Source organism: Apteryx rowi, unplaced genomic scaffold (assembly GCF_003343035.1).
Source record: "Apteryx rowi isolate R43461 unplaced genomic scaffold, aptRow1 scaffold_596, whole genome shotgun sequence".
NCBI classification, from domain to species: domain Eukaryota; kingdom Metazoa; phylum Chordata; class Aves; order Apterygiformes; family Apterygidae; genus Apteryx; species Apteryx rowi.
Window position 1 is genome coordinate 241,940 of NW_020450867.1, and position 72,089 is coordinate 314,028.

The 72,089-nt window shown below is 43.5% G+C and overlaps 1 protein-coding gene across 2 annotated transcripts; it reads left to right on the top strand.

The window, feature by feature from the left end:
- Positions 1-15,792: 15,792 nt before the first annotated feature.
- Positions 15,793-41,667, top strand: LY86 (lymphocyte antigen 86). Of its 2 annotated transcripts, none has more exons than XM_026082864.1 (5): positions 15,793-16,076; positions 30,505-30,591; positions 32,146-32,274; positions 37,524-37,607; positions 38,849-38,863. In XM_026082864.1, exons 1-4 carry the CDS (start codon positions 15,956-15,958, stop codon positions 37,583-37,585), a joined length of 399 nt encoding a protein of 132 aa, XP_025938649.1. In that variant the 5' UTR covers positions 15,793-15,955; the 3' UTR covers positions 37,586-37,607; positions 38,849-38,863. The 2 variants fall into 2 exon arrangements, with proteins under 2 accessions (XP_025938649.1, XP_025938648.1); XM_026082863.1 differs by lacking the exon at positions 37,524-37,607 and adding an exon at positions 40,889-41,667 and having other exon boundaries at positions 15,795-16,076; positions 38,849-38,901.
- The last annotated feature ends 30,422 nt before the right edge of the window (positions 41,668-72,089 follow it).

Genomic DNA, 72,089 nt, shown 5'->3' on the forward strand with positions numbered 1-72,089 from the left:
GATAGGGCATAATATAAGCTTGTTCACTTGCTCTCCACTTAGGAACCTAACCAAGTGTTACTAAAAATGACCATTTTTTTCCCTCTTCAGGTACAATTCTGTCACTTGTATTTGTAGTAAGTCATGTTTTGCACTGTGACTAGTCCTGCTTATTTCTGGGATGACAGAAGTGGCAAATTTTGGCCTATTATATCTGTGTGTATCAGAAAGTGAGAGTGGAAGAGAGACAGAGAAGGAATTAGAGTACCACATATTCTCAGTAACCACCCACATATGCCTGCACCCCCACAGAAAAGAAGTCTCACTCTACAAGAAGTTATTAATTATATTTTAAAGCTCTGCTTGTTTATCGAGCTGTTTTGGAAGAGTCAGCTACAAAATCAGTTTGATTCTATCATTATAACTGGTCAAATAAAAAATCCAATTAAGAAAAAAGATCTACTAAGAAGCCCAATAAAGACTATGATGGAGCCAAAGGAGCCTTACATTTTTTTCCACATTACCTGCTTTTATTGCATTTCATAAATATTGGCATAAAGTTCCCAGACACCTAACTTTCAGGCTTTTGATATCCTCTTACAAGCTGGCCTGTCCCCTAAGCTTTTCCAGTGAAGACTTTGCATCACAGGGTAGAAGCCAGTAAAATCCTGAAAACATTAGTCAAGCTTAAAAAGCAAACAAACAAACAAAACCCTCCAAAACCTACTCACAAAAGTAGAGAGGAAGCACAGAGAGGTCAAAGCACAGAGTCAAAAAAGGTTGACTTCCCCAGAGATATCCATGAAGCCATGGCAGAACAGAGATTAGAGTTTCAAGTCACGAAGTCCATCCTGGCCTAACCCTATGTTTATGGCAAATGTTCCCACTGTCCCCACTGGGTTTGGACCTTCTGTGGGGGGAGCCAGCCCAGGAATTGAAGGACTGCTGTGACATTGTGCTAAGGATAACCAGACACTCTTGGGGGGTGCTTCCAGAAGCTGCAATACTGAGAGCTGTATGAAATGTGCAGCATCGACTAAGCTGAGATGAAAAAATGAAAAGAGGAGCCTATCTCACTTTCCATCCTCAGCTCCACAGCTCTTCTATCTTCCAAACTACCACCCTTTCTCCTCTCCATCTAATAAGATGACACCCTATTTCCCACATAGCTACCAAATTTGATATATTCACAGCTTCCCTCCTTTAGCCTACATCTGAGGCACCAGCTGACCACCCAGCAGCAAATGAAAAGCAGGTACATTTTCCAGCCCATCCCTGCAGTATGGCCAGGAGAGGGAGGCTTCCAGGCATCCAGGGAAGCCAGTGAGCTCCAGTTACACATGGCCTCCTTTCCCTCTCCCATGTTTGACACACTGCATTCACATTTACAACAACCTTTCTTATTGGCAGACCCCCCCACCATAGCTTGACTTTGACACCACCRAGGGAGAAGGCTGGAGAAGCTGGGATATCTACAGGATCTCTTTGGTGTGACTATTTTCTCACTAGTGAACCAAAATGTGTCCTAATGCTCACCACAGCACTAGCTACAAGAGCAAGACATCTTTCACCATAAAACCTTGTTCAGAAAAATCCAGAATGGTATTACACGAATTATTTTACAGTGGGGTGCAAAACCATGACATGAAAACACCTTCCCACCAGCTTTTCCCAAGTCAGCTGATAAGGCATTAAGCTGGCATGCTTCCACAAGCACATCTACACAACCCAGTGTACAACTGGGACTTTCTGCTGCCACTCCCACTGCTGCAATACAGCAATATACTCCCTCTCAGCTGATGCCTGCTGGGCATTGTACATTGATAGACCCCTGCTCTCAACCTTGGTACTCTATCCCACCTTCTGTGTTCTTCAGTTGTCTCAGCAATAAAATACCTAACTAATGATGCTGGTGTGCAAATCATCACTGGACTCTTTGAGATATCTGGCTTGGGTTTCTCTCTCTACAGAACTATCGTTCCAGGCTTCTGCAATCTCAAGCAAGCAATAACACCAGTATGTCCCCCCTACACATTGTGCCCTGCTTCCACTAGGATGTTTTGCAGCAAGATAAATTGGTCTCACCACCTTCTCTGCTGCAAGCACTCACTCTTCTTGGCACTTAAGAAGGAGTCTCTAAGTCCAAGAGAGCCTCCCTCCTGGAGGTGTGGCACTGCGGGAATGAAAGTCAGCCTGGGTATTGCTCTTATAGCGAATGGGAAGCGATGTCTGCTCTCAACATTTCATTAAAAGAGCCTCTTCCCCAAGCAGTGCTAATCCCAGGGATCTTTAAGTAGAATCAAAATGAGATAAAGAGTATTCTTACATTAATACATATATATATTTCTTCCCCTCCCACCAACTTCCCCCCCCTTGACATCAGCAATTAGCATGTCTGACAAGAGATGCAGCAAGGAAACAATTTCAGGTTGAGTGCATCACCTACTGACTCACTGCCATGAAGCTCTACACTTCAACAGAATTCCTCGTGAACGACTGTGAAATATTCATCAGCTCATATTTGTAAATGGCCCAGCAACATACTGAGTAAATGACCTCCGATGAAGCACCTCGCATTAAAATGGAACAGCAGCCGGCTGAAGCGAGGGAGCTACAAACTACGCATGTTTTGTCAGCACAGACAAGCAGCAAATGCAAACAGAAAGGAATCTAGTTGGAATCATCATCCTGACAGCGAGAAACAAATGAGGAGCCAGCCTGTTTACTTCAGAGAGACCCACTGATAGGGCTGCCTGAGGCAGGAGCAAGTGGGGTAATCTGGGCTAAATTTTGCTCTCCACCCTCTCTCATCATTGGAAAATTAACTCAGCAAGGAAGGAGCGTGAGCTGTTCTGTCCTCCCCTCTGCACGTGTTGGCCACAGTTATTAACACCAGTTCCCTCCCCTCTTCCTGCACCTACACTGCAAAGCACAGCTACTCCTTAACCAAGGGACCAGGTTCCTAAGATGGCGACGCAAGCCTGTGCCTCTGGAGCCAAAGGGGAGCCTGGTCTCCTGCAGTAGGTGCCCAGACCTGGGCAGAAGCAGCCCCACACTGCGTTTCTTGCCTTCCCTGTGCATTTTGATGTGAGCCCCTGTCTAGGTAGATCTGGGACTGTTCAGGGTGCAGGCTGTGAGAAGAGGGGATGTGTCCAAGCACTGCTTTGTTGGCTGCATTATTACACAGTGATGATTTAGGGAGCAGAAGGGTGGATTCTCTGTCCTGCTTTCAGTTCTCATCATTATTCAGGATGCATGATTTCCAGGGAGGTTGCCAGCGCTGCACTGCACCGCTTGTGACGGTTAATCCTCGTACGGGAAAGCTCCACAATGGAAATTGTGAGGAGAATGCAAAATAAACTAGGCAAACCTAGCAAGTGATCGATCGTAAGACTCCACAAAATGCAGAGGCAGCCAGGCTTAGCCTCCCCCAGACCTTATTCAAGGTGCTTCCTTGAAATCAGACTTAAAAAAAGACATTGATTGTTGCCGCAGGGCCTTGCAGAAAGGTGAGATCCTACATTCAGAGCCAGGTTGGGATGTAGACTTTTTTTATTATTTATTTATTAATTAAATGTACTGTGGTAAGGAAGATTTGCATTCAAGTCCATAGCTCAGCAGGAGAGTAGCGTACACTGCAGCTGAGAACTTAAACAAACAGCACCATCAGGTGGTTGATGTAGAAATAGACGCTCAGAGCCACCCCGTATCCAGGCCTTGCAAGTCACCAGCTCACCCCAGACAAGATCAGCCGTACTCGTTTCCCCAGTACTCCAAGGACGGGGTGCCCACAGCCTCTCCTGGGAAAAACTGTCCACATCCAAAATTGTAAGAAAAGGTTTTGATGGCAGCAAGATATATCCAGGCAAGACATCAGGGGAAACATCCAACACCCTTCTTTCATACTGTTATGTACATCTTTTACAGCTCGTCCTACTTATTGCTGATGGTTATATGTATCTCAGCTTTAACTAAATATTTTAACTAACAGTTAACAAACGACCTGCACTGGCAGTCAGAACGCTGGTCTGAACAGAGTTCAAGTCTTGATCCATCTCRACCCCTTCAGACATTTGGGGCACTGGCAAATTAATGTTTTCAGAAACCTACCCTCACTGTGCAAACATCCTGAAGCCGTTACTGGCATCCACCTCTCCCAGTTTCTACAGGGAAGAAGAAGGATATCCCATTCTGCCTCAAGCAGGTACTCTTGCACCAAAGACTGCCTTTGAAATAACTTGGCTCCTTGTAGCATCCTTGCTACCTTCTCTTGCTGTCCACACATTTGGTTAGTGCAACCTGGGAGTGGAACCATTATCCACTAACAAGCCAGATTCCCATCCATTTTATGTGAATCAGGAGGCAAATACAGTCCCAAAATACTTAGTGTTGAGTAATTGGATGAGCATAAAGATGACAGGAATTCAAGTCCTAAACTTCCAACCTTGGGCATGTCACCTTTGCACTTAGTCTCACACATATAGTCCTTACATATCTTTCAAAAGATAGGAAACCTTTGGATGAAAGGATCTGAAGAAAAGCAAAATACTGTTTTGCCTACAGTCCTGCAGTGACTGCAACCATATCCACACTATTTGCATTGCTACCAAGGGAGCAACCTACCCAATCAGTCTCAGTTCCTTTCCTCATACCTGAATATTAAAAGATTTTTGTTCAGAGTATTTTCCACTCTAGAGTATAATGAGATATTTTTAATGGTCTCCTAGCAAAACTTAGATAATCTAATTAGAAATATATATAAATATATATATATATATAAAAAAATGTATTAACACACATACAGTCATGTTCATAAATTTAAAGGAAAACTACTCAAACATATGGTTACTCAAATACTTTAGGAAACACAACAGCTCAAAGTTTCAACCTTGAGTGCCCAGTTAGATCTTATAGCAGCCACCCTGAAAATTAGGACCCTCCATAGTTATGTTTGTGTTTATGTATATGTATATAGAAGGGTTGATTTACATATAAAATTTCAGGCCTATAATTTTCAAAAATTTGTGGGCTGCACAGGAAGTCCTATGTTTCTAGTTATAGTACCCCAGGGGACATTTCTGTATGAAGTGCATCATCCAGTCACCTTGAAGGGAGATTAAAGCATTGAAAGTTGTTGACAGCCCATCTCAAAATCTCTGCCTTCTGTAATAAAGAGACCTCCCAATTCCCAGATATGCTCAATGCAATAAAATTTCAGAACATCCCACATAAAGATGATAACAGAGCACCTAACACAAAAGAAGAAAAAAGAAGAGGAGATGAGATTATATTTCCCACAATGGCATCTGCATTAAGCTAGATAGCTGCTTATTTCTGCCATAATTGGGCTAGAGCCATTTTAAATTTTCTTTGCTTTATGCATCTTGCTCTGAAGCTTTGGGAAAAAAGCAATGCACAAAACAGCACTTATGCACGAGGCAGTTCCTCACCAGTTGTCGCTAATGATGTCAGCAGAGGTCAGATGGATATAGAAGTATGAAATATCCCTACATTTGTACATTTTTGAGTCAGTAAACAATACCCAGGATAACTGAAGTCTTCCTAGGACAGGTGGAACACAGAGAGCTAAGAAGGAATGTCTTTTTTCCTGACACCTTAATTCTCTTTGCTTTCAAGTCCTGTAGCCCTTGCCTTTTATTTAACTGTAAAAAGAGAATGTGGTGCTAAGGCAAGTCAGCTTGCAGCAGGGTTGGTTCATGGGAAATCCTGCAGAAGCCACCTCCAGGTGGTTCTGCAAGTACATCTGTATGTTTCTATGCTGGGCTGTCACTTGTGCTGCTCTGTTCTAAGCATAGAGCCATGGAGCAGGATGCTTGGGGTGGATTTGTTGGCAGATCAATAGGGACTCATAATATTCGTGCTAAATTCATTTTTTCATGTGACCTGAGCTTGGAACATGGGTGTCCTACAGAGGGAAGTTTGAGCAGCGTCAGTAATTTGAAGGCCGAGTGATCTGCAAAGCTTCTCCCCAGGCTCTACGATCCTATTTCCTCATGTTATTCTTTGCAGCCAGCGTAGAGCTGGGGTGCTCACAGCAAACCTGAGTCCTCAAAACCAAGGTAATCGCTCCTTCTCACCACCACCTATTCTCTGGAAGAGCTTGTCACAGAAGTGGGAGGAAAGACAAGCTTGTTTCTGCTAGGAAGCAGACTTAGACAGGCTTCAACCAAGACTGCTAGTGAAACTTTCCTCTGCTGGAGGAAGCTCTAAAGAAATCCCACTTCTTCATCTCACAGCAACTTCCAAATCATACTTAACTAGTCCAAACTGTCATGGCCTTGCTAAATCTGAAAGTCTGTATTTCCTGGGAAGGAAAGCTATCGAGCAAAGATAGACAGGCTTTTCTAAAGCAAGCCATCCCTAGCCACACTGGACTCTCGGGACAAGAACATCCATACATTAATTTTAGATCTTTGGCAATCCATATACTAGAAATAACTTGTGGCTCTGATCCATACTGACTTCTATTAAGGAAAGAGAAGCTAGAATGAGCTGCAACCTCTCCCAGATGATGTTCTCTGAATACCCATTCAGAAAAAAGCAGCCTGCCCTAATACACTACTTGCCCCATCCCAGAAAAACTTATTAAACAAAGCAGGTTCAGCTTCCTGACCAGGCACAAAGATCCTCTGAGCATTATAATGAGATCTCAAGCCAGGACCTGGATCAAAGACAGTGCTTCTCTTACTGTTTTTCCTCAGCAGCAAGCAAGGGTAATGCACAGGCTATAGCTGTCTGTTTCTGGACTTTTTAAATTTTCTCATATCACTAAGGAGGGGATCACTGTTGTCCAACCCCTGACACAGAGCAGTCTCATCCTAAAATGGCTCCTGTCATTCTTTCTGGAAACATTCGAGAAGTGGAAATGGCCCTTCACACATATAATCCCATATCTATAATTGCTGCCTTGTTGGCAAATTCCACTCACAGATTGCACTCAGCTCTATCCCACCCTCACATCAGATGCAATCCACACCAACCTGTGACTATTTGAGTGCCTGGCTGAGGTAACCGGGTGGAGAACAGCTCACTGTGTTTGCATGCCCAAAAGACTGAGGAGAGGAAAGAACTCAGATTTCACTAAGTCTGAAAAATGCCTCTCCTCCGAAGCTGTCCCTGCACCAACTCTGTCTGCTGTGCCTGCCTGAGGAAGGGATGTAGCACTTCCTTCTCCCCACCTAGCAATGAGAAGACTGTTCTCCCTCCTGACAGACTGAGATTCAGTTTTGCTCTCCAAGCATAATTACCGCAATTCTTGATATGGAGAGAGCTGTACCTTCCATTAAAGCAGTATTTGAAAAGACAGCATAAGCCACTGAGAAAATGACCTCCTAGCATTCTCCTCATGGCAAAGTGCTGAAGACAAGGCGACGTTCAAAAACCTCTTGCTTCTACAGTCTGAGAATGGCTGGATTAATTCAGGAATGGTTTCACCAGGAGCAACTGTGAACTCCCTTACCAAAACACTTCTGCCGGAAGAAAGTAACTGGAAGAACATCAGCACCAGCTATAAAATTAATCTGCATCTGAAACATCACCTTTGGGCAATAGGCTAACCAATCTGAAATTCACTCGCCAAATCCATTACAGTCCAGTTTAAACTTAGTCCTTCTTCAGCTCTAGCTCTTTCACCTGTTTCTCTATGCGTCCTAACAAATCCAACCTCACCACCCACCAATCAGAAAGGACAAGAGACTAGGAGCCTAGGGAACATCTTGGTACCAAAAGGGAGCCTGGGCAAGAGGCAAAATAGACTGATGAAATTCAGGATCCTTGTCTAATCTAAGCCCTATTTTTTGTCAGGAAGGGCTTAGCGTATTGTTCAGAATGTCTGTTGTTGGCAAGAGATATCCATCTTTCAGTTGCTCCCTTTTACCGTGCTCTCAGTGAACACATGCTTGTTTCCATACCTGCCAGCATTTGATTAGAAAAACATTTTTTAAAGATTTCATGTCAGGCCTGGGTGGAAGTTAGTTGGAGCATTTTAGCTGTTTAAGGGGAGAGAAACCATCAGTGATAAGCGATCCAGAAGCACAAGGGCAGCGATTTTGGACATTCACCCCTGCTTGTGGATGATTATTCAAGGCAAAACCACACTGAGCTGCCAAGTTCCCCAACATATTACTTGTGTGACTATGAAATTTCACACCATTAACCACCACTTCCTGCCCCTTCATTTGAGTCACCTATAAACAGAATTTGTAAAGCCAGAAATTCTCTTCTTTGTATCATCATTAATTAGATCTTTGCTGAATCAGCTTCATCAGGTGGTCTCAGGCAGTATTATGAAAGGAGTGCCTAGATATAGCTGAGCATTTCCCCAACAGTGGGTTGTGCTGAGTCTGTTCTATGGAGACAGTCACTTCCCCACAAACACGCAAGAAATTCCATTAGCCAGGATTGAGAAATATTCATTTCCATTGACTCCAACAGGAAAAGTCACAGACTATAACAGCCAACACCACACCTTGGTTTGTATGTCACAGATGTGGGTAGCTGCTGTTCCTTAGTGCATAACCAGTGCCGATTTGCATCGATCCAAAGTTGCACATCATCATGGCAATGTTGGCAAACAAATTCAGTCCATCCAGCAGGGCCGCAGGGTTTTAATACAGGCCATTGATCCACTGTGATTCTGATCCCAACACCAATTTAAACATATTGCCTGGCTGAGCAGCTGCTCACGAGCACAGCCATGAAGCAGCGCAGGAGAGACTGCCTCCTGACATAATGAGACCTGCAGAGTTCATGCTAATCCAGAGGCTGTTCTCTTAGCTAATTAAAGTTTGCTCACCAAAGCAATTCTTCAGCATATTGTTGCCACTGCCATGCACAGAGAGTCAGTCCACAGAAGAGACAACACAACAGCATGAAACACCCTTTCTCATCCCTCTGAAGTTTGAGGTTTCAAAGCTTCTCCCATTCTGAACTGCATTTGAACAGAAAGAGGCCATCTCATGGCAGCTGGGAGTCTGTTAGCCCAGGAGAAATCCACATACAAGTCCTTGCTTTGAACTTCAGCCCCACAAGAAGTAAAAAAGTTCATTAACCTATACGGGCTATTCTGGAATAGGAGTTTCCTGCTAAGCACAGTATTTACTCTTGTTGCCAAGAAAACTCTCCTGCTGGTATGCACATTCCCACCAAATTGTATGAGTGTTTCCATAAGGAGTTTTGGACTCAGTAACATCCTTTTTTCTGAGAAGAAAAGTATTCACTAGAAAATTCCCACCCACCTCATAACCTTATTTGGCATAGCAGTAACTCTGTACAGCTATGGAGATGGGCTGGTGGAACCAAGGAGGGGAGATGAAGAAGAGAGGCAGCTGAAAGTTTTTCTCTTTGTACCAAAAACTGTCACTGTTGCCTCCACCTCTGCTAGGGTTGGAGAGACCACATGCTTAAAAGACAGAATTTCCTTTTAGCCTTAGGCTCGTGTACCTTTGCATCATGAACAGGCAATCCATCACAGCCTCTGCTCTGAGCTGTACTAAGTGTGCTCCCCTCCTTCTCATTTCTTTATTCAAAAGTGCACGCTGTAGAAGGAGTGGGCACACCTGGCAGCATTCATCCAAAAATAACATCCCAGACTCTCAGGCACTCACTGCACATGTGGACATATCTCATCTTAGCCACATCACAAATATGGCTATCCTCTTCAAAGAGCACCAGAACAAACTTCTACATTTCCTTCCTGCATACAAACACAGGGCAAAGGAGTACGATATAAGTAACACCCTCCTGCCCCATTCTTGCCATAACTAAACATTTTCTGATGCTCTCATAGTTTTTCCTCTGGAAAAAAGATGACAAAGCAAAGAGGCCATGCAGGAGACAATCTAGTTTTCTCAACCTCAGCTCTGCAGGGCTGAGCACAGAGTTCATACCACCACAGAAGGCTCCCTGGCGCAGCAGTATAAATGAAGACAGTACAAGAACATAATGGTAAATGAAAGCTGGAAACCAGACAACTCTCTTGCCTAGGTACCACTGTGTCTTCATAACTACGTTTCAAGTGCTTCCTTTATTGCCAGCAGAAGCTCACAAGTCCATAAGTCAGAATCTTTCCAGTCTATCTTCCATCGTTTTACAAATGAGTTAAATGGAGCTTTAACAAATAATCCATGCTTTTATATGAAGACACTGTATAATCACAATGCAGGAACTGCATAAAAGTATTTGAAGTATTGGACATTATAAACATAAGGATTCACATGTTAAAAACCAGAAGCAGTCAGCATGCTTAATTCACGACAGCAGCTTAGTTTTGCCCCTTTTCTATGACTTACCATCAAATTCCTCCTTGAAAAGTGTTGTTTGCAACCAGAAGGAAACAGTGCAAGGCTTCCCTTTTGCACACAACTGTTACAGCTGCATGGCCTTTACCGTAAGCTGATGAGAGTGCATACCCTCCTGCTTGGTAGCAGACAAACCAGGAACCTCCAGTCTTTCTCACAGATCATAGACTCCAGGTACAGGTCTGAAAGGCTGTAGTGTGCAAGTTATGAGAAACACAAGCTCCAGATCACATCAACATTACCAGAATTCTAGGTTTGGAATTAGTATTTCCCTCCATCCCCATTTGCTTTTTTCACTCCCCCCAAAAGAAAGATAATACTGCTTTAAGTAAAGTCATAACTACAGACAACCTTAAATGGATTTCTGAACATTTAATATAAATGATAAAAAAGGAGAATGTTATGTCCTTTTCTCCAAACCACTGAATATTCCCTTTTCCTGAAAACTTTAATTTTAAAAGGAACAATTAAAACTAGCAAGGTCTCTAACTCAGAAGTCTGCTACTAGTTGAGGCATCAAAGCAGTTAAAACCTGGCCTGTATAAAAGCACATAGGCTCATGCTATATACAAATAGCACCAATGTTTCACAAGTAGCAGGTACTCTTGAGAAGCAGTCCAGCCCCCCAACAGCCACAAAGAGCTTGTGCCAAGAGCACACCAGAGCTGGTTAAAGCTCTGCTTTATGGTGCTCAGATAATGCACTAAACAGCAGCCCCATCTGCAAGTCCTGCTTGCATCTAATTTCAAAGCTCTGCAACAGCCTCGGCCCTGGCTCTCGTTTTGCTCCTGGAGGATTTGCAGGGACAATGGACAAAGCACGAGCCGTGCTGGCAGCTGAGAGGGCTGTGGAATCCCTGAGACCTTCCCACCCTGTGAAACTGAAAAGCCTTGTGGGCTCAAAGGCCCCACTAGTCTCTGCTCCCACAAGGCTTTCCACTGGGTGTGAGCCCAGTCAGAGACATTGCTGGCAGTGCAGCAGTTCAAATAGCCTGAGTACTGTGTAAATCTCAGAAAACTAAATTCACCTTTTCTCAGGTACAGCTGGAAAGGGGCTGTGGGAGCACCCTTCACTGAAGACAAATGAAAGAAATAGAGTTTCTAGGCCCTGTCTCTTTTAACTAAAATATTTAATACTCTGGTACAAGCACAGTAGGAAAAGCTGACTTTTAGAGAGAGGGAAGGTATCTCCTCTGAAAAGTCCCTTCTATATGCTGGGAAATTTTACTCACTGTCCTTCACTAGTGGGAGACCCACACTGAGATATCTCAAGCAGAAAGCATTTGTTCAGCGGGAATTACAAGGAAAAGGAAGAGAAATCAGTGAAGCTTTTAGTGTGAAGCTTTCCCTATGGAGTTGTTCCATTGTAAGGTACACAAGTACGCAAAGAAGCCAAAGGCAAGAAGAAAGATTCTGGCTTGAAAGAAAGAACTCAAACTTTGGTTAGGATTCACCTTATACTGGACTTGCACATACAGGAGAAATGCTTTAAAGAAAAGAAATTCTTAAGGGGAAACCCAGTTGCTGAGACCAGGTGAAGGGCTGTCCAGACCTACATTTGAAAAAGTTTTGCAAACACAACTATTTGGCTAGGACCATAGAAAAAATAGCATACCCATAACTATTCTTGCAAAAGTAGATGGGTAGATGCAAGGCAGATGCAGTTGCATGAATGTGAGCAAGAGGTCCCACTGGAGCACCAGCACCACAATTAGCTATGGCCTCTGCAAGGAATGGAGAGAGTGATTAAAATAATTCAAGGGAAATTCAAGGGCAAGGATGCAGTATGAGCACAAAACAGAGCGTGAAAAACATGTTCATTTGTTTCTCTGTGCCTAAGATAAGAAACTATTTGTGTTTAATTGGAGGTAGTTAGAGGAATCAAGGCTAAAGTAGAAAATTTGCCTTAGTGAGTATATGCAGAAAAAAAAAATTGCCAGTATGAGTTGGATAATTGTAGGGGAGTTTTGGGATGCAGTATTGTGAGACTGCCTGTGACTATGCCACTGTACCAGTAACACCACATAAGCCAAAATTGCCTAAGTAACAGTATTAGAAACACCGTTTTTGGGTACAGATGTAGGAGAATTGAGACCATTGGGGAAACTAATTGGGGTGGACTGTTTATTTGGCAGAAGTTTGGGCAGAGAAAGAAAAGTGTAAGGGCAGCAAAAAGGTGAGTTCAAAAATAGAAAAAATGTGGAATAAAATCAGGTAAAGAGCATAGGAGGGTGTGATCTTTCAATAGTAAGAGTGCAGACGCCTACGAATGTATACATTGTCTCTTAAATCAGTTATGTCTCAAGCCTGAAACCTAAAGTCTAAGAGCTGAACCCTAAAGTAACAAGTGACAAAAAAATCTCTTTGTTGCTATACTTTCTCTCACTCAAGGAGCTGGTACTGGCTTTTGGTAAGAGAGACTATTGATACAGGCTATTGGTAAGAGAGGATTTGCTGATACAATTTTATCAGCAGTCTTGTATTGACAAACCTAAGAAGTTACAGACATTGATTTAAGATTTATTTGCTGGTTAGTCTGCTATCTTTGTATCTTTTACTCTACCTGATGATATTACAGATATGACAATCTTCTTGATAAGTAACAAGAGGCATTTTCACTCTTTAATACTCCAGAAGTATCCAGACTAAGTGAAGAGTACTCTAGATACATGAAGCCACTTCCCCACTTCAAGTAAACAGCTTGCTTTATAGGCATTTTTGTGCTGCTTATTTCCATGGTCAAAGCCTTCAGTCAGACAGATAAAGAAACATGCTTGTTGGCCAGCTAAGCATCCTGCCAAAACAGAATTCCCACTGCCAGCACTGATACCACTTCTTTTCGATGTAGCTTCTCATCCCACAGGCTTCGGCTGTTTGAAGGGAAAGCAGTTCTCAGAACAGATGGAGTTGGTAATAAAGCTCTTTCTAGGAGATACAAGGATTACACAGGGAATGAAATGGCGAAACAGTGTCTGGAGTACACGTTGTAAACTTAAACCACTCAAAGTAAAATTCCCTTCCCACTGAGAACAACATGGTGGGGAAAACTGGAAGTGACAGCGTAGCTTTCCAAAATGTTAAATATCAAGGCTGTTTCCCCTCAGAACACTGGCTATTGAAACTATTTGTGAGATGCGTTCCAACCTCGCACCCACAAAAAATCTTGTGACTTGTCATTTTGAGTCAGTGTCAGGAGCACTGCCAAAAACAAGGATGAAGTAGCTGTCTCAAAAGAGCAAGAGAGAGTCTATGCACCAGACGGGGAAAAGGTGCAGGCGTTTGCCTATGTATAACAGAGCTCCCGAGCCCAGCTACAAAGTTGCATTTGAGTTCTTCTGGGAGATCTGCCCCACCTGTCCCGCTTTCAGCAAAAGAGGAGGTCTTGCACCCCGGAAGTCCACTCTATTTTCCCAGACTGTCTGCTTATGCTTAGACTAAAATCTCTCCAAGGAATGGCCCAGACTTTTGGACATTCAGACAGCAACTACCGCACTGCTTCTGCAACGAGGAATGATTGCTTTGAGTCAGCGCTTCCAAAGCCACGACCGCCAGAAGCACCGTTCCCACCAGACCGGGTGGCGAAGGGAAAGGGGAGCTAAAGAACAGGCCAGTGTCCAGATAAACCATTCCAGTCCAGATCAGGGCTCCAATTAACCCAGTAATCTGTCCCCAGGTGCATCTATGAGCCGACATGCAGAGAGGAGTAAGGGCAGAGCAAGCATATTTGATACTTCTCATGCATAATTTCCCAGGTTCCCAAAGCTTTCATCTCAGGAGAGGTCCTGAGCCTAATGTGATTTGTCTATTTAGTGATCTCCAGTGGATCTCACTCTCAAGTATTTGCCCTATCATTTGATTCACTTTGTTTATTGTTATTGAGCATTAAATTGGCATTTTAAATCAAGGATTGTGATGATGTCATTCAAAAAAAATGCTATGGTTATACTCTCACACTTCTAATCCACACTGCTTTGCACTTTGCAACAAATTGCTATATCATTTTAACTGCCCTTGTAGACCTTAGTGGGAAGGGACTTTTACTTAATGTGATTTAAGCTTACATGTACTCCAGTAATCCTGGACATTATCTCTCCTTATTATTCCCTATGTAATTTCACTTGCTTTTATCAGCTATTGGCTGAGTTTGACCAAAAGTCCATTCAAAGCAGACAGATCTGGAACCCCAAATCTCTTTACGTGACTAGTACATATGTTCTGTACCTAAGGACAGTTGCTTGGCTTCCCACTCTGGCTCTGGACATATAATATATCATTATGATAGTATCCAAAAGCATGAAGTGGGCCTGAACCTCATTATTCAAGTAAGGTCTCTTGGATTGCATTGAATCGGCTTTTATATTTAATACATCATGGTTGAAATTTTGGCCTTCTCCTTAATCTATGGGATTACTTTTATTACCCTCATTCAGGCCAGGATTTCACCTCAGGAACAACTCTAGTTTTTAGCATCACTCCCTAGTGATCTTGTAAGATGCTTTTCTGTTTGCTAAGGTACATAGGCTTTGCCTCCTTCAGCTTTACTCAGTGGCAGAATAAATGATACCTGTAGCCTTCAGAGCAAAAAAGACCGAGATGGCCAAAGTAATGTTTTACCCAACTCTGCCACGGTACAGAGACAACTTTCTCCCTGTCTCCATCTTGGAGAAGAGTATTGCAGACATTTGCTTTAGGGTTGAGCTCAGCTTATAGGTTTTTTTCCAGTTGTCACTTTGTTCAGGAAAGTCCTTTTGGCAACTGCATTTTGAAATTCTATTCCAAATCCTGAAACAGAGAAGTTTGCTGGAGATGAGGCAATTCTCCCTCCCTTCCTTATTGATCATTCCTTGCCATCTGCAACATCCACTAATTTTTGCACGCAGCATAGCTTTTAAAAAAAGCTAGCCTGAATGCCAAACGCACAGTGGTAGTAGTGGGCAGTTAAATAACCAGGAAAAAAGAAGGAAGAAAAAAGAAGTCTACGTTTACCTGAGTTTACTGTTAAATAGTACATTCTTAAGAACTGTCAAATAAAATGAATGAAAATGCAATTTTTAGCATAGTTAAGCAGAAAGGATTCATTTCTAAGAGTTTCAAGACTTGGTTGTTTGGTGAGTCAGCTTTATCAGACAAACCTCCCTTTCTTCTAGCAGAGAGATTTGTTGCCAAAGGAAACACAGAAACCAAACTGGCCACCTTGCAAAAATTGGTACTACTTGGTGTAATTAAAATGGGCCAATTTGGTTCACAATGTTTTGCAGCCAGAAGGGGTAATTAAGCTTGTCTGAAGCCTTGACTTCAAAGGTAGAAACTGACAGAGAGAGAAAAACTAAAGTTTGCTATATTGTTCCAGCAGCCGCCAAGGCTGTGCTACGCAGTGCAGCGAGTAGGTGTGATTAGCTCATTTGTCTTTAGTTGAAGCTAACATGAAACAGAAAGCAGAAGTCGGAGCACACGGAAGTAGCACCCTCCAATTCTGATTAGCTTCTTGTTTATACCACATTGTGGTAAGCTACAGGCTGCATTGGCTCACTTAACCCTTCTACAGGCGTGAATGTAGTAACTCCTGTCTCCCTTGGAGAAAAAGGAACAGAAAACCTCCCTCCACAGAGGGTTAGTGAGAGACAGAAAGAAGTAATTCTGCAAACTACCACCACCACCATGAAGACATCCAATGTCCTCACGCTCATCTTAGTCCTGCTCTGCATCAATGCCAGCACAGAATGGCCTACGCACACAGTCTGCAAAGAGAACAACTTGGAAATATATTACAAAAGCTGTGGTGAGACTTTTAAAATTTCAATTTTCTTTTTAGCTGGGCAACAAAGTGGTTCTTACACAGTGAGAGAAGCTTATAAACCAGGCACTGAATGGAAGGGCTATACTTCCAAGCAAGCACTGTGTTTTGYAGTTAGAATGTTTTTAGTTTTCCAAATATAGCTGGTTTGGTTGACACACACACAGAAATCTGACTGTATTTAGTTGAAAGATAACAGAGAGGAAATAATGTAACCAAATTCAGATTAATAACAGCTGTCAAAAATAGCTCCAATTCAGCATGAAAAAGAGAACTAGGATTTGTATCTTAAAGCTAGGTTAAAAAAGAACAAAAAACAAAAAACAAACAAAATACATGAGGTAGATCCTGAATCTTTACCTTTTTACCCCGGCATGACACAGAATCTTCAATGCAATGCTCTGCTGTTTTCATAATGTGTGCTTAGGCTATGGTGATGTGTTTTCTGTCCTCCCACTTAGTGACAAGGGACCTGGTGTGACAGTAGGAAGGAATTGTGTTCTCAGACTTTGCTACCATGCTTAGTGAGACTTCAGCAGCAGCACTTACCAGAGGCATTTCCCAGGGACAGTAGGGTTTGTTTGTTCTTTAAATCTGTAGAGAAGAAAAGGAGCAAGCGGCACTGGAATGACTGAGAAAGAATTCACTGAATGGTGCCTGCTTTCCAGCTCCGTTGCTTTGCTGGCCTTGTGCCTCCCCTGTTATGCTGATCTGCTTTACAATTGGGACAAAGAGAATTAGATTCACAGATGCCTGCTTCATTTTCCGCACGTGATGTGAAAAGTGATTCATGGCAAATGAGCACCCTAGAGTTTGTTTTCCCAATTCATCCGGATACAAAGGGTTTCCCAGGGGGCTTTTTCTCCTGTGGAGCTTTCATGCGGTTTTGCACACCCATTAAAATAAAGCCAGTGAGGGACAAGAGAAGTAAATAAATATTTGTAATGCAATTCTTTACTGGCCTGCTCCCAGGAGAACTAAGTCAGGCTTCACATATTATAAATGGATGTCCTGTATTAGGAAAATAATTAATTAGATATTGAATACAAGCTTTGCTATTACCTTTATTTTAGCAGGAATTCATTGTATAAATTAATTCCGTTCCCTCAACAGGTCTCACTTAGCATGAGATGCCTTGACACAGAGGCACACGCTACAGCTGATCCAAATGATGATGAAATTTGTCTGCTGGCCACGTGTCAATCATGCATTGCTTCTTACCACGCACACCACTGGGCTCACTAACAAAATGCATTTGTTTAGAGCTCATATATCACTTATTTTAGTTTGCCATTCACAGAAATGTAACAGGTACATTCATTCAGGAGGCGTTCACAGCTTGAGAAGCACAAGCCAGACATAACACAGCTCAGGTCTCAACATGAGAGAGGGTTTCTATTCTCTTGGGCACAGCTACAGGAGGCAAGAGGATTACACAGATGTGGAAACAATGCGAGAATTAAATCAAATTCCTTGTTTGAAGCCTGATCCTTCTCTCCCTGACAGCTCTTGCAGATTCAGTTGTGACAATACTCCCAGCTGCCATCCCAGCGGTCTGCCCTGCCTTATTCCACACCTGTTACCATACCTGTAGCATCAGACCAGGATGCATGTCTGCAACTCAGCTCCAGTTCATAGTCTGATAGTTTGTATAGCACAGAAAAATTGTGGTGTTCTGGGCTGAGCCCAAAAATCTATAGACAGCCTTCCAGGTGGAGAGAAAAAACCCAAATACATTAGTCCATATTGCCTCCTTTCAGAGAAGATGCTGCTTTTATAAATGTTCACTGGCCAGCCTGCAATAGCGCCAAATGCTCTGATCGCCCTCTGAGGAGAGGGGAAGTTTTGTCCCCAAATTGTTTCACTGTAATCCACAAATAGGTGGGCAGAGCATAGCTTCATTCTTTACATGTGTCCCATCAGCTACTCTCATCCGGAAGGGAACAGGTATGCTAGCACCTGCTTTGATAAAGATGCTTTCCTAAGCAAACCTTCTCGCGACAACTTTGCAATGTCTGCAAGCACAGCATCAATGCTAGGCAACTGCCCATATACTTTAGATACTTTGGAGAAAAGAATGTCCCAAAACCACAGGGTTGCTCATTCTGCAGGGTGTTAGTGTGTGATTAAAAAAGGTGGAGTAGCTTCCTAACTCATAGACCAGAGGTGGGGAAAAGGGACTATGACAACTTGTATTAGTGGCTACACAGGCTATTCTGACAAACTACTGAAGAACAGTGGTAAGTTAATGATAAATTGCAAAATGAAAACCAAACATTTATGTTAGGCTGACTTCAGATTGAGAGCATCCAATCTCAACATAAATGTTAGTAAACTTCTGTAAAACTTCTCTACCTGCGTGTCCCTTCAGTCTGAGAAATTCTCATGGTATTTCCTGCTTACTGAAGATGCCACAGAATGAGGCATTTTGCGATACAATCCCTACAGTAAGGTTTCTAGTATGAAATTTTGGTGAAAAGCATTTGCCATTGGCTTCAAGAGGGTCAGGATATCACCTCTACTGTTGTTATAAATTCTGGGATGTTATCAGTGACCCAGGATAAAATTAGGTAAAATTTAAGGAGGGCAAGAGAATTTTAGTTGAGTACTTCATAACTTCATTTCTGGAGCTGCATGCCTTTTATCAGCAGATTGAGAGTTCAGTCTGAGCATTTAAAATGGAGCTAAGTGTTCATTTTTGCTTTGCAGTTTGCCAGATCCTCCCCTATAAGGCAGTAAAAATCTGCATAAAGCCAAAAATGTGAGTTAATATAACTGTGATAAGGTAGCATAAAAGCTTAGATGGGGAAACTGAAGATGGATGGACAAAGAGTAGCAATTTTGTGTGCCTAGGAGCCCTTCCCAAATCTCTGTTGCAAGTGCTTGCCCTAGCTGCATCCTACCTCTGTAAAGAGGTAGGATACAGGCATGCACTGAGCCCCCACTCTTACTCCATATTCTGAATGCCATAGAAAGGAAACCTGAGGCTTTGTGGGGTATACAAACATCCCATCACAAATCCCATTCACACCCAGCTGTGTCACCACTAAACCTTGAGGGACCCAGGACCCCAGGGCATCCATCACAAGAAAGGGCTGGAAAAGATCCTAATGACCAACTGTCACATATACTCAGACAAAAATCATCAAAAAGAAAGCAGAAGAAACTTGTCTGTAACAAGTCCATAGCAAGGAACTCAGGCTGAGAGATGGTTGGTCTAGAAGTAAAGTAAATAGACAGTATACTGCCTCCTCTATATAACCACAGGAGACATAACACCAAGACAGTCTATAAACAGCTACACATTTCCCATCAGAGTCACTCTTCCTCCCAGGAACAAGTGACAAAAATGAGGGAAGATCTCAAGTGACCACAAATCACTTTAGAAACCTGGGCAGGGATCCTAAGATAAAAGCGGAGCAGGTTAACATCTCTAACTGAGAAAAGAAAACCATAATTGGCAAGTCTATGCAGAGACATGAAAAGAATCTGCTACGCAAATTCCTATCCCTTTTAATTTCACAGAGATTTCTACAGTAATCATGCTTTTGATCTTTCCAGTTACATTTTAAAGGCAATTCTCTGGGAAGGGAAAGTCAGGAAGGCAATGGTAGCTAAGTGCCGCGAGCAGATTCCAGTGCTGTTTGAGTGTCAGGCATCTACTTGAAAGTGCAAGGCAGTCAGAGAGTACAAAATGTAACTCTTTGACATGTCTACCAGCACGTGCTTCTAGACCATTCATATAAGCTTAATTGCGGCACTCTCTGTTAATTAGCCATGAAAACACTCTTACAATGTAGGATTCAAATGAGGCCTTCTTCATAGGGTAAAGCAAGAGATTGCTGCTGCAGATCCCCAGAAAATATTTTCCAACTGTTTTTACAGCTCTCTTTCATGAAGTGTTAGTTGGGTCTATGTCAACAAATCAGTATTTTAAACGTCTGTTTTTGTTTCAGCCAACATACCTGGACCAGTATGCTCAGCGATTAATAAAGCTATATGTTTAGATTAGGACCTCAGAGATTTCAGAGCTGCCTGGTGCTTGAAATCAGAGGTTTCTCAACAATGCAGAGAAGCTGGCTAGAAAGCAGGAGGTTCTTAGAAAGGGTCTGGAGAGCATCTACTGTTAAGGACTTTGTTTTCTATGCCCAGGAGGAATAAACAGGGAATTKCAGGGAGATCTTCAAAGTAAGTAGTAGTATTTGGAGATGACATCTTGAAGGATATTCCCTAGGCTTTATAAAACACTGTTTAGACCACATGGGATTTCTGGCTATCAGACACAAACAGATTTCCCAATTCATGTCTGACTTTTTGTTTGCTGTTTTTTTTTCTGTTTTGATCTGAAGCAAGACTAATAACCATCAGCTGAAGTTTCAGGAAAGGAAAAGTCAATCAGTATTCATTTCAGCCTCCAGAACCTGAACAGGAAACTGATCGCACCCTTTTTTGCAGCTTTATATTTGCATATCCACAGATTAAAAAAACAAAAAACAACCCCCCACACATATTCAGGGATATGGGCAACTATTTGCTTTAATTAATGACTTCTGCTAGACATAGTAGCAGGGTCCTCTGCTCCTCTTTTGGGAGCTATTCTTAAAAGTCAATGCCCTTTCCTAAACAGAGCAAAGTTAGACTGAGCATATGTCCAGTGAGCTCCACAACTGCTTGCATGGCATTATGTCACACTTCAAGCAGGGTCACTTCTATGAAGTTTATTCCTACCCTACAGTGGTACAGTAGGAAACAGGAGCACCGCCCACTTCACTGTGAGCTTGCACTGGATTATCCTGACAGATGAACTCTCATTTGTACTGCCTTTCCTTGAACTTGTGAACTCAGATTCTGATCTCTCTTAAAATGGTTGCTGGAAGTCAACAGGGTTATTCTGGTGTAGGATCTGGTCTTTTCAGATAGCTCAGTATAGATGACCTCCTGTTAAACTCTGCTTTGAGGCAGTTTTTGAGTACTAAAAAAGAAATAAAAGTGGGGGTTGATAAAATAGATTACAATTTCCTGATAATTTGTCTGTCAATACTGTATAGTTTCAGTCTTACTGGGGTTCAGCTCACAGAGTCAGCCCRTCACATTCTTTTTCCTACATATTGAGAGGTCAAATATATTATTTCACTTAAGACCACCTCCCCTTTTTTTTTTAATAGATCTGTAACACCCATCCCCGGTCATTCAGAAATACCAACCTGTACATAATCTTGCTAAATCCTTATCACTGTAGCACTAATATATACCAAACTGGTTTCTGCTTTCTACGCTAACCCATGTTAAACCAGTCTGCTGATCCCTTTTCCTCCAGATATGCATTCCCTGGCCACACACATCCTTTAGTTAAAGGATATAAGTAATCTGATAGCTTCCACTGGGAAAGGAAAGTCTGCAAACCTCTCACCTCATGCATCTTCAGGGCAAATGTTCTCCAAGACACTTGGTAAAAGAGGTTCTTTTTCCATTATTCTTTGTTTTTTGGCAGATGGATTGAGCCAGATGCTTCTCTTGGACTTATTTATTTATTTCCCTCAAGCAGTCTCCAGAAATTGCTTCTGCTTCTAAATTATTTAAAGCCACATGACATCAACTCCCCTCTGATCTTTTGTTGCATAGATTGCTAATGGGCAAACAATCAAAGAACTTAAGAATTTCATTTGAAAACATTTTTGTTTGTTTGTTTGCTCTGTCCAAGCCATCTTAGTGTCATAGCCTGGCTGCCCATCTGGCATAGCTTTTTCTTATTCCAGAGGGAAGGCCAGATGTTGACCAGTGTATTTCTGGCACCACATCCTAACAAACTGAAGCTATCATCAAAATCAAGGTAGCATGGATGTGACTGTACATGTAAATCTTTGTGTAAAGTTTTGGTCCCTCCACAAATTAAAAGTACCTGATCTGTTTCATTCTCCACTCCTTCAGAGAATTAAAACTTTCTTTTCCGAAGTGACCTCTCTAGGTGCTCCTAATTTAATTCTGCCTCTTCTTTCAGAGCAAGGAGAATACTTAGTAAGTTTTAAAATGTAATGTTAAGGAGGAACAATTTCATACTTCCAAGGTACTTTGGCCAAAACATTAGGTACAGTATCTAAACTTTGAAACATTTAGCAAGATCAATATTAATGCTTTCACTGAGACTAGTGGTGGAGAGAATTAACCTCAGTTGTTCTTCCCTCACCATATTTTAAATTTTCCTTTCTAGTTTTGTTCTCAGAGATTTCTTCCCAGTGCCCACAGTGCCCATTTCCTCACCAAAGCAGTGAAGGTCCTGCATCATGTATCACAAAGAGATGGCTGCATATGTGTGACAGCCCCTGCTCATTATCTCTAGTTGTTAAATCCCACTAGTAGACGCAATTTCCAAATAATGACTTTTGCCATGTCTTCAATTGCTGTAGCCACTGAGAGTTACTAAGGTATCACAAGTAGGAGGGGCAGCAGCCCACAATGCAAGCCATAGAAAAATATGTTCTCCCCATTGGAAACAAATAGGAGAAGCATACCCATAAAACAGTATATTGCACTACAGTCAAGAAGTACTGTGGCCCAGACAGAACTGCCATTTGCTACTGCATACAGAAGTTGAGTCTTTACGGAGGAAGCAGTCTAATTTACTAAACAGGTGAATCACTGCTATATTAACAATATGATAAAACTTTGAGATTAGCTTCATGTATCGCATAAAGTGGAAATTATCAAAAGGTACATTCACTGCATCAAGTTAGGAGCAAGAACAAGACACAGGGTCTCATAAGTGATCTGGTGTAAAGCGTTCTGTGTAAGCATATGAAGCATTACTAGGCTTTCTTGACATTGCCACATCATCTCATCTAGAGATGTCATCAAGGCCCCAAAATAGCTCTGGACACTACAATCCTTACAGTTTACCAAAGAAAAGGCAAGGTAGGAGATAGGATTCTCCCAGCAGTTTAACATCAGTCGCCCAAAACATTCAGAATAATCCAAGAAAAAAGAAAACACACCTYAGAAAACAAACCCCCAAAAGACTTCTGCAGTATTGCAGGTTGGTGTCACTGCGCCAACTTCAAGACTTATGGCAACATAAAACTGGTGCTCATCAGGGACAAGATGTCCAAATACCCTGTACAAAATCATCACATATTGAATCCAAAACTTCTGATCTGTCCCAGATGCTGCTTTTAGATTCAGGAGAGCTTCCAGTTGCCAAAAGCCAGGATCTTGAAAGCTACCACAAATTAATTCAATGCACCATTTTCCTCTTCACCTGAAGATGGATAGCTTCTGTCAAGGGATCCAACAGCAATCAGGCAGGTGGGAATCCAGCTAGTTTCCTTAGCAGAGGGAGCATACCTTTCCAATTATAGCTCACTGCCACACTCCTGCAGTGGATTTCAAGCCATCCTGGGAAAACAGGAACATTTCATCCATTTATATGCTGCTGATTAGTGTTCTGTTTAATCAGCCTGCTGTCCTAGAGCATGGCATGTGTCTAACAGCAGGGCAGTTTCTATTAATGTTTGGTTCTATTTCTGACACAAGTCTGCAGGTCTGTTGTGAATCCCCAGTCACAGTGGCAACTGCTGATGTCCAGAGATCTCTCTATCTTAGGTAGAACAATATAAAGAACGTTATAAAACCACCCAAAGAGAGAAGAGACAGATCTGGTTAGGAATACAGGCAGTTATTGTATGCATCTTACTCATGCAGAGCATGGTATTTTCTTACCAACAGAAGAGAAGAACAAAGAGTTTCTCTCTCTAATACATTCCCTGCTGGGCCTAAATTAATGCAGTATTTTCTTGTTAAACCACTGTAGCTGAAGCCTGCCCTGCCTCCCTTTCTCTCTCAAGATAACTAGGACATATCAGGATTATCAAATACAAATACAGATCTGTATCTGCTGTCTCTGAAACCCAGCATCTTTCAGTTTCGTCTTCTTAATCAAAAAAGATGAAGTTTTGTCATACAACACAAAGCACCGCAATCCCCCTTTCCAAATACCACCACTGGGAGAATCAAAGAAAGTCTCCATTAAATCAACCTTGAGACATTGCCCCCCCCCCCCAATCCCTTGTGAACAACTCTAACAAGCCCAATGTCAAGAAAAATCCCCCGGGCAGGAAAAGGCAGGGAGACTCAAGTCTTCAGCAAGGACACTTATGCAGGCCAGGGACACCCCTGTCCCCAAACACAGCCCTCCAGCTTTAGAGAACCCCTCACATCTGCTGCCTTCACCGAGTGCTGACCACACCACTCCTCATCCAGGCTACCAGCAGGTCCATGGCTGCAGGTTGCCACTAGCTGACCTCTGCTTGATTCCAGGGCAAATCTGTCCCTTCTTCTCCTTCTGCTACACCTCAAGCCCTTCAATATGGGCTGAGCCCAACATCCCACATTGGTTCCTTACACCCCAAGTACTTTTGCTCTCGTGATTAGAGTCCCAGCAACACATTCGGAGAAGCTACCAACCTTCTGAATTATTGTTGCTGAATATTTGCAAATTAGGACTTGCGTTATACTCAGCAATGCATTTCCTTTGAAACAGTAAGAGACAGAGACTTATTCCTTTATCTAAATTAACTCCATAGGACTCTGGAATCACCTGGCTCCAAAACTAGGGCCATAAACCCAAGCCAGTAATGCCTGTGCCTTAATCCAACCAAACTGTACATAATTGCTATATGTATTGCCAGTGTTCAATATTCTTGAGAGAGGAGAGGAACTGATTTAAATATCACATGAACACTCCTTCTTTTTTTTTTTTTTTAATTACATATTTTATCTTACTCATGTTCTAAGGTTTTTTAGCTTACAGACTGTATTGAGACCAAATCTTCAGGCTTCTCTCTGCACTCGTGGAAGGTTTATCAAAAAGGAAGCACAATTACTCAGTTACTTGTCTCCAAGAGCTACAGGTTTAAGCAGACATCAGATGTCACAAGTTGATAGCACTGTTTGCAATGTGGAATCCGCACAGTCTGTAGGCCCCAGGATGTTAAGGATACATTAACTGTTATTTTCCTATTCCTTCATGTCCATGTTGTCTAAGCAAGCCAGAGAGATATGAGATACAGGAGATAAAATATTTCAAGGCTTCTGCACAGGAAGCCAGAGTGCCTGCCTAAACTAAGCAAAAGCCCAAAGCTGGTCATGTCTCTGAGGTGAGGGTCTTGGGATACAGCATCCCAATCATGATAAGCTACCACCAGCCAACATTTACCTCAAAATTTATTTTGCTCTCCACTGAACAGAGGTCACTCTGTTCCTCCCAGCCATGTCTGAACATGGCAGTGGTGTGCAGTGAAGACAAGCCCAGAAGGAGGTACATTCAACAGAAGGTGCTCAGGAAAATCTAGATACATAACTGGAGACTTTCTGTTTCAGCTGGTGCTTCTTTCTCAATACATTATAAGCAGACTCCACAGTGTCAAATATAACCTTGAGCATTCGGGTTAATTTATTTAAATAAACATTAAAAGGAAAGTATTAAGTGAATACATCAAGTCTGGGATCACAAACAGTTCCTCATTCTTTCCCTCTCCTTTCATCACCTTGAATGTTCTAAGGACTAACGAGTTAATTTTATTAAGAGCTTTGAAGGTGAGGAGTGTTGGGTAATTACTAAATATGATTCTTCCTTGTGCTAATTTCCAGCTCCTCTAGCACCGGTATATCCTTGTATGACCCTAACAAAGTGCAGTTATGTCATTCCATTGAATTCTACTGCTTACCCACTCCTAAAAGTGCAATTTTGAAAGACACAAGGGTGACCAAATTGGAGAGTCTTCTCACCACTGCAAGGCTTAAAAATGTGAACTCTTGCAAGCAAAGCTTACTTGCTTGCTGCTTCTATTCTGTTATACCACTGATTTTCATACTCATATGGAAACAATGGGATTTTAGAGGAGATTCAGGTGAGAGTAAACCCAGTAGAGAATAATTAACAAGAGGGGGGAAGGAAAGAGAAGAATAAAAGACAGAAGCTCTTCTAGAACAGCCCTGCAAAATTCCTAGAACAGGTGCTTCCCATCTGGCCATACAGTTTCTGTAATGCCCTGTTAGTGGTCTGGCAGGCACACTCTGAGGGATTTAGCAGTAGCAGGTTAGCACATTATCATTCCCAGCTGCCCTCTCCATCTCCCTGCTGGAGAACACCACTCCCACAGCGCAGCAGGCAGATGGGACATGTGCAGTGTATTGACTGCCCCGGCTCACAGTCCCTGGTCTCAGTATGCACGCATGTTCAGCGGTAGCTGGAGCTGCCAGCCCAACCCGTCAACTGCAGGAACTGAGGCATGAAACTGCATTCCCTTCTGTTGTCCCTGTTACGGAGGTAATAACCTCCATCAAAGGTACAAGGCTTGCAGCCATGAGGATCACGTATAGACTGCTATAGATCTGTCTGAACTTATTTAATTAGGACAAGACTTTCTATGAAGAACAAGAGCAGGAAAAGAAATCCTAGCAAGAAAACTTCAGGAACTTCTTTGAGTATCTAACCAGTACTACTCCTGTCTGTTCAGTCTTCTAGAATAATCAAGCCAAATTCATCTCTGCCAGCGCTTCACAATGTTAAGCCAAGCTGAAATCTTGCACAATGGTGCCACTATAAGCAGCGTGCAAGGAAAACCATGTACCAAGCCAATATTGCAAGAAATCTCCCCCACAGTATTCAGAAAAGGGTGAAATGGGGGGTGGGATGCGTGGGGTTGGCTGGCACTATCCCAAGTGCATGGTAATCAGTGGCAGGATGCCAGGGATGTCCCAAATTTACCTCTCACACAGTAGGGTTGTACTACAGAAGTGGTCTTTAGTGAAAGCTGTGCATTCAGTGCTGGATACAGTTGAAAGCTCAGCATTAGCCACAGCACTGAATTCAAATAATGGGTCTAAGAGATCTTACAGCAAATTGATTAGTTACAAAAGACGAAGACTTACCTCTTTCTGAAAGCAGTCGCCTGAAAGGTTTTTAGAGCTGTCTAGAAAGAAACTTGAATCAAAATCTTACTCCTGGGCACTTCCTTGCTAGTTGCAAATGTTGCAGCCTAAGCCCTTCTCATACAAAAATACAGAGACATAAAAAATGCCCTTTTTGACCCCAATAAGCACATTTTCACTGCTAAACCTCAATGTGTTTGCAAAATTTCCAGCATCATTTTAAGTCTTGGTAATGTATCAGAGCTTACTGGAAAAGCAAAACTCTGCAACCAGTTGAAGAGTTTCTAGCTTTAATTATGGAAGAGGTAGCAGATTGAAGGGAGTGGGTGGAGGGAAGTCTGGGAACATACAGTACTGTGCACTATGAAATGTTGCAGGGAAGTGGAAGGCTGAAGGGCAGCCCCACGTATTTTAGAGATTTAATGGTAAATGTTATTGCTCTGCACATGTGAAAGACATAACATGTATTTTTTTCAGTCTAACCAGCTCCCTTCAGATTGAGGCAAACAAGGAAGAATAAGTATTAAACCTCCGTAAGAGACACACAGTGACTCATAGTTGTGCATCTGAAATGAAACACAAAAATGGCAACTACCACGAGTTGCCTTTGCCACAGATGAGGGACACCTCAACGTTTAAAGGAAGAGGAGCATAGCACGCTAACTCTGATTGTAGTGCACAGCTGAATTTACAGACATCTTCACTTATCAAATGGTTAAAAAATATTATATTATTTAATTTACTTTTAGCTGCACACTTTCTGCCTACTTGTTTTGGACTCTAGACTCTCTGGCACCATGGGTCTGGCAATAAAGCCATCCCTTCAGCTGATTTYGGCAGGAGGCCCCCACATACACAACAGCATCTAACTTGTCGGATTGCAAAGTCAGAGCCTGAATTTCCACAGGGAGATGGTGAGAAAATTAATTGGGGTTTTTTTTGCCAGTGGAAAAGTTTACATTTCTCAGCAACAGAGCAACAACACAAAATCCAAGTGCCCTAATTCACAAATTCTGCTGGAGTTTTTCACAGAAGGTGCTTCCACACTCTCTTCCTCTCTGGGGATCAGAAAACACTTTTCTGGATGCACCAGAGTTCCTCTATGCTGCATCTCTGTGGTGCAGTAGGAGAGACTCACAGCTACAATGCACCGTGAAAGATGTAATCTAGCGCAACCTATAGGAAAGGACAGGCTCATGAGATAGCCAAACTAAACCACTCTGAAGTTCAGGTTCTTCATACAAAGTTCATGCTTTCTAAGGAAGCTTGGTATCATGAACCCCTTTCCATCAAAATGGATTTATTGGTGGGAAATTTTCAGCTAAATTTTTAAACTTCTAGCCCTAATACCACAATTTGGTTTGCTGACTAAAGCACAACTTAGTCTCTTTGAAAAGCAGAAGAGCATAGTATATGTTGCAGTGCCATTTTGTCACTGTAGCCCCCTCTGGAAACTACAGAACTGACAATTTTAGTAATCTGACAACCAGGCACCCAATTGTAGGCACCCAATTTGCTCAGAATCTAAGTAGCTGTTTCCTGAACCTTATCATCACACCACATACTAAAAACAGAAATGAGAGGGGCTCTTGCAGAAGTCCAGAGGAAAGCGGAAACCAAACCCTCAGGGTTGCTAGAGACCAGAGGGTTAGCAGGCATAACTGCCCCAGAGAAAAGAGAAGTTTGACACTACTTCCGGCTGGAGCAGGAAACTGCTTTTCTACTCGGTTGCAACAACTTTTGAAGTTGCAATAACAAAGCAGGAACTGGAAGGAATATGAAAAGGGAGATGAGACAACCCTCTGACCCCTGTCATGCTTGAGTAGCTGATAAACAACTCCAGGTGCCACCTTTTCACCCCTGACTGACCATGAAGCTGCAGAGACTGTTTTTTTGGTGTGGAGGAGAAAATCCAGCACAGGGGAACAGAGCTGTGGGAAAGAGCAGTCACTTTCATCTCCCTCCTTTAGCTAGTTAGATTTATCAGAGCTTAAGACTTGGGAGCTGCTTTTGGACAATGCGGATAATCCCAGTGCTGGAGAGATGGGCTTAGTTGGAGCCCCCAGCCCATCCCGGCTCTTCCATTAATTTCATGCTCTCCTCTAAGCAAGTGGGCTTTGGCCACCCCTGCTTGTTCCCTGCAGGCTTCTACAGTTGTGGAAGACCACTGTAAAAATAGGGTCAAACGCACTATTGACACATTAGCTCAGCCTCATAACAGACATTCTTGACTCAAGTTTCACTGCAGCATCAAAGTAAAATTCTCCCAAATTGTTATTTTCAATTCAGTGAGAAGTTTATCTCAAAATACAAGTTTAGAAACAGAATTCAATTCCCAAGTCTATATTTTGTCACGACCAGCTTTATCTAAACTGAGGAGCCTACAGCTGCTTCTGCAAATGCCAGTCATGCCTGGGTACACCTCCATGGCATCTCTGGTTTCCCCAGAAAAGGAAGTGGGATGCATGGGCCAGCTGGGAAACCACTGTAAGGACCAGACATTTACCTAAATCAGGCCTTGAGGCTTTGCCATAGCATACATACATGGGTTAGATGAGATGTAGCCAAACTGGCCAAATCTTCCATCTCCAACCATGGTTTGGGAAACCTCTCAACATGCCTTTCATTGCAGCAGCTCCGGCGGCAACTGAGCTGTYGGTTGTTGCTGACAGCTGTCAACAGAGAATGGCACAATGACAAGCCTTCAAAAGTCCCAGAGATTTTAAGGGAAGATGATTCCTGAGGGCCAGCAAGGAAGAAGGCGGAAGTAGAGAGAAAGCAGTTGTGTTTGTGCAAGAGTTTTGGCAGCTTCATGCTGCGAAAGGGATGCTGTGGGAACTGGTAAGAACCACGTTCATGTCAATCATCAGCTGTTGGGCTCCCTGGTCTCCCGCTCTGCTAACATCTCCCAGAGAGGGAGATGTGTTCTTTGATTAGAAATATTACATGATGGTGAACGCAGCATGAAATATTGCAGGATCTCAGCACACTATTTTATTTTAATTTTAGACTTTTCATCCCACTTCAGGATTCAGTTTCCCAGAGAGCCTCACCAAGTCATCCTGTAATACAAACAAACTAAAAACCATCATCATCATAAAGTGCCTGTCACAGCTGAGCAAGGAATGGAGATGTGCAGAGCCTGAAAAGAGTACCTGTGCTATGGCTTCAGTGTTGAATGAGTACTGACTACCCGCTCTTTGGTGAACTTGCTTTCCCTGAACTCCCTCCTTGACTCTTTTTCCACACAGTAGGTTTTAGCCACATTTAGGCTGTCTGCTGAATGAAGTTTATCTTAAAGTGGCAGGAAAGACAGAAGTAGTGATTAGATACAGGGCATGGGAGCTTCGAGCAGATTTTGGAGAGTTTCAAAGAAACATGTAATTTGATTTTCATAACAATTGCATAGTTTTATTGTTCTTCACTATGCAGTCAGTATCTCATTAAAAATACAGCTGGTTACCCACTGCCTTCTGTCTCCTGACAGATCCTCAACAAGATTTTGCTTTCAGCATTGACCGATGTTCTGATATCACATCCCACACCTTTAACATCAGAGCTGCCGTAATCCTAAGTAAGTGAATTGCTATTTCCTCATGCCATAAACAGGTAATCCACTGTGGGAGTGCTGGTATTCAGAAGCAAATAAGAGTGTCTGAACCTCTGACAAATGATAAATTTCTGAGAAATTTCAAAACCAGGGGCATCATGTGGGAGCAGAGAAATGTCAGTTCTGTTCTCGGCTCTGCCTTAGACCTTCTGTATGACCTTGAGCAGGCCACGTCCACTCTCTGGGCCCTCATTCCACTGCTACCCTTTGTCTGTACATATGGATATAAGCTTGCCAAGGTGACAGCTGCTATAGAGCTTGTCTTCATGTCTAAGTCATCTTGCAATAGCCCGAGTGAGACAGCTATAGCACCCAGACTTTTGTGCCCACTTGGCAGCACTCTCCAAATCCCCATGGCTGACCCTTCCAGGAGAGAGACCAAACTGAACTGCTCTTGGGACTCCGGGAGAGTGAGGTGGGAGGACCTCTCCACCTTTCCTGGGTGCCTAGGGACCACTGCTGGGAAACACTGGGGAGTCAGAGTGTCAGTACTGCTAGCCTGAGGCAATGCACTGCCCTGCCATCAGCTCACTGGGTGGACTAGCCAAAAATATACCCTGCAGTGCTCGAGTGATTGACATAAGAAGGTCAAAAGTAGAACTGCCCTTGAGTTAAGGGGCTGGGTGCACAAGTAAATATAAGGTATAGCTTGACTTGTGATCCCAGCCTTGCATGGACAAGCAACTCTTCTTGCAACACTGTAGGCCCCCATCTCACCTGAAGCCTCTAAATACTACTAGAATATAAATATGAGAGATTTGGCTCAAGTTGCTACATGCTCTCTGTGCTGAAAACAAGTTTGTGTGCCACCATCTCATAGCCCTTGGGAATACTTCCCTGTATGCAGAGGACTCTTGGTAGGAAGAGCCAGGGAGGTGCTGCCCTTTGCCTGGGAGCACTGGTTTTCAGGAGGCTGCAAAGTGAAACAGGCCTGCAAATCAGTGATGGGCATTTGCAAATCCCTTTCCATCAGCTCAGATTACAGGGGCTCCCCTCTAAATCCAGTAGCCTCACCAGTCGTATTGATACTAGCGTGCCAAACAGGTCCAGGGCACTGGTGCAAGCAGGCGAGCTCCCAGCACTGCTTAGGCTGGTCCCCAGCACAGTTTTGGCTCAGGCCATCTAGCGCTCTCCCAGGCAGCAGGCACAGGCCCTGGGCTGTTCCCAGTGGGCAAACCAGATACAGCCACTCTGCTGGAGGACAGGAGGGAAGAAAGAGAGTTTAAGTGTATGGACACAAACTTTACTATGCCAGCTGGGCTCAGAGTCAGAGAATGGTCACTGGCGTAGTTTATTTAACAATAAAGATATAGCTATCATGTCTCTTGTATTTACCTTGGGAGACTTATGGATCTGTCCCTGAAGCATAGATTTCTACATATCAGGAGTTTTCAGTGAAGAGAAAACATACAATTGCTTAAGCATCAGAGGAAAAAAAATGCAATCTTTTTAAAAATAAAATAATAAACTTGTTTACCCTTGTACTTTCCCTGAGCTCTCCTCCTGTTTTCTGCATAGGACACAGCATCAAGCAATTGTATGCGAAGATTAACCTGATCATAAATGGGAAGACCGTCTTAAGCTACTCGGAGTCACTTTGTGAGCCAGATAATGCTAAGCTTATTTTCTGTGGAAAGAAGAAAGGAGGTAATTTAGGTTGCACTCTAAATGTTTGATGGCTACTGAGCATTGCAAGCAGGATGTGCCCGCTGTGCTGCTGAATGTACCAATACAACAAAATGTTCTGTTTATTTCAACGGCATGTTAATGTATGACAGAAACACAGTAGGACAGAGATGTTTTAATTTTAGAGCCCTCTTTCTCCTTAATAGGTTTGCTCACTTTTTTTTTTAATCACAGAGTATCGCACACACATTGGATTTCAAGTCTGTAAAAAATACTGTGGTAATGTTACCCCATCCCACAGCACAGAGAGGTTTGTAAGCCCTATATATATATATAGCTATATGACTGTCACATGACCAAAGAGTATTGCAGAACTGGCCTTTATTTTTGTCAAAGGAAGGTCTGCGCAAACAAGTTCTGAACAAGTTCTTTATTATTAAGCAAGTAATGCTTCCTGATCTTGAAGGCAGTTCTTAACTTACTTTAAGAAGAACTATGCTTGAATAAGGATATTTGGACCAAGGTACTGTTTGATACTATCTATGGTTTCTGTCTTGTTTCAGCAGTCTATGCTGCAGTCAGAAGGTGTGATTTCAGTTCATGTCTGTCAACCCAAGGCAGCCTAGTTATTTTACAGTAGCATTGGCTACCCCGACAAAGTATGCACCCTTAGTCCCAGGTGGGCCTGGGCACCCTGAGGTCCCCACTGCCATGAGCATCTCAATATCTGACCCAAGCCAGGTGGTATAAAGCTAGCCATGGTATCTCCAGAAGAGCTGCAGTCGTGCCTCTGGACTGCAATATCAACAGATCTTAAATGGCTACTGTGAAGTCCCTCTTCTTCTTTATATCATAACCATCTCTTTAGGCTGATTTTAAAGTAATCAAGTAGAGGTGCAGGGAAGTTTATCACAGAGTTGTTACAGAGCTGGTTAGCTTCAGAAGCCCCACTTCCTTTCCATTCACTTGCATCTCCATCATGATCCCCCTGCAATAATTCACCTACAAGGGCTACAGGTTTGACACCTGCATACAGCACTGCTGCAAAGACAGGCCCTGGAAAATCACTAAGACATTTCACACAGCATAGAAATATCACAACAAATAATAGAAAAATGCTGCATGAGCAAGCAATTATGTAAATCCTGTAAGCCAGATAGACAGAAAAATTAAATTTAGAGGCTTCTTCAATTGTGCATTGAATTATAAGGGGAAAAAAAACCCAAACACCCACAGACCTACTGAAAAACTGTCTTATTCTGATGAAGTACTTAATAACACTCTTTAGAGAATACATTAAGGAGAAGTGGAGTCAATCCTGAGCCAAGCGCAAACTGCTATTCACACATTATGCCACAAAGCCAAATTTTCCTGGGGTTTCCAAGTCCTTAATCTTAGACTGGCAGGGGATTGTTTCTACTAATTGAAGTACATTATGATATAAAACCATAGCTGGTTGTTTAAATAGTACCATACATCTTCATTTAGAAGCATCCCTAAGTTAGTGTGAGGACCTCTGCCACACACTTTTTAAAACATGCCATCTCGTTCAATAACTATTTTTATTTAGTAATTAAGTCACAGTGGGAAAGTGAAGTTTTTCAAACCACTAGGTTTCAAACTGAAACTGTGGTAATTTTTAATTAGTTGACATTTGATTTTAATCTATGTTATAGGGCAACAAAGTGAATAGAAAAGCAGTTTGAGGCAATTCAGTGCAGCCATGTTCTGAGCATAATAGCATGGCTGTAAATCTGACCTAAAATCTATGCAGAAAGGACATTGTGAATGGTCAAGTATGTAGCCTAGCAAAGGTGAAGAAGAGTAGATAGACCTTTCAACTGAAGCTTTTCATGCAAAATCCCATTTTCCCTATTGTACAGGCAACATTTCCAACAGAAATCTGATCTGAGTTTAAATATAGTTCCACATAGAATTTGCTGGCCACCACAAGAAGGACAAAAAAGGCACATCCCTCCCTCTCCCGAAATGAGAGTGTAGTTCTGCTGCAGGCTTTACTGGTCCGCTTGTGCTGACAAGCGGAGCAGAAGTTACAAGGAAAAGAGATTTATAAGAGCTGGATGTGGGAATTTTTTATTTTTCTCTGCTATTTTATAATGCTACAACTTTGCCACGACTGGAAAAATTTTAGGAGAACTAATATAGCTGGATGTTTCCCTAACGTATTTACTATTTATTTTAAGCAAAGGTCACATCTGGCACAGCTTATTAGGGCTTTTAAACAGGGTTCTAAGACCTTTTTCTCTGACATATAACCCTGTTCTGAAGTTGCAAGCTCAAAGGTTGCAAGGAAGTGGGCCATTTCCCATTTAAGAACAACAATAAGAACAACAAAACCAGCTAAATTCTTTGTGGTATAACTTGAGCTTAGCTCTTCCGTTTTTTTAGTAGGAAGAGCTGGTTACTCCACATTTCCTCCAAAGAATATAGTTGCATAAGATTTAACAGATTTCCAATGCAATCACAAAAATCAGAGAAACATACCTAGTATGGTAATATTAAGCAATGTGCTAACCACAACTTGCAGGCTTAAAAAAACCTTCCTGCTGAAAGATACTGTTGAACTAAACAAAAAACACCCTTAACTCTGGACCTGCGTTTTTTACATTACATTATAACATCTACATTATTATCTCGTTTGGTTAGGTGTTGCAGTACCTATGTTTCTAAAACAGTATTTGCAAATAAAAATAGAAAATGGGGCATGAATTACAGAACTGGGTATCACTTTGAGAGTTTAGGTACACGTTTGTAAGGAAGCAACTACACCACAAAGTTAGGTCTTGGACTGATATACATTGCTGTCTTCCTTAGCCCCTTCAACTCACTTTTTCCTCCCCAGTAAAAAGAGTGCATGTTTCTCACCCAGCTATACATTTATATAGATTTTTCTCACCCAACTATATAGCTATAGCTGGCAGTTATTCAGATCATTCCTGCATCCCTAAAATTCACAGAAGCTTTGTGTCAGAGTTGCATGGGTGCAAGATCACGTCCTAGAAGAACTCCAACATGGAGCATTTAAGTTCTAAAAGGATTTAAAACACAGAAAAAGGAAGAGGTGGGTGCAGATGTACAGGGCCTTTATATAGTACAAGAGTGCGAGAATGTTTAAAGATTTTCAGTGCAAGGAAGATCTGAGAAAGAGGAGTGAGAATTTCACTATAGGTGTTTTGTCAGGAGTGAGAGGCATCTTCATGATAAATGATAACTAGTAACTCGAAGTAATTCTCAGGAAGTTCTTACACATTCGAAAGCTCTGCTTCAGACTGGAAGCTTCTATGGGCCCATTCAGTGGCAAGGAAAAGGACTAAGTTACTTTTGATAAGATATAATAGTGAAAATCTGCTCCAAAATATACAGTGATGTCACCTGAAATCAGCAGTACCTTAGAAATGTTTTCCAGGATGTTCCAGAAATCACCTTCAGTTAAGTCTTTAAGAAAAAGAGCTGAACATGGAAGGTAGGCTAAGCACACCACTGATTACAGCACACTGACAGATGCTATAACTTGCAAGCATACAAATAAAGACATGGGGAACTTCTTATTTAGAATAATTCAGTCCTGATTTAGGCTGCTCCCAATAATATAAATAAATATAAATATAAATATATGTAGTCACATAATTTTGCAGCTATAAAAGCATCCGAGTTTGGACAGAAAAGCTCTAAAAAGACCACACAATTCATTCACTGAGCTAGGCTCAGTGTTTGTGACAGTTACGCTTACTGCAACAGATGTGTTCATCCTCTTTCAATGGAGAATGCAAAGACATATGACTGTATGAAGGATACAGTGATACCTTAAAGCCTGAAGTATGTGTACACTTCTGGAGTTACAGCAGAAAGCTCTGTTTGAGAGGAACATTGAATGGGCTTTAAAGAGCCTCATCCAGCCAATGTGCACGCTGAGAACATTGCTACAGTCAGAAATGAGTATAGACAATAAAATTCAGCAGACCTATTGATTTATGTCATTTCCTGGCAGGCCTCAACTAGCTGAAAATTAAAGTTGCTTTTCTTTTTGTAGGACAGGTACTTTCCAAGGAGAACAATCCCTTTTCCCATGCTAGAAACAAGGAGAGTCACAATGGTTTTCTAGAGGCCTGGCTGACAATTGTAAGCCACTGCAAGATCCTGGTTAGAAAGAGCTATGCAAGGGCAATTCCAAGGCACAAAGCAGTAAATGTGGAACTCAAACTGGACACACAGCACCCAGCTCCATAGTTTCTGAGGCTCTCCAAAAGACAGTACAGCCTAGGAGTGTGGGTCCTTTCATTACCGACTGAGGAAGGGTGTAGGACCACATGTAGGAGCAATCACAGAGAATCTCTAACAGAGAGGGTAGAGGCAGAGCCCTAGATCACACTGAAATGGCTCTGATATAATCAGTACTTTGTCACAGCAAAGTGGGGAAAAAATAGCTACCACCTTCACTAAAGGAAGAGATTAGCATCTCCATAATTTCAGAAGCAAATGTATGGCCTGATGACACCTACTTCATTTTGAAATATAGGCTTTTCAGAGCTTGAATGTTGCTTCTTTATGTTTAGATTCTGGACTGCTTTCTGATGGCCTTGGTAGGACCCTAATGAGCCACCGGAGCCAAGAGGAGTTTCCATGTCCCACTGGAGAAGGGTTTCAGGGGAAGGGATGGTTGTCCAGTTGCCCAGTTTCCTCTCCTCTATCCTGTGCTATTGTGCAGGACTTGTTGGGCTCAGAGCTGACTGAGGGAGATGCTGCCTTTCTCCCTCTCAAACAAGGCCCATTTTAGGCCCTCTACTGAACGAGTGCATACAAAACACGAGCCATTGCATTGCACTGACCACACACCTACCTGATGGGGCAGCTCACAATATGCCTTATCAGACATCAGCACATCTACAGTCAAAGTCCCAGGGGAGTCACTCATCACACAAGTCGTGAAGTCTGCAGTGTCTCTAACTCCCATTTAGGCTCTAGTAAGTTGTGAACTGAGAAGTGGGTTGTGCTGTATTTTTAAAATCTTGAGTCACCGCTCTGCAGCAGAGATGTGTCAGACTCCAGGACTCTTGCTTTGTGCATGGAAGCAAACAGTGATGGCAACTACTCTTTGAAAAGGAAAAAAATTCCTGTGGTCCAGGCAAAGTGGCCAGAAAAGCAGAGAGCAAAGGGAACAAAGCTTCTGTGAGTGCTGCAGTTAATCAGTTTGAGAGTAACAAGCGAAAACATACTGATTCTAGCCTGAGTTTTGGTAAAATGTTTTTCAGGGGGACACTCAGAAGTCATGCAACTGCTCCACCTCCCAGGATCATCAAGGCATGATCTTTAATGAACTCCTCACTAATGCAAAGGTGTAGGACACTGGTGATGTCTCAGGTTTCTCTTACTCTCTTCCTAGTGCCTATTATAGTCATGATTCTTTAAGTTTGTTAAAAGGCATTAACCAATATTTTATGTATGTGTGAGGAAGACATTCTGCAGATGCTTTTCTAAATCGGACACTTTTTGCATGGTGGGATGGACCATGGGACATAAACATGTGACAAAACCCCTGGTCCACTCTTTAACAGGGAACAATTTAAGGCAGTACAGACTGAGACTGGATTAAAACAGCTCTCTAGAAGTAACATGCATCAGGATGCCAGCAGATACTCATATAAATACGATGAAATGCTTACTCCTCTGTCACTGTCAAAGTAAAGAATATTTCATGACACCTACAAAAGAGAATCCTAAAACAGTTCTTTGAGTTTTCTATGACTTGTGCAAGGCAAGTTGTACAAAAAAAAAAAAAATCTGTACTGAAACATCGAAGAATTTTATTTTCAATCAAGACTACAGAGTTTGGCCCAGTAAGCTATGGGAAAGTAGGAGGAATTGCAGAAGAGCTTGTGAATTTTCCAGTAGCGCTGAAATCAACCTTTCTTCAACAATAAGGAGAAAGCACGTCTAACAATGAGGGAGATGAAGATATGAAGGTGGGACTCTTGGGCTCTATTCCAGTCACTGACACAACTTGTGTTGGCTTTAGCACATCATGTAACTTCTTGGTGAATGCTCTCTCAACAGTAAGTTAGGCATGTTCTTATTACTTTAAGGTCATGTTCAGAAGGAGTCAGAAGCCTATACCTATAGAAGCACTCATCTCAGACCTTTTTTCTTAAAATTATCAAAAAAGTATAGTTCAACTCTTGCAGCTCCAGGTGCTTAACAGGCACAGGCATGGATTTATAGATCACGCTAAAGGACTTGTGTCTAGCAACTCCCACGCTGTTAATTTCCCTGTTTGCAGGATGCACTCTGACATAGAAACATCCACATTGTTGGGCAAAACCATGTCCCCCTCCTCCACTCAGACAGGGCTTGCATTTGCTCCTTTAGCCAAGGCCTTGCCTTCCGCATAAGACAGCACATGTGCTGACATTTCTCCCAGGAGGGCTGTTGGAAGACTGTATGAGCACTTTACAGTTCTATAACACTTGTCACCAGAGCACTTTGAAGTGCTATTACAACATAGCATCTACTATCAGCTGCTTGTTTCCTTCATGTGTGGCACAGTATCTAACCACCCATCGTCATATTTGTCTTTCAGAACACATCTACTATGAGGGACCAGTCACACTGGGAATCAAAGAAATCCCACAGGTAAGTTTGTCACAACTGTGCTCCCAAACAGAAGGACTTTCTAGATGGGGTATGGTCAGAAGACTACAAGCAATTACGGCAGTGTATTTGAAGCTCTCCCATCAAGCACGCAAGACCTGGTAACATGTACATGACAAATCTTTTTCAATATGAAATGAAGCAGCTTTGATTAAAGCACTAGGACAGTCATTATTCAGAGAGAGACAGTTTTTCTCAGGACAGTGGATCTCTTCTGCCAGCGTTAAGAGATGTGGCCATTTAGTTCTTTAAGTAGACTGCCCTCCATTACTCTTAAACTGGCAATAAACAAAGCAGCTCCTCCAAAGGATTCCTGAGACACCAGCGCTGCAATTCAGCTCGCTCCTTAGTGAGCTGAACAATTTGGAGAAGCTCATTTGTCCTCACTGGCTATAGAGGCTATTTAGATAACTATTGCAATTGTACTTGTTCCACTATAGATATACAGTGTTAGATCTAAAGATAGATCTCCTCTAAGTTGCTACTGGCAATACAAGTTATGGGGCCTAGGAACATTTTCTCTGGATTCATGGAGCTTTATGACAAGAGATGAATTTCCTAGAAAGGTGAGAAAGTGCTCTAGGCACTGCTCATACTGAGTTCCCTGCTTATCCATCAAGTGTGCTCTGTGTGAACAGCTTTCTCCACACTGAACTAGATCTCCTTCCTAAACCTCAATCAAATCACATTGCAAAGCAAGACAGGTCCTAAATGCTGAAGGCACCATCAGCTCTCTTAACTGGGCACAACTTGAAGCTATGCTTGACCAGTGAACAATAGAGGGGTTTTAACCAGGTACCTGAAGAGACTAGATTGAAAGGGAGAGGGCAAGATCTAGATCATCAAGGCATCTTGTTGAGAATGTGGGGAAGAAAGAATCAGTCACCACCATGAAAGCTTGCAGTCCAGCTGGTCAGTCAAACACCCTCTTAGATTTACTCAGACCTTCAGCAGCTGACATACATAAAACCTACATCACAGCCTCAAAGAAGATCTGGGGCCTGCCCAGGACCAGCTTGATCCAGGCACAGGAAAAGGAGAAAATAGGGTCAGAATGGGGAAACAGAATGAGAACATAAGTCCTGGAGAGCTGGGCTTGCTGAGACCTGTACTACTGAGAACAAGAATGGCTGTTTCTTGGAGGATCAAGCCTCTGTAACAGCTACCATATCACGCATCTCAGTCTTCCCTCAGTGACAGCAGCAACCACAACTTCCACTTTCCAAGGCTCTCCCTCTGCACTCCCAAAAAAACAGAAAGAAATGCTGCAGTGCCAGCAGTGCATCCCAGTATGTCTCCTTCTCCAAACATCTGAAGAGCAGTTTTGACTAATTAAAAAAAAAAAAAAAAAAAAGGCTTCTTTAAGGTTGAGATTTTTGCACTGCGATGATGTAAATTCTCCCACAAAAGGAATTACTAGTACTTTTACTACACAATTTGAAATTAAGCTCCCTCTAGTTTTATTATATAATAATTAATCACAGATCGAGTCCTCTACACACACGCACGCACCCAAAATGTTATCTTCTATAAAAATTTGTATGAATTGATAACAGTGTAGAGACTGAACTACAGGACTGGAACAAAAGAAGTGCCAGGCAACTGAGCCCTTCTTCCCTTTCTAATTACTAAATAGTACACACCATACTGTGGTTGTTCATAAGGAGCATGAGAAACTACACAGATTCAGAAGGAATTTTCACACATCAAAACATTTTGTTCCCCTTGCACTGTTTTAATTTTGAACTTCTTGTGCTGTCAGCATTGATATTCCTGATGAGAATCTTTTGGCAGAAAACGTGGACAACTCCTTTACCAGTTCTGAAACACATTTGGACCACAAAGATTTTGGAGGGATTTGATGGGAAAAGTATTATTTTGTTACTAGGAAAAGGACTCCCTCATAGAAGCAGCAGCAGTTATTTACTACTTGTAGGCTAATCTCTTGCTTTGTGTTTGTCTCATACAGGGAGAGTACACTGTTTCAGCAGTGCTGACTAATGAAGATCACCTCACTGTCGCTTGTGCTGATTTTACCGTGAAAAATTATTTAGATTATTATTATTAGCAACAAATAAACAATGTGCCAAAACCCATTTCATTAAAGTTACAGATCACCTAAACTGTTCAAGCTAAGTGAGCTACTTGCATGCTACAATGATTTTGAAGGAAATAATTCCCACATGGTGGTTTGGATGCTATTTCTCTTTATAATTCTCTTTTTCAAGAAGTCAGTAGACCCTCTAGTGATAATCTTATCTCTAAATGCACACTGTAGCCCACTTTTTGCTTCTAACATATACAACTGCAAATAGCTGTTGACACCGACATGCTGGTCTCGGGATGAAAACAGCACCAGGCAGAAGAGGTGAGAGCCTAAACAATTTTTTGCAGTGAGTCATGGAGGCAACCATTTCTAACACATGCAAAAGAACTTTCATGTGTATTACTTATTGTACAGTTACAGCACTCAACATTTTCAATCTTCCTTAAGGACTGCCTGGAGCCTCTGTTAGTATAGATTTTGTTATAGCCACTGAACAAAGACCAAATAGGATGAACATGCCTTTTTCTTCAGTGTTCCATGTCCAGTCATTGGACTTGTATCACTCCAGTCTTCAGGAGTCTACTGGGATTTTTTTTTCTTTTTTTAATGTCTTTTTAGCGACACATGAATCTTTCTGTTTCTAAGCTATGTGCTCTACTTGCTTCTCAATAAATTCATAATAAAAGAATATTTTTTCCTCATTTATGTCTAAGATCATTCCAAAACTTAAGGCAAAAAAACAAACCGGGAAAAAAAGATTGAGGAAAACAAGTGAAATGAGTTAGATTCTTGCCCCCTCCCCCCTCCTTTTTTTTTTTTTTTTAACTTGAAACATCAGTCGTGTCAATGCACATTTTATATTAGCAGTGGACAAAGCATTATTTGCTTTAAGAACAGAGCCCCAGAGGAAGTACACACAGTCACACCTCATGTTCCCCAATGCAGCACATCACCAAAACCGCTCCTTATTCCAGGAACCTTTGCAGCTGGCATGGCTAATGGGTAGATAACAGATCACGGGGTAGTGCACCCAGTTAGCATCTTGGGCTGGAAACCATGAAACTGGTGACCTGTTTGGGGGATTGGAAGCATAGGGGAAGGATCAGGATTGGGGTTGTGTGCCAATTTGGAGAGAAAGGGACAGGAAACAGAGCCACAGGAGGGTCCTGGAGATGAGTACCAGCTTACAAGGGAAGGTAGCAAGCACAAGGCTGCATGCCTTGTCTAGAGAGGCTCATCATGTATGGCAAGGGCAGCAGGGGCTGTGGTCACACAGGAGCTCTGGCACGTGATCTCTGTCCTACACACCCACATACTTGCGGTAAAAACAAATTCCTGAGCAACAAAAGCATCCCTGCTGTGCAGATGACCAAGATGGCAGAGCAGCCAACAGCTAGCGGGCATGGGATAGTCTCTTGTCTCCCATGTGCATGGTGCAGCTCTCACTCACCATCCCAGCAATGATGAGAAAGTCTTGGAGGCCTGGTTCATGTTAGGCAGGCTTACCATTGTTGAACATGAATCAGCAAGCACCACAAACTGGGACAGAGCACATTTAACATACTGTAGTTTCAGCCCAATTTAATTAAACCCTGATCTGGAGGGGGGGGGGTGAAAGGCCAGTGGTCTCATCACAGCTGTGTCCACCACTCCCCAGATCAAGGTTCAACTATGATGATCTGATGCTGTGTTGGAAACAGTTTGCACAAGTCACCATAGTTGCTATGTTTTAGCTGTTCATAACTAAGAAAAGGGTATCACAATCCAGATACAAGCCTGATTATGTCTACTATTTCTCCTCACCTCAGTAGCTCATCAGATTTATCATTCCCTCCATGATTCCCACAAAACATCAGAAGAGCCAGACCTCAAGAAGAAACTAACAAAAATGCATTTAGCAGTTAACACTCACACAAGAGTCCACTTGCTCAACTCCATTCCACCTCAACCACAGAACAAAAGCATGACTAAAATCCTAATAAGCCTGCCACCGAGCTGCTTTGTCTGTTATCTGATGAAAGACTTGCCAGATGAAAAACAAACCCAAGGGAAGGGAGCTAGTTTAAACACTTCCACTCAAAATCGATCCCATAGTAGCCAAGTTGTTCTTAGTCAAATTCAGAAGGTTCCTACACCCTGGACCATGCTTGGAGAGGCCTCCAGGCCCACAGCGGCAAACAAGCCAGCCTTCACCTCCACATGGTGTAGGGGCTCCCCTGGAGCATCTGGGCCAGGAGCTGCTGCAGGAGGTCTTAGCTGACCAAGAAGGGGGAATTTCATCTCAAAAGTGACAGACTTCTGTCACTCAAGATCTTCCATCACTGACCCCTCACTGCCCACCTCACACAAACACTTATTACAGAGTCTCATTCCCAGCACCAGCTGAACAGTATTTGGCTTCCTATCACAAACATTGTTTGCTCTTTTTTGTTGCAATTAGCCTGAAGAACCAAGACTAAATCTTAAACCCACACTTCAAGGATTAAACTGGATCTTTCATCACAGCAGGACACTTTGTCATACCACAGAGCCATGGAGCTTCCTTGTCTAAACATCATTCAGAGATTAGCAACTCAAGGCCTCAGTCGCTCTCTAAATTAAAAAGGGGCTCTGTCCCTTCAGCCTAAGAAATACCTCAGATTTTTCCTTGAGTTCCTGTTCCTGATCAGACACTGTTGTGCATGGTCAAGCAACAAAAACAGGGCTCATCTTCCTCGATCCCAGCACAGCTAATATATCTCTTGATGTCCCAGAAGGTCTGAGGTATTTAGGCACTATTACACCTGAATTCAAACACATTTGGCAGTTATTGCAGTTGCCTTTCTGAAATAGCCTTGAAAAGCTAAATAAGGGCACTGAAGCAACATCCAGGCTCTGAATACAGCTCAGCTTTGCAAAGGTGAGACCAGCATCCTCCAGGGGTTTGCAGCCCTAGCATGGAGGAAGTTGGATTTTGCAGAAACAAGGACTTCCATCCAACTTTCCTCAAAGTCAGGAAGATGAGACACAAGTAGACTTCACGGCCACATGCTGTGCCCAGAGCCCTTCCAGGCAAGACCCCCTGAATTGGAAACCTCTTCATGCTGTTACTTTTGTTGCTTTGGAAGGTGCTATTCTTTCCATAAAGATCAAGTTTTTCAGCCATCTTCTTCTGCACTGTCCAGTGTAGCCCTAAAATAGTCCCAGAATGACTCTGTTTTATTCCTCTGCTAGTGTTCAGCAGCCTGACAGAGGGAGTAAGGCAAACAGGACATCCAAAGTGTGCAATTCCAACAAAAGTCAAGTTTTGTTTCAGCTTTTCTCAGGACAGGGAAGGAAAGTATGAAAGTATCTCCACACCCAATTTTTGTGCAAGGAAATATGATGAAGGATCTGCCTAAAGTACAGACCCCAGTCTTTTTAATTCATTCTTCTGAACAAACCTTTCAAGGACCGAGAAAAGCCTCACTGAGATGGACAGGACAAGACTCCAGCCACTAGGAGCTCCCACAGGGCTCAGGCACACAAAATGATCAGCACACTAAAAATACAATCAATAACCAGTTAAAACAGAGATGAAACAGCTACTGCAATGTTTCTGCTATGTTATGCACAGCCTAGTCACAGACACTTGAGCCACACCTGTCCTTCGCAAAGCATCTCTGGCAGGCAAAGTTCAAGATTGCCAGACATGAACAGAGCACCCACCATCTCTCTATGCCAGTGTGTCCCTAGATCTGTGTAAAAATCCACCCAAAATCCAGCTCTTGCCCATCCAGCATTACGTGGCTGTACACTGCAGAGACACAGTTTTCTGTGCAGTAATAGGATGGGATTCTCCTGGAGGACAGTTCTCTGCCAGATGAATGTGACAATGGGAAGACCATTCAACCACCACACAACAGGAAAACCCTTCTGTACCTCAAGTGAGAGATGCAGCAACTTCCTCATGTGGTGTGAGAGAGCTGGTTGTGGAAGGTACAAGGATGGAAAGCCATACACAGTCCCCTGGGACAGGGAGAGAAGAGTCCTGCTTGAATTGCTCTGCCAGCCTTCCAAATTGCTCTAGTTTCCCTCAATACCCACATCTCCAGGGAGGCCGCCAAAATAACTATTCTGGCCTACCTCTGTCTGGATAATGTGGACTGATTTAAAAATAAGAGTCATAAAAATTTGTATTATGAAGAAGTAGTTCTCTGCAGAGTTAAACCGACAGGCTTAGCTTCCTGCTGTCTATTCTCTTCCCTCACTGCTCCACCTGGTCTCTTCTGTCTTCTTTATACAAAGTTCTTTGTGGCAGGGACTATACATTTTTATGACACTGTCCTAACCTAGTGTCAAAAGCTGCTGTATTAACAGATACAATCAGTCTTTCCCCCAGCTGTCTCACAGCCCTCTCTAGTTCAAATGCACAGGGTGCTGGCCTTAAACTGGACCTATTCTCAAGCACACTGATGTCTACAGTCTCCCCAGAGTGTAAAGTAAAAAAAAAAAAAAAAATACAGAAGGGACAAAAAAGGGGAGAAAACAATCAAAAAAAAAAAGAAGTAAAGCTGCTTTTGTTCTACTCTTAACCTACAAAGTAAAAAACAGAATGTTTGCATAAAAAGAGCCTGCTCATGAGCCCTTAAAGCCTTCTGCTCCCTCTGCCTCCATAACACTGCTGTGTTCGCACCCATATTACCTGCTCCCAGAAGCTAAAGAGTATTTTATTTGCCCAGCAACTGAGATTGAGTGAAAGTGCCACATTCATCAAGAGATGGGTACCCCGCAGGTACCAACCAATGAGCCTGAAAGATTCAGACAGGAGCAATGTCTATCAGCCAGGAAACTAATTGCCAAACAGGATTCAAGCATGTCCAGATGGGTGAAAGAGGCAAATCCTGAAATCCTGAAGGAAAAAAAAGAAAAGAGAGAGAGAGAGAGCAGACAGAGAAGATGTTCGCAAAGGACCCGGTCTGAGGTTCGGAAGGATTTCTGCCAGTGGGGCATTTTGTTGCTAAGGATCACTGAGCTATTCAGCCTGCCAGGCATAAGCTTGCAAGGTGGTAAAACATCCCTTGTTGGCCTTGCAATAATGCCTGTACTATCTAGCTATACAATAAGCCTTAGGTTGTTTTCCTAAACCAGGCTGAAACTGGCAAAGGAAATATAAGCTACTGTTGTCTTGCACTACAGTAAAATAGCCTCTCACATACTTTCTTTCTCCCTCCTGCTATCTGCCTTCTTCCACTCAGCTGCACAGAGGCTACTGACGCCATCAGTGCAAGAGCACGGCACTCCCAGGCTGAGTAGGGAGCAACTTAAAAGAAGTTCAAACTCCAGCCGCTTTGATCAAGAGACCAGCTCCACCAGAGCCAAAATAAATATTTACCAATAATCCGGTGCCCTCTGTTTGCTTGTGTGGCTCCCATTTTATTAGCTTTCCTATGGYAAGTTTTACAGCTGGGGGTAGCAGAGTGATAAAATGCACAGATTATTCTTCTCTGTGCTGATTTGCTTCTCCCCAGTTTGACACAGCTTTGCCTTGAAAAACAGGTACTTTAAACAAGGATACTCTCTTGCCCCTTGCAATGCTTCACCACCTTTTACCACCTTAAAACATCAGTTAGAAAAACAATAGGCTGTTCCAGGGCAGGAGAGGAGCAAGTCATAATCAGGTTTCCCTACTTAATACTTGAGATGCTTTTTACTAGAGCTCCCAAATCAGAGATCCCCCCTCATCCCTTGCATCGCAGTGCTGATGGTGATTTACCTCTCCTCCCCACCTCCCTCCCAGCACAGTGTTCTGCCTGGGCACCCACAGGACCATTTGGGTGCTGAAACATGAATAACTAGGATCAGAACAACATCAACTCATAGGATGCCAGTAACTTAYTCTCTCTCCCCATCATCCCTGAAATGGAAACTTCAGTGCCTGCACAAGAGCTTTTAATTCAGCCCAAAACACAATGCCCACAACTTTCACATGTTCTTTCAACTTGATTGATTGAAGTTATGCCCCAGCTATTTCCCGTTCTAAAAGCCAAGAGAGAGAAGCCAACATAAAAGAAGAAAGATTTTTCCTTTGCCTTTATTTTTTCAAGTTCAGACTGCTCAGATTGGTAACTAAACCAATCTGCATCAGTTAGCTGGAGACATCTTTGTTTTATCTAGATAAAAATCAAAACTGAACCAACTTACATGTTAACTGTGGCACAGCAAAAGACGAAGCTGTCAGTAGCTTTCTGGTCACAACATGGAGTTACCATAGCTTTGTAGCAGGCTGAGAAATTACTACCCAGCCTTTACTGTTGAATTTTATGAATGGAAAAATATTTTTGCCCCAAAGCTTGTATTTATTATTCATAGCTTGATCTGTTCCCTAAGAGACAGGAAAGGAGTTTCAAATTCAAAGTTTTCCTGGACATTAGGAACTGCAGATCCAGATCAGGAATACATAACACTTTTTCCACCTCTTTTATCAACATCTCCAAGGATAAACACATGACAAAAGACATGAAAGACAGTTTATAAATACATCAGTTGCTTGTGGATGATGCATACAGATAAACAGGCCTAAAGCCACTACTAAGATGAGCTTTGGTATCACAATTATAGAACATGGCAAGGAAACAACATTGCAGTATTTTTCACCTCCAAGCCACTGCTGCTTGCTCACACAGATCCATCAGTCCTGTCTACAGTGGTAACTTGCTGTGACTCTGGCATTTACAGGCCAACAAAAAAAAGCGACATGGACACAAAACCAAGCATCACCAAGATAAGAAACTTAGATTCAAGCAGACTCTTAGATACCTTGGGGTTTACCACACAGCAGTATTCTCTGGCAAAAAAAAACATCTCTTTTCACCTGTGACTGTTCAGGGAAATTTTTCTATGTTGGCTTGACTGCAATTACAGTCTGTCTGTGCTGATCTTCCCCCAACTGACAACTCCATTAGGGTTGCAAGATATTGTTTCTGCAAGTTCTCTGTATTTTTTACCTCCCATTTAGGATGAAACTCCAAACACTGGTGGCACAGCCAAAAAACAGAACATGAATGCTGGAAGATCTGCTCATTCTCAAAGGAGGCAGCCAGACCATGCAAAGCAGTTTGCCTAAAAAGGGTGGTGGCTAAAGGATGGATTAAATGGAGGAGTTTCCCACACACAGGTTGGGGACACATAGCAGCAAAGGGGTACACATTGGTAGGAAGAAGACTCACTCACCAGCTATTCTGAAGGAAGTCTGAAACTATTAAACTGCACCTTGACAATACAGGAGCTTCAGCAGCAAAACTGGCCAAAGGAATTCCCAGTTGTGTCAACACACTGGAATTATGCTGCAGCTTTATTTACTTATTTTAGGCTCAGTCAGTTCCCTGGCCTGGTTCATACCATAAGTCCTTCAGCACAGCTGAAAGGCTGAGGGACCAGGACACAGCACTCCTTATGTCACACGTGTTGCTGAGGTTTCTGCATTGCCCCACCACAGACTAAAGAGCCATTCAGGAGGCACTACCATGCTACAGGACTTTTTGGCAAAGCCATTTCAAGAAGTCCCTGCCACTCCTGGCTGCTCTTTCCTGCTCCCTCAGTAGTGACTACACCCACAGAAAACACCACTGGTTGGGATGAAAGCAAGGAGGATGTGGGACTCTAGGAAACACAGTCATAAATGCAAAGAATATGCCAAAGTGGTACAACAGAGGGAAGGTTAGAAAACTAGTCAGCTGTATTGTCTAAGTGAATATATTTTTTGTGCCATCTACAACAAAAACACTCTGTCACTGGAACCTCTGCAAAGATGAACTGGATTTCCTTATAGAGGGAAAATAGCGTCTAAGGTCACAGGCATCTCCAAGTGCTCTTGAGGGTATGCTGAAGCAGCTCATGTGCTTCAGGAAACCCACCCTGGTGCTGATGGCCTGCCTTTACTGCATTAGAGGCCAACCCAAACACAGTGCCCCAAGGGAAGTGCTGAGGCCACAAAGGCCGTGCTCATACCCTCTGCCTCCACTGCATGTTCCCATTTCCTCCCTCAGCCCAGCGCTCAGGCCAGGGTCACCCCACTGCAAGTCCATTCCTGAAACTGAACCAGCAGGAAACTCTTCACTTCTGGGTTTGTCTCACATTTTCTGCTGCTTTAACTCCTTGCACTGGCTCTGCAGGGGTCATGAGCGCTGTAGCCAGGAGCAGGGGGAATGAGGCGGGAGGTTACGAGCTGTTTCAACTGCTGTGGGAATGCCAGCTACGTGCAAGGCAGCCCTGGATCCTACTCACGTTCACAGAAACTCAAACACGGCAGTAAAAATAAGGTTGTGATTCCAGTCCAACCAGGCTTTGAAAAAGGAACCAAAAATCTCCTCTGAAGCTCAGATCATATTTTGCAGCTTTCCCGCGGGACAGCCCACTGCCTTTCTCCCGTTGCGGTACCCCAGGCCCAGACCGAAGGCAAGCTCCCGCTCTCCGGCTGACAGCCCACCTCTGCAGCGGAGGGCAGCCCTGCCGGCCCTGCTCGGGAGGCGTTCGTAGCCGCAGTCAGTGCAACCCCAAGGGGGCTGCCCAGCTACAGCCATGGTGCTGGTGTTACTGGGTGTTAGTGCGGGAACTGGGGGCCCAGGGAAGAGGCCCCAAGTACCTTCATGCCAGCCCTTCATGCCGGCAAAGCCAGCCTGCTCCTGAGGAGGAAGCCTTAGGCCTTTTCTCAGCCGTGAACCCAGTTCACCTTTACAGTCTGCTGGAAAACAATGTTGTGCTGAGACGGACTCTTCACAGAGGCATTCCCCTCCATTAGAAATTAACAGAAATAAAATCCATGAAATCCTTCAGCATCAAAACTTCCAGGGCCAGTGCTCCAGGCTTTTCATTTCAAAATAGCTTTGTAATGTTTAATTAACATTTTATGAAATTTAAATATCAGCATTTAAACAAGTGATCTGACCTTACCAAAGAGAATCCCTTCTTACCCCACTATGAGTAAAAATATTTTATTTTTAGAGCCCTTCACTTCACTGGGGGGCGGAGGGAATAAAAATAAACAAAACAGGATTTCTCTTTTCTTCCCATTCAGATGAAAAACACTGCAGACTTGTGGTTTTTCCATGAAGTGGAAAAATCCTGCCTTGGCCAGCCTCTGTATCCCAAAGCCTTTTTCTGGCTGTTGTGCTGCCTAGGTATAAGTTACAGCTTATTTTTCTCTTTACAGCCCCAATGCCATTTAGCAGTTGGCAAGATGCTGCAGGAGACTCGAGCTGTGCTGCAAGCACCTAATGAGCGCGGGACACGTCAGTGTAAGGCCTGTGGCAAAGCCAGGGACATCCCTGCCTCCCGTGGCTATCCAGGAGGTGGCACTGTTAACCTACTTAGACTTGTCACTGGTGTTCCCCCACCACCACCACCACCACCAAAAAAAAAAAAAAAAAGAAATCGTTTTTCCTGCCTTGAGGATGGCGATACACCATTGCAAAAGCTTGGCTGGAAAAAAATAAAAAGCCCTGAAACGGACAACGGCGTTATGGTTGCACGGGCATTTCTCTTATGCACCAAAATTTTAAAGGGCTGCCTGCCTAAGATGTCTACTCAGTATAAGGTGATGTTATACAACTTTCTCACTCGGGCAACTACTGGAACTGTTTTGTTTTTAACCCTCTGACACCTGGACCCAGCCCATTCAAAGTCCCTTTTTAATTTCATTAACAGCCTACACCCTTAATGCACGGTAAGGCAGAACACCTAGCTGGCTCCAAATGAGCAGGCAAACAACAAAATCACTTTATCACTTGGGATGTGTTATCACAACTCGGCGTCCTGACTTACATTCCCTGAGCAAACAGCAGCGGTGACTGGGGACAGCAGCACTCCTCTGCCAGAGGTTACCCACCCTGCACCTGAGCACATGCCCAAGCCACGGCCACTCAGGGTCCCAGGAAGTGAAACAGGACAAACCTACCCTCCTCAGCAGTTTGCAGCAAGAGCTGAGGGGACACATTCCTTCCTGCTGTGACTCGGAGGGTCCATAATCTCCAGAGAAGAGGTAGCAATGCTGCAAGATTTACCAGAACTCATCTGTCAGCACTTTTATGTCCCAGCTTGTCCCCACAGGAACATGGCTTATTCATTGAAGGAAGGTAATTGAACGAGTTACTGCAGTTCATTGCAGTGCTCTGACTCTTGGCAAATTTGGAATAAAGTTCCAAGTGGGGGGAAAGCACTGCTGAAACATACTGAAATCATCTCAGCTCATCATGCTTGGATAATATAGACAGAAGCTTTCCGCGTAGACCCCACCCTTGCCACACTCACCATAGCACAAAGCCCTTCCATCTAGGAACTAATGATATTCCTGCAACTATTTCATTATTTGTTTGCAGGAGAAAGATGACAATGAGAAAGTATTTGCTGGATTTTAACTTCTCAAACATGTCTAGTAGCAGTGGAAACAACAGGTGGGAAGAAACTAGCCAACCATGACCTGCTAGCTCTCCCTGAGCTGCATCTGGCAGTGGTTAGAGGAAAATCAGTGGTCAGAGACACAGCTTGGGAACTGCTCACCTACACCAATTCTGCTTTCAGGCCTTCAGCAAGTTCACAAATGAGTGCTGCTCCCCTTGAGCTAAATGGTCCATGGCTGCTCAGCCTGCCTTTTTCAAATAACAGCCCAGATGAGTCATAGCAAAGATTGCAGTGTCTGTGTCTTTTTTTTTAGAGGTTTAAAAGTTCTCATGGCCACTTTTTCCCTCCCTGAAACTTGGCCCTCCTCTACCACAACTGCAGAAACTACCAGCAAATGAGGCTTTGCAAGCTACATGCTCTGGGACCGTGGTGCCCAACTTTCTGGCTAGACAGGCCACAAGTTCTTCTCACCACATGTGAGTGCTATACACCAGACTCTCCCTGAGCATAACATAACATGCATGGATGGAAGAGCCAACCTGCATACATGCAGTTGGCTCAACCTCTCTCAGAAATGCTGCCTTTGTTCCCTGCAAGCAAAGCCTGCACCCACCCTGCTTCGCACCTAGGTCACCAGGAGGATGGTGCTGGACTGGCAGTACCAGAGCAAATCACTTCCCAAGAGCTCCTGCAATGTGGGAGAGGAGCTGCCCACAAGCACAGATCTTCTGGCAACAAGCTGCTCTCAATTACCAGCTTTCCTGAGCAGCCTGGCAGCCCCTACCACCCCAGGCATCAGCTCTGCCATCACCAGAAGACTAGATATGGCCTACAGCCCTCTTTAAGGGCCCTCTGAAAAGAGGCAACAAGGACTGGGCCACAATCTTTATGACTTGTCCTACTGGGCCCTTGCTTGTTGGTGTGCATCTAGCGTAATACACCAACACAGTGCAAGTGCCATGAAAATAGAAAGTTTCCAGTTAAGCAGTCCTCTTGATTTTTATCAATGCCATTTTTCTAGGACTTTAATGTGCGAGAAGATATTCATCACTGAAGTGTTAATGACTTAAAAATCATCTGTGTCCACAGCATGAGATGATTTCAACCTATGTTAACAAGACAGAGCTCCCTCCTCAGTAACCAGAACAAATGCTATAACTCTAGCACTACTGTTATCCCTTCTGACCTCAGCAGCCAGCCAAAAATTTAGGGAGCGGCAAGTTTCCGTTAGAAGCGGATTTGGTAGCTGAATAAGGTGCTCCTTCCATCCCTTGCAAAGAATGTATAAATTCCTTTTTTCTTCCCCCTCTGTGAACACAGCAATGATCAAACAAAACAGAGCAATATATTTGCATTCTCATGTCCCTTTCCAAATTCATACTTGTTTAAAAGCCTCTACAAACCTTGACAGAGGCTCCAGCTATTCCTGCTGTAGGACTGGAGGGTCCAACCAGTTGCGGCTGTGCCAGAGATTACTGCCCTACAACGGGGACAGCTGAGCATGACGCATATCCGCTCCCAAGCCATCCCATTTATAGGCTGGTATACTAGCAAACTCGGTAATACCAGGCATTAATACAACCGCCTACCAACTGCAGCAAGCCCATATTCTTTTGGATAACAGCTTCAACTGCCAGCACAAGAGTCGCCAGACTTTTTCTGAGGATCACCCTCAAATTGCTAGCTCTTACCTGCTGCCTTCTTGCATCCCACTGGTTCACAGCTGCCCTTCTCCCGCAAGCCAGCACTGCTAACCCTGCCATCACACAGTAAGCGGGTTCATGGAGCTGATCCTGCTCCAAAACCAAAGTTGGGAGTGTGAGGAGTGCTGGGTTAATTTTTGGCTCCCTGAGTAGCTCCCTTCAGGGTCAAGGAGGAGGAATAGAGGAGAAGGAGGAGCTAGACTGTACATTCACCAGCAGTTAGCCATTAGAACAGCTTTCTTCTGTCATTAAAAGGGCACCATCATTTTATCTGTTCTTCTCAGTCCTTTCATATTTGAAAAGTTAACAGCCAGCTGAAATCCCTCTGRCCTGTCACAAGCATGCTTGGGGCAGAGGTTCAAGTATTTCCACCTTTCAAGTTGCATTAGGGACCTTATTCGTTTCTTACTACTAACATAAATGGTGGGCAGCAGATTTCCTCTCTAAAATCAGCTCTAGCAAGATTTAGTCTATTTGCAATCTCACTTCAGTCTATTAGTGTCTGCTGCAGCATTCACTGAAATCAATAGGAAAGAGCCCATTTCACTGATTAAGGTAGGAATTAAATTCCCCTCTCTTTCCAAGCAGTCTTGAAGTATTGCTTTCTCCTCTTTAACACTGAGTCTCACAAGCAGGGACTGAAATGGCCCCTTCTGCTTCTGCTCACATCCACAGAAATGAAAATGGGGAAGGATGAGTATGATCTGAAAACTGTACTCCACTCTGTGTCACCCTGAATAAGGGCAAGACGATGTTTTCAAGAAGAGGTTTCATTCTGTCTTAACTTCTTTTGTTTAGATTTTAAGACTGCTTGCAAAAGTTTCACTACTAAATTGGGTTTCTGCTCTTTTTCAAGGCAGATTCTTATGGCTTGAGAGGTTTAGGAGAAATACTTACTCTGTTTTTTCCAAAGAAAGCATTAAGTGTGCTTTCTTTCAGGTCCCCCCCCCCCTTCAGCTTTAGGAATACCAAGATGGCTAAACATGGACTTCTCTGTTTTTATGGAGGATATAGATGTTTTAGAGCTGAGTACTGAGTGCTCTCATGCCTTTTGTGAAAAAGAGGAGCACTGAACGCTTAAGAAAGCACCTCTCAAACTTTCAGCACCAAAATCACTTACTTCATTAGTTTCCCCATTGCCAGGATGCCTTTCAGGCTGGTCAGAACCATGTTAACATTTAATAAAAATAATAGAGGCATGTTTAGTGCATCCTAACAAAAAAGGGCACACCCTCTTCTTTTCCCTGCGACCATGATATTAAAATATTTAAAAATCTTCATAGTGCTTATTTTCACACTACAGTAACAGCTAATGCAGAAGATCCTGAACTATTTTGCCAATTGACTTGAGTTCAGTGAAAGAGCAAAAAAGCAAGCTACATGATGAAAAGTCTGTTAGATCCCCAGATTATTTCCTTTTCATTAAATGTTGGTGCTGGTAATAAACACATATGACAAGTGATAGCCTCATGAATACTCCTCTTAAACAGCATTCAATATTACTGAGCTCAAACTTCATGACTGGGTAACTGTTACCACCACTTGGTTTCTAGGTGAAACTGAGGCTGGCAGCACAGCTAGGAATTTCCTACATTTCCGGATTCCCAGTCCAGCATCCCTTGTAGAAACCAGCTGTCCCTTTCCTCATGCTAACATACCTCTGGATCCTCAGGCAAAAATGACACAAACGAACAGGCTGCTGCAAATAGCTGCAGTAGCACTCAGTCAGAAAGGCTGAGTTACTTGCTCAGATACAAAGTAGCACATTGCCCCAAGAGTAAAGCAGGAATCAGCCTGTGACTCAGCTGCCCCCAGCCTAGTTGCATCCTCCTCCATTCCCATTCTCCAGCAGGGAAGAAGACAACCTGTGCCAGGCGCCCAGCTCTCCCCACCTGCACACGCTGGGGCAATATGAGACCTCAAAGCCATATGACCTCTGCTTGCAGCTGAGGCCCAGGTGAGCTACGGGCACACTGTCAGGGGGTTATGCCAGCAAACACCAATTTCTTGCCCAGTTGCTGCAGCAGCAGACAGCACCAGGTGTGCTATTTAACCAGCCCGGGKGCGGCTCTTATCCTTTACAGTCAGTCCCCAAGATACTTTGCCTTGAGTCAGCTGCTGGCAGCAGTCCCAGGGAGGCAGTCTGCTTTGCATCTTCTGTCCCAGGACGGCCCTCACTGCAGGGGGAAGATGGGCACATGGTGGTACGCCTTTGTTTGGGAGGACATTGCACCTTCTTTTTGCTAACATATGCTTTTATAGAAGGTAATAAACTGGGTCTAGAAGTGGCTGAATCAAAACAGAGTTTGAACTGTTTGGCTAAACCTGCACAAACCCATATGAATGCACTTATGTGAGCTGACAACTGGTTTTTATCTGGTTAATATTCATCAATTAATTACAGATCAGCATGTCCACACCAGGCTTTCTCTGTGATTTAGCCAAATCAATTTTCAAAAACAATTTCAACTAACCCAGTTGCAACTGAACTGTAGAACATATTTCATTATTCAGGACACCAGAGTGTGGCTGGTACTCTCAGGCACACAGTATGCATAAACGCAGCCCTTACAAACCCATTACAGAAACTTGCTGTGCCTGCTTATAATATCAGCGCCCATCCCAGCCCTCTTCCAGGGACTACCATGCTCCACAGCAAAGTTAACAGAAAGGACTATATGCCCATGTCTTATCTGCTGCAGGCCAGAGGCTGGTACATTAAGCTTAAACTGCTAAGAAAGGTTTGTGCTAAGATCCCAGCCTGCAAAAAGAGGGTAACAAACAGCTGAGGAGCAGTAGCATCTTAAACAGCTGCAGCTGTTTCCCCAGTGAATGTGATTCAGAGACTCAGTGTTCAAGAGCTGAAGCTTAGAACATAGCAACAATTCTTGCAAAATATTTTGCTTCTTGTCTTTTTTTTTTTTTTCCCTCTTCTCTCCCACACAACTTTTTAACCTCTTGGTGTCTGTGCTGAGTTCCTACCTAAAATAGGTTTCAGGGTGGAACATGCTTGCCACTTGATCCGTGGCTTGCTAAATTTAGCCAAACACAGACAGCCTGTATAAGATGGTTCTCTTGAAATGTCAGTAGCCACACATAAGGTTGCCAATGTCATCCAGGAAGTGGGACACCACGGCAGTTACATTGTGTACTTAAAATAATAATAAGAGAAACTTTCATACTCTCTGGAGAGGCAACCATAAATTTGACTCCAAAAAAGGGGGAGGGGGCAAGAAAAAGAAAGGACAGACTTCAGCAAGCAAAAGAGAATAACTCTTTGAACTTGACTGGAGTCACTGAAGACTGAAAAACAGAATGACCTGCTTCAAATGTCTTTTGACAGTATAGAGTTAAAATAGAAAAGGGACGTGTAACCTAGAGGAAGGGAAGGGAAGACATGGAGGAAAAAGAAGAATACACCAGTATAACATACAATTCCTTCTTCTTAAGTTACCAAGCATTTGATATCAGCATACAACTTTGTAAATACATGACTTTGGGAGAAGTATCAAATACATAACTGCTCCTCCATCCAACAGGGCACTGTGATCCATGGAAATGCTTTTCCCAGGATCTTTGCAGGGGTGACACCAGCAGCTGCTAGAAAGCCTTCCTTGTGTACTCCATAAGTAGCTGCTGCTCCTTATGCAGCATCATAGAGAATCAAAGTCAGATGTGGGAAGCATCAGCCTAAGTCTAAATATTCCCAAAGCAGCTTTTTTTTAAAGCAACAGAAAGAATGATTGTATATGAACTTAAGAAAAGCAAAAATGAACAATGCACTTTTTTAAGTTAGTCTGACAACAATATCTGCAGAGTCAGAGAAGCACAAAGCAGAGAGAGAAGAGACACCTGCTCCTGTAGGCAGACAGAGCATTAGCTCAAATTATCCCTTGTCCCATTATGAGAGAGAGGGTAGAAACTAGGAGCACTACTTGCTTCCCACCTCCATCTTGCCTAAAGGAAAAGCAAGGACCAGCCTGTCAAGCTAAACTCAAACTCTATTTCCTGGCTAGATATGGCTGTAGTGAAAATGGTGGGTTGCACCAGCTGCTGCCTCATTGCTTGACCAAAGACAGAGAAGCAACCTGGGACAGCCCTAATAGCAAAGAAGCACTGGGCTAACCCTGTTAACCCCACCTGCAAATTCTCCCCGGCCTCCACAGACCATCCTCCTGCCCAGGCTCAGTTAGGCCTTATAGCCTTGAAATAGTCCCAGAGGTAAATAAACTTCTCTCTGTAGGTACCTAAGGCTGGTTAGCTGCTATACAGGCAGGCACATGATGAACTGAGGGCTGTGAGCTGGGCTAAGCTGGTGGAAGGAGGAGTCTACATGCAGGTGCAATTAAGGACTCATTAGCATACAAAATCCTCACTGTTCCCACCCAAAGCCTGTGGCAAAGCTAAGTAGGAGTCAGGCTATGCTGTCTTAGAGGTCCTGTGTTTCTTGTCCTAGGAAATGCACAAAGGTGAGGGGTCTAAAACTCAGAACAGGTTAAAGAACAGCTTGCCTGTGGGACCTTGAGGGAAAGTGGGTGAGTGCAAGTGCTTCTGGGCTGGAGAAGGAGCTTGCTGCAGCAGCACTGTCTCATGTCTGAGTGATACTGCAGTCAGCAAAATATGATACTATATTCTCTTGGTAAGCAAAGCCCCCAGCCTTAATGATGCAAAATAACTCACTGTGCCTCAAATCTAGCTACCTGAGCACCAAAGAGCCATTTTCAAGGCTGAAATGCCTGAACTTTCCCTCTGTGAGAACAAGGTAAAGGAATGAGGGATTAATGGAAAAATGCATGCGTGTGGGGAAACAGAGCTGTTATTCAATATCATGCAATGTCTTCCTATTTGCAGAGCTGCCTGACTCTTCAGATAGATAAGCTTTTGGCTCTGATRGGATGGCTGTGGGAAGGGATAATACAGGGGTTTGGAGAGCAACAGGACAAGAACATGTTCACTATGCAACCAGCAGTACAGATGCTGCAGTGTTTTATCATCAATATTTTGCAGAACTCTCCATAAACTAAAACTGTTGACCTACTTACTGAAAGTCATGGGTAATTATCTTCATATCCAATATAAATTAGCAAGATGTGGGTTTCACTGATATAGGGAAGTGTAACTTGTATCATTTCTAGCATTCGGTGATGTGTAAAGTAATTGTAAGTACATGCAGAGAACGATTACAGCAAGAGAAAAGTGAAAATGTATGGTTAGAACAGAAGGGTGGTGCAGCCAACATCAAAATTGTGCTGATTCATCTTCCCCCTATTTTACATTTTAAACTTAGGCTATTTTCCTCCCCCACCAGACATCTCTATGGTCAGCTAAAGATCCTGTAGGTATATGGTTTTATAGTCCCAAGACAGTAACAAAAGAACATTCACATTTTTTTGGTCTACTTAGAATTTTTGTAGTCCTGATAACTGTGGTGTAAATCATAAAACTCAACTGAATCCTGTGGAGATGCACACCAGGGTGAGAGCTGCAAATTAAAAGGGAAGCAGGGCCTTTATTTTTAATTAATTCTTATTTAACTCAATATCTAGCAATCAGTTGGAAGAAAATCTCTCTTTGTTTAACATTAAACAGCTGCTGTTCCATTAATGCCTGAGTAAGCTACTAATCTGGGTTCCCCAAGGAAGACCTCCAGCAAGAAAAATCTGAAAGAAATATCAGATCTTTAAAATTGTGTGGGCTCTTTTTTTAAGAAATGAGGGGGAAGGGAGAGAGTAGGAGAGGTGAGGAACACTTTCCATGTGCACAGCATTAAGGGGCTTTGCACAGTCACAGACTAAATTCAGAATTCCTGGTGGCGGGCTTCCACTTTTCACAGCCAACTGTAGCAGCAAGCTGCATGGATGCATAAACCTGCCAAACAGTGTGAAAAGGGTAAGCCCAGCATGGAAATCTTGGGCATAGAGCTAGACTTGGCAGTGTCAGCAGAAACTGTCAGATTTGCAGCTCTGCGAATTTCCACTCATAAGAAATGGACCTGAAGCATCATCCTAGATTTGAGCTCCCCTGAGTGCTAATGGTCTTGAAACCTGAAGCAGCATCTTCAACTGCAAGGGTCCTGTTCATGGTGTGAATCCTACTGCCTGTCAAGAGGGAAGAGAACTGCCCAAGACCTGAACCTGACAGCATTAGTCAAATTACACTACTCCATCTTGGCCGACAGTGGGGTAAAACAACCATCATTTAGTCCAGTGCAAATGTTATCTTCATTAAGCCCGTGCCAAGCAACTTGCTGGTTCAGCTAATCTGAATTGGCTGTGGGTATCTGAATGCAAAATAAGCACTTTCCCCTCTTTAATTATAGTCCTTATGTTTCATGATTTAGGTTGCTCCTGTCATTGTTTGCAAGAGAAGATGGCATTGCACAACAGTGTGTAACATGATACAGCTGCAGACAGGGCTGCTCAACCAGTTCAAGCCCAAATAGAAAACAGCTTCTTCTGTTAACCAACAGCTGAACAACAGCAGGGATATCTCACCCATCCCTTTTGCACTGGTAGGGGCAGGGGAAGGCCTGTTGGCTGCCCCTTTGCCCTTTTTACATCCAGCTTATTAGCCACCAGGATCTTGGAAAGCTTTGACAAAATCCTCTCTGATGGGTTCTGACTAAGACAGGAAGGCAAACTGGTTCTGTCTGGAATGTTGTTTTTGATGTGAGTGTTGGCAAGTTTAGTTTAAGAAAATGGGAAGCTCACCCCAACAATTTCACTTTTGATTCACAAAGTGTCAAACCTTGTAGGTCTCCCTCAGGCAAAAATCCAACCTATGTCAGCAGAACTGTTGGGTTGTTGGGTTTGTCTTTTTTTCTTTCTTTTTTTTTTTTTTGGAATAAGCCCTGTACGATCCAGTCCAGCAACTCTTCAGCCATCATGTTCAGGACTGGGATTAGTCTGTACTTGACTGGATTCTCACTCGTCTGAGGTAAATTCTGTGGAACGAAGGGGTAGAGTTGTATCAAACAAGTGTAAATGCCAGCTTTATATGCTTCTGGGGCCTACACAAGATTCTGAGAACAGAACCCAGGACAAAATTTTCTTCTTGCATACTTCAATGTAGTACCTCTGAAGTCACTGCTACCAGATAAGCTATGTAGCATAGCACAACCTTATGTGGACACTCGGACTGAGTGACTTATTTTTAGCTCAAATCTCTACCTTAAGAGGTGCCCATTCTAATAATCCAGTACAGCCCTTGATGATACCAGTGAAACTTTCACAATCCAAGGTGTTATGCTTAGTTGAAACAATATTAAACTAAGTCAGCTTAAAATCATATAAAGTGCTGCAGACCTGTGTGGACATTCAGATTAGTTTGTCTGGCACATTGCATCCTGATGTTTTACAGGAAGAAGCTGCACAGATGTAACCATTTTTAAATCAGTACAACTTCTAGAGTAAAAACTACAGTGCAACTTTTTGGTTTCACTGTTCTACCCAAAATAGAAATTTTAAGTATGTTGACCTGTATTCTGCAATATGAAGTACAGGATTTGTCAAATGAAATGAACAGCTGCACATGCTCTTTGTTCCACAGACAGAAACTGGGGAATTTAGAAGCTGATGAGTGCTACTAGTATTAGCAAGACCACCTGAAAACCCTATGGGTGCCAATTCACAGTTACAAAGATCTGACCTAGAAATCCTTCTCACGTGTGGTTCCCAGTTCAATGTGTTGCACTGACCTATAATGGCACAACTTAGAAAATGCAGCCCTTCTAACAGAGCAGTTTTTTCATCTGGTGCATGCCCAAACCTGATTCAGGCATATCCCATAGCGCCTTGGCTACCAAATGCAGGTTGCTGTTCAATCAACTGCTGCCTACAATAGTCAGGAACATTGCTTACTGAGTATGTTCTGACTTCTGGTTGTCTTACAGCTGGCAATTATCTGGTGAAGGCTATGCACATGGCTCCGTGTCAGAATTGCAGCTTTCTGCAGATTGAGCTGGTCTGTTGCACATCATTCTCAGTTCAGACAGCAAGACAGGAGGTGGTGTACACAAAAAAGCATCTAAAACACAGCCAGCAAAACATATGATTTCTACACCCATTCAATTTACTTGGGACTTTCCCAGCATTTTTACCCCAAGTGTTTGCAATAGTAAAAATACATATGTTCAGATTCAAGATTTCTTTTTCTGGCCTAGGCATCCTAATAGTTCTTCAGCCTGGCTGCAAAACCACGTAAACAAGGATGAAATCCTGGCCCCATGCAAATCATGGCGAAACTCCCACTGATTTGAATGAGGCCAGGCATTCACCCCACACCTTCCAAAATGTACAAAACCAGATTTAAAATGCATTTTATAAATACAGCTCTAAACTGTTCTTTCCAGGGCTGGATGCTTGAAGAGGGAACATCAAAGAGTGCAGCCTTGCTGTTTTCTTTAGACTTTCTCCAAGGTTGGCTAACTGGGATGAAACAACAACAGTGCTGATCCTGCATTCTCATTGAGATGGTTATCAAAATTAGCAAAATTAATTAAGTCAAAAGAGTGAGAAAGCTATGAATGAAGTTAGGCTCCAGCCCCTGGAATTTTCCTCCAATAGCTCTTGGAGTATTTGTGTTTGTCTGCTTAACTGCAGTTCATCTTTCATTTTCCCTTGTCACTTATGACCTCCATTCCTCAGTAGGATGCTAGATTCCTTGGCAAAGAGATGCAGGCTGTGTCAGTACCATTCTTCATACTCCACTGATCATTAACTCATCTGCAAAATTCCTTCCAGATATTTTACTTCTTCCCTTGTGCCTCTGCAGTAGAAGCAGTGTGCCTCCAGGCAGCCTTAAAGATTTTCTTTTTGTGGAGAAAACCAAAGGAACTTAACAACATGTGACGAGCACCAGGCTTTCCAGAGAACCCGTTCTGTTTGAGAAAATGCTCCTGAGGGAGCAACACACTGTATCTTACCCACAGATAAGCAGCAGCAAGCCGTTCAACAGTAAACTGCATGGTCTCCACTTGGGAAGAAATGTAATCCCTCTAAGTCAACAAGTCAGGCAGGGCACTGATAGCTTTCTCAGAACAGACGTTATTACATGTCTGGTAGTAAACTAGCAGAAGTTGACACTGTGTGTGTCCATTACCACACTAAAGTGTTTTACAAATAGAGTTGTCTGAATTCCCTCCAAGTGTTTGGCAAGTCCAGTATCTCTCAGATTATGGTCTGCAGGTCTCCTGTGGTCTGCAGAAAGCTGATGGGGTTCAAGGGCTGCACCGTTCTTTTCTTTTGTCTGTCCCCTAAGCTGCATCTAATGCAGTTAGAAAAGGCAAGTATTTATTTTTCTAACAGGATTTCAGCGGGATGTGACACAGCAGAAGCAAGAAGCAAAAGATGAAGTATGCACTATGTGAATGGAAAGGAAAGAGGCACGTCATATCATGAAGAGTAATGAACGGATTTCTCCAGACTCCCTCTACAGAGATTTGTCTCACACTATGAACTTGCTGGGAAAAACTCTGAGCTAGGTGGATTTTTTTCATTGAATGAACAAATATTGTGCTGTCACAATGCTTGCAGATACAGGCAGCCATTAGAGGGCAGCAGGTATCTAACACACACATTAAAGAGACCCTTTTTGATACAGGATGTCCCAAAAAGGAAAACTCATAGGGCAAGGCAAGAGAAGAGGTATTAAAAAAAAAAAAAAAAAAAGGAAAGAACAATCTCTCATTGAAGAAGCCACTGTTAGCCAAGCATCTACCCACAAGCAATACAGCCGCATACAGTCCTATGCCAGGAATAAAAGTGTTGTAACGTCTCATCTTGAATGAGCCATCTACCATCCTGCCCAGCTATTCTCCTGGAGATGTAAGAATTAGATCTCTGGCAAACGTCCTCATTTAACAGCTCAGTGGAAGTCCCTAGTGAAATATTCATTCTGTGGCTTGCCTCATGTAATGAAAATAGAGAGGAAAAAAGAAAAAGTCCTGTAACAGACAAACTGGGATACTTGTGACCCTGATGTTTTGTTTTGCAAGAAGCAATGAAAACTGACCCTGCCGTCTAGGTCTGATGTCCATTGCTTTATGTTATCCCGTTCTCAAACTGACACTGTGGCTCCTGAAGATGCAATGTGTTCAGAATATGGTATTAACAGATTGCCCCAAAAGTAAGCAATAGCGCTTTCCTGGAGATGAAAGGCAGCTTCAACTACTTCTTCCTCTGCCGAGTGCAGTTCTGGTAGGAGACAAAATCCCTTGCAGAAATGCGATAGGCTGCTCTTCTCCATCCCAGTTGATCCAGGCATGCAAACCCTAAGGAGAAGTTTCTTAACACTATGAGCATATGACATAGGGTGGAAATAAAACAGGACTGGGAAGCCAGCAGTGACTCGGCTCTGGTCACCAGGAGCAACTTATTTGTCCCACCACATTGCCAACATTTTTAGGCAGCGAGATCTGAAGTGCAAGTCAGAGATTTGAAGTATAACATGATACGAGTGAATCTGGGTGACAGCCGCACCCAGCAAGGTCTCCTCAACGGCAGTCTAAATCCAGAGGCTGATGTCGCCCTGCGCCGGGAACGCAATGTGCGCTGCTCTGCTGGGACGGCCTGGCCTGGCTGTCCATGACCACGTGCTGCTCCTGCCAGCACGGGGATGCCGGCARGCCGGCCAGGTGTGCCCGGCCCCCCACTCCCCCCAAACCCCCCAACCTGAAATCATTACGAGGGGAAAGCTCACGCTGACACTACCTCTCCTGCCCCAGCTAGGAATATGGCCACCAGGGCCGGGCCAGGCCACCAGGGCCCGTCCCACCACCCCAAAGGTGCAGGGCCCTGGGGCAGCCCCAGCCCTGGGGGACGGCGGGCACCGCCATGGGGCCAGGTGGGGGTCAGGGGGCCCGGCAGGGTTGGGGAGACCCTCGGCGCCTGACAGGAGGGAGCTGCAGATGCTCTCAGCCCAGCTACTTCCCCTGTGGCACATCCCCGCGCCAGCATTTCGGGAAGGGTCAGGCTGCGGTCTCCCTGCCACCGGGACCGTAAGCACGTGGGGGCCACTGTGTCCAGCCCCTGCTCTCGCAGCTACCTGCCACCATACAGTCTCCCTCATAAACTGCTCAACTTCCCTCACCTGTGCGAGCGGAGGTCTGTTTTGCAATGCCTAACATTTACCTAACTTCCCACCTCAGTTCATGCATGACAAGTTTGTTATACTTGTTTGCTTTTGTGTCAGCATTGTCCTTTAACTTAAATAGCTCCTCTTCCTCCTTAGCATTAACCTCCAGGATATATTTATAGAGAGCAATCATATCCCTCTCTCAGCCCTCATGGTGCTGGACTAAATAAGCCAAGCTCTTTTAGTCTACTTTTATCACATCGGCTCTCCAACACCCTAATCCTCCCTGCAGCCTTTCTTTGCACCTGTTCCAGTGTGAATCAATCTTTTTTGAACATGAATGACCATAACCACATGGCATTGTATAGATGGCAGGTCACATTGCTTTTTACAACAGAATGAGTATTTCCCTTTCTCAAACACGGACACTTTACATCCTGCAGCCAGGGATCTCACTTGCCCTTTTACCAGCCACAGYGTTACAGTGGGTTCAGAATCATTCGGAATAAGAAACTGGGTCCTGCAGAAAGGTCCACAAAGTGTTAGCGCAAAATACCCCTTGGCAACAGTGATATGAAGTACCAGATGCATCATATTTAAAGCAGCCCCAGAAACATCATATTTAAACAACTAACACCCAAAAAATTATCTTGGGGCAAAGTTGTGGACAGAATTCTGAAATTCAGGAGCCAGAAAAATCAAAGTTCTTTTTCTCTGACAATCAAACACTTAAAGACCTGTCTAATTTAATAGGGAAAAAATGTGAAAAGGCTGTATGGATAAGGAACATCTTGAAAATCATTCACAGGGTGTAAAATAATTCTTAAACCAGTAGAGCTAAGTATGATGTGTGTCATAAAGAGCAAATCATCACCACTGTCCCATATGCCTTTTGTAGTTTCTCTGAGTCACTGTGTAATTGTTCCTGTGTTGTTGCTGTGCTTTTTTCTCTTCCAGGATTCTTGTTGACACTCACCCCAAAGAATCCCGATATTTCCATCTTCGATCCTTTCACACCCTGACTGTGCTCAAGTGGTGAAGGGAGCCAGTCTTCTCTCTGTACGTCTTAGATCCTGGACATCCGTGTCCTATATATGCCTGGGTCCTACCATAACCCAGAACAGCTCCAGGGCTTCTCTGAAGGCCAGTTTTGTGCAGTAATCTGCTACGGATCCCAGCCACAGCTCAGATGCACTGCAGTGGAGCTGCTATCACATCTGACCAGGCAGTGCCTTTCTTTTCTGAGGCCCCTGAACATCAGATGCCTGCACTGATAAAGGAGGATGAACACTCCACATGCCTCCAGCTGCCTTCCTTAGAGTATCCACTAGGATATTGCAAAGGGCAAGGAAAGGCATCTGATTTAGGGCCCTGTATGCCAGCAGACCCAGGGAGGAGATGGGGGAAGGTACCTCCACCCAGCATCTTTGTGTCTTCCCTGCCCTAGGAAACACTAGTGATTTAGTGTCACCAAAAAAAAGCTTAATGGTGATAATACAAAATTATAAATCTTCAAGCCCCTCAGTTGTATCAACCTAAGCTTTTTCTTCTCCCATTTGTTTTCTGTACTAGATGGGTCTTGCTTGTTTACAAAAGGTGACCCCCAAGGAGTGCACACCAACCTCCCGAAAGGATGCAGAGTGTCCTTCGTCCTGCCATGCAGCGGTCCATGCCCAGCCCGCTCGGCTAGTGGTCACTAGGGGCCACTCTCCGAGCTGCTAAGGAGCAGTAAGCAGCTGTGTCTTGTCACTGTCCTCCCCTCCCACCCCTGCTTGCTGTCCTGCTCAGTGGAGCTTAGCTGGGAACTAGAGGGGAGAGCTGGAGGGAGGCACAGATAACTGGCAGAGCTGGTACTGACTGGAAATTGTGGGAGGGGGAGGAAGGAAAGGAGCTGAGGCTGGGAGAGAAGGAAGAAAAACATGCTGCTGCAAGTCCTTCTCCCATGAGGTCTGAAGAGAAGAAAGCTGATTGCTGACAAGGAAGATTAAGAGGCCCTCCCTTGCCTGTGCCAGCCCATCCCTGCAGAGAACTGCTGCTTCGGGTCCTGCCTGGAGACCTGCAGCAGAGCAGAGAGCTGGCACTGGGGGCACAGGAACGGAGGTGCCTCACGCTTGTCTGAATGCAGACGGGGGCCCGGGCTTTGTACACCCAGGTTCCATCTTCCCCCCAAACTCCTGATGGAGGTAGGACCCTTTGGGTCCTCCATTACCCTACAGCTTCCTAAATGAGGGGGGATCTGTAAGGGAGAAAGGGGCAGAAAATGAGGAGGTGCTGTGGAAGGCAGAGAGCAAGTGAGGCCAAGGYGGGCCCTTGCCCCTGGAGAATCTCAGCAGGCAATTCTGAGACACTCTCCTTAATATAGCACCATCTGCCCGGCTATTTTCTCCTCTGGCTCGCATACAGTGATCTCCACATTACAATCAGCATGGCTGGCATACTTGAGCGAGCTGCAGCCTAGCGAGGTCAGGCAGGGAGCAATCGCAGCATATGCACAGCAGCAAGGACTTCAGCCCTGGTGCACAAACGCAGTGAGTGCTCCAGGTCCCTGAACAGCTTTTGCTGAAGCCTGTGCTGCTCCATCTTGCCTGCTTAGACCCATGCTGACTGGACTAGCCAGTATGTGCTGCCTCACACCAATTTGAAAGCAGCCTGGTCCCTGGGGAGTCTATAAGCCATGCAGCAGGGGTTGCTACGCTGGATAAAGAAGGAGGATCTACTACAGCAGAACAGTTACATTTGGGCACTAGACTGAGAAACAGTTCGACAGCTTTCATGGTTTTGTCACAAGTCACATTATTCTGTATTTTTTCTTTACACCTCAGAGCCAGGAGCCTCATTCTTTTTCACAAATATCATCTTGCAAAAGAAGCAAGGAAAAAGAATGCTACATTTTTGGTTCACTGTTTATTTATTTCTTTGAGCCTGACAGTTTTTAATATAAATTGATTTTTCTCTGATTGAGGATGGTGGCACAAGGAATACTAAAACACAACACATGTCTCTTCTCAAAGGGTGTGCTTGCCTACATCTTTTTTGTCTTTTTGTTTGTTTTATCTACACAGACTTTGTGCTCTCTGATGCAGGACTGGGACCTGACCTGTCTCTGTGTTTACCTTGCATCTCACAAAGCTTGAGCTGCATTGCAAATTATAATTACAACCATTTATATGGCTGAGCAAAAGCCTTATTTTTCTTCTTCCTAAAATGGGTGTGACACAGGGATAGACTGGGCAAAGTTTGCCAAATGTTTTGTACCATGTGATGATTGCTCCATCTTTTAAGCTGAGTTAGGGCTCCCAAGRAGACAGGGAATTTGCCAGGGTGGTTCCAATGAGAACCAAGGATTTGCCTGACACAGCAGAGGTCTGTACTTTCCCTGAAAAGACAACATGATGTCTGTCTACATACACTGAAACCAAATCCGATGATAAATTTCCTCTCATATGAAGTAATCCTATAGCACAAATCAAGATTAATTGGCATCCCCGTGTCTACCACAGCTGCACAAATGGTCAGTACAGCACAAGTGGGGCCTGTTTGCTAATCATGAAGTAGCTAAGAGCAGACCTTGGATTACTGTGGTCTATAGTAATATATCACTTTCCATAAAAAGAAAAGAACATTGTGCTCTCTTTCCCAACACTGTTTCACCCCAGCTCATCAGTTGCCCAGAAACACTCTCCTCTCCCAACACTTGCATTGCAGGAGTGTTTTTTAATCCTGAAGAAGTTCTGCTGTGCTGAACTAAAGCAAAAGCAACAGGGACAAATGGGTGGAGGGGGAGGGGGAGTTTTTTTTAACAGCAGCAAGAAATGACAGGGCTAGGGGAGTTTCTAGGCTCATAAATGTCTAAAGGCCATTCTTTCCTTACTAATGGCTTCAAAGTACTGTGCTGTAATAGTGGCAGGGAGAATATCTGACAGAAGTGAGCATACTCTTCTCTCCTCAGAAGAATTTCATCTTTCACTCTCCACTGTTGAGCTGAGTTACTGCTCCATTTCAGTTATAACAGCCTTTTAAGGCACATACATTACGTACTCATATTGTGAAATCAGTTATTTCACAAACTGGCTAAAGTTTTCAGTCATTTTGTAAAATGACAGAAGATAATAGGTAGGCACATGAAATCCTTACCCTCTGGCTATTACTAACTCACTAACTCAGAAAGAGATGTAAAACTATTCTTATGTTCATTTCTACAGCCATGCAATCTTTTGTAATTACTTCTAAAGCCAGTCAGTAACACCCATCACTTGACACAGCTAACTGGTATTTTCACAACTGAGTCTATTGTAACAGCAGTCATTACATTTCAGTCTTGCCTGTAACATCTGCCTCTGTTTGTCTCACAGTCATCTGGCCCACTGCAACTCCATTATCCAAGCCAACCTCCACTAAATGAATATTGAAAACCGTTTGAATCGACCATAAAAGTTTCTTTCTATAAATAACCTCATCACCAGGAAAACCGAAGAAACAGCCACCAAAAAAAAAGAGAACCCAAGAACAAGGCACTACATTAGGCAGAAATACACAAGCTCCCAAATATAGGATGGAGAAGTACCTAGTTAGGTAGAAGTTCTGCAGTGAAGGATCAGGGTCTTATGCTGAATTTCAGTCAACAGTGCAACACCATTACGAAAAAAGCAGACAACATGCTAGATGTATAAACAGGAGAAAAGCCCTCAGAACAGGTGAAGTAATCCTTCCATCTTACCTAGTACTGACCAGGCCTCAGCTGGACTGCTGTCCAGTTTTGAACATGGCACTTCAACAACAACAAACCAACTGAAAAGAGCCCAGAAGAGAGGAATAAGATAGATCAGAGGTCTAGAAAACATCATCAGTGTTGAAGGGCTGGAAGAACTGCATCCACTTGAGAATATCCTGATCAATACAAAGTTGCTGAAAGCACAGTTTCCCTCAGAAAAGTCTACTTTTGCTAACCAGAGTGCATCAAGATGCCCACAGGGCCAGGGTTTACAAAACAGGCAGTCTGTGAATGTCTCAAACTTTCAGTCACTTTGTGGGGTGAGTGAGAAGTCAAGCGGTGAGATAAAATGTCTGCAATTCCTGTCACAAAATGTTTAAACTTTTAGTCTCTTCACAAGTAAAACATTCTGCAAAGTTAACGAAAGCTGTAGTCATTCCATGAAATTACTGATTTTATAGGATCACTAAACACTTATGAAAATATTTTTTAAAATTATTGTAACCAATTGGACCACTCTGTCGTAATACCTGAGCAGCTTGCAATGGCAGAACCTAGCTGAGGCTGAGGGAGGCAGCAAGCTGGTTTTGCAAAAGAAGACAGCAAAAGCTCCTTTGCAGGATTTGATCACAGAAACCACAGGAGTCTCTGGCTGAACGCAGATCCAGAGCCAAGTCTTCTGAGCTCAAGCCCCCTGTCCTGTCTTTTGGAGTCTACACACACTCCCCACCTTTCATACTGGTCTTGTTCTCATTCTCCAGTTCATAAAAGTAGCAGTGTAGCTACACATTGCACAGTACAGCAAACTACTTACATCCTATGGGATGCAATGCGGGTTATTGCTAAGAATAGGAATAAATCTAGTCAACTTTGGCCTTGCAGGGAAATTTGGATTCAGAATTAAGGCTGGTGGCTCAAGCTACCTCCCACTACAGCCCCTGCAATGCAGATGTGCACTGATACAATTCATGTCAGATTAGGGAATGCCTTTCCTTACTACTTCACCTGATGTGTAGGCATAAACCAACTATGGAAATACAAAAAAATATGAAGAAGGGCATCCAGTTATCACAGTACTTGTTGTGCAGGGCAGAAAAGGTCTTTCTAGGTCTAGCTGCTCTCTATTTAAATCCTTGTTTGGCTCAAGGCATGTGTATACACAACTTTCATTTCCTCTCCTCTTTCCCCATGCTCATGCTTTCTCACACATACACATTACACTGGAACAGGGCTCCCTGGCACTCCTCAGAGTTATTTTCTGACTATAACATGCATATCTCTGATATGAAAAAAGAAGTGACTGTAGTCAGACTTTTCCCAGCAGCTTTCCTCCAGTGCCAGCCAGTCCGTCTGTCCAGGGTCACCTCTACACCGCTGCTGGCCTTGGAGTGTGGGTTGGACGTACCCAAGCTAGGCTGACAGTACCCTCCTCAGGTACCATTAACGGTGTAGCTACAGCAGCACAGCTTAGCAAGAGCCGCAACACCCAGCCTGCAAAGTTAAAGGAATACTTCAGTGGTGAGCGCTTACCCTGAACTCTGCGCTGCCCTGGCTGTGCTGACAGGCGCACCCAGGCCGGGAAGTATAAAGTTAACTCCACTCAGTCGGCACAGCCTGCAGGGTAGACTGATTGCAGTGTAGACACATCCCAAATTTCTAAGCCTGCCAGTCAGCCTCAGGACTCTCCATTGATATATCCCCAGGGAAATATGAAAAAATAACTGGTTCCATAAAAGTAGCCCATCAGCTTTAACTTTCAAAATGCTTTTTCCTCCAGTTTATGCTGATAAACACATATGCTTCCCCCCCACAGCTATCACAACGGTCTCGCCCCTTCAGGACCTGTGGCTGCCGAGGCAGAGGTGCAGATTTATGGTGCTGGGTTTTGCAGAGCATAATGCTGAGCCTCAGGGATCAAGGGTTATGACATTTTTATGGCCTCTCCCCCCCCCCCATATGAATATGAAGCAACTGTAAGGAAAAACATCTGGTTTCACTTTTCTTTTCTCCACCACTGTTCCCATCTGACAAAACCTTAAAAACTTGCCAGTGTGCTAGTGTGCTGCGTGTGCCAGCAGCCTGCAAGGAGCCAACGCTTTTTTGGTGTCATCACAGTGAGAGTATGCTACACTGGAAGGAGCAGCTCCATCATTGCTAGAAGGAAAGAATACCCAGACTTTGTCCCGCTAACAGCTGCACTGGCAACCCTCCGCCATCCCTAGAGCAGGCCGAAGGATTTCTAAAAGGCTGCCCTCCATCTTGATCTCATTAAAGGCTGCATCTCCAGAGGAAAACACGGGCCACTGCGGAGAACACCGTGAGGGGAAGTAACCCTTGCTAAGCACAGGGAAAGCAAACTGCGAGGAGAAGTCCTGCCTCCCCACTCCCCTTAGGTTTCATTTGACCTGGACGCTCCTCAGAGGGATTCTGTGCAGGCATAAAAAGGGGCTTGCTTGCTTTCTGGAAACTGGCGTGCTAAGTAAAGTTTGGGCTGTAGATTCTCCTTGGTGCTGGGGGCTAATGTGGACCAGAAAAGAGAAACGTGCCCAAAAATCCAGGCACAGCTCCCTGACTCTCAGGGCTGGTCTGCATCATGCCTGGTTCCAGGTCTGATGAACATTGCCAGGCAGGAAAAGAAACTTTTACAGACTCCAAGGCTGATCTGGCAAAGGTGGCTGAGTTCCTGCTTTCCACAGCTAGAAGCCAGGTACTGCTGATACAGCATAATCAGTTCCCTTGGGATATCTTTTTTATCAGAGGAAAAACAAAATTAAAATGTTTCAAGGAATCTGAAAGTATTTCTCCCTTATCTAAAGGAAGGGATGGTATATGTGTGACAAGCAAAGGGCAGAGTAGCAGCTCTGGAAACCTCCAGAAATAATCTCAGATCTCACTTGCCCATCTCAGAGTTCAAAACCTCAAAGGAAACCAGGTGGACCACACAGATACTTCTAATAAAAGATGAACAACTTAAAAGAAGCACAATGTGCTGTTGAACATCATCAACTGCTATGGAAGCCACTGAGGCGTGAGGGTGCTTAGCAGGGCTGAGATGCCAGGATTGCATGACAATACAGATTGTATGTTAAGCATTAGAAACAAATCTTAACAGTGGGACACCCAAATAATGAAGTTGGCCTCTGAGGAAGGTCTCTGAGGGACTAGAACCAAAAGTGTTCAAGGAAAAGGATTTCGAATGTCAGGACATGTGGAAAGAAAAATTCTGTTCTGTGCTGTGGGGTGCAAGAGAAGACCCAGGGTATTGTTTTCCAGTTTCTTT

Bases quoted from the DNA above. Each gene is read 5' to 3' on its own strand.
- LY86 (XM_026082863.1), top strand. From the start codon at position 15,956: ATGAAGACATCCAATGTCCTCACGCTCATCTTAGTCCTGCTCTGCATC. The intron at 16,077-30,504 runs GTGAGACTTTTA...GTCTCCTGACAG, and splicing joins AATATATTACAAAAGCTGTG to ATCCTCAACAAGATTTTGCT. The intron at 32,275-38,848 runs GTAATTTAGGTT...TTTGTCTTTCAG, and splicing joins CTGTGGAAAGAAGAAAGGAG to AACACATCTACTATGAGGGA.